Genomic DNA, 70,811 nt, shown 5'->3' on the forward strand with positions numbered 1-70,811 from the left:
CCCACCTCCCTAGGCAGCCCATTCCTCTGTTGAACTGGACTCAGAGAATCCTAGTGTGGGAAGGGGCCATGCAGGCCATCTAGGCCCACCCACTGCTCAGTGCAGGATCAGTCCAAAGCATCCAGGAGAAGGATCTGTCCAGCCGCTGCTTGAAGACCGCCAGTGAGGGGGAGCTCCCCACCTCCTCAGGCAGCCCATTCCACAGCTGAACTAGACTCATAGAATCCTAGAGCTGGAAGGGGCCATCCAGGCCAAATCAAGTCCTCACCTGAGCCAACCCTACATAGATAGGGTTTTCTTGCATCTTGCTGTTGCTACTCCCTCCTGTGGATAGGGTTTTCTTGCTACTGCCTCTTGGAGATAGCATTTTCTTGCTACTTGCTCTTGCTACCACCTCTTGCTACTTTCATAGTAGGTGGTTTCTCATTGCCAGTCTCCGGCTAAGAACCCGGGACTTCCTTGGTAGCCACGTTCTAACCTGAGGCAACCCTACCCCCATCCAAGTTCCAACTCGACCCTGCTAATTTTCACTTTTTAAAAAACTTCACTAGCTTCATGGACAGCTCTTTTGGAAAGAAAGGCCATGCAAAAAAAATATACGTATTCCAAGATTTGCAGCTGCTGCAGAGTGAGAGATTGGCTTGACTAAGGCCTGCCTAGAAAGTTCACAAGCGGGGTAGGATTTAGCTGGGAGATTTTTATATTCTACGTCATGCTGCCTCTCAATCAGCTGCCATGATGGGCGGCAGGCTTCCTGTACGTCCCGATGACTAACACCCCAGTCCTCTTTGAAGCACAAGTGCCCACCAGTCCCTCCCGCGTCGGCCACTCGGCTGGCAGTTGTTGCGAGCAGCTGGAGCCTGCTGTTTTTCGGAACTAATGATACTTAAGAGACCACAGTTCTCTTCCAGGTGCAGCTGCTGCATCTGTGGGCAACGATGCCCGGGAGAAGGTTGATGCGCAGAAGTTTGAATGGAACCAACCACTCGTGTTCCTCGTTTCAGACTTTTTGGGTACCGCGTGGGCAAAATGACTGACGCACGCCCCCTAGCAAAGGCCAGGTGATCCTTGGAAGTAACGTTCATTCTAAGAGGATCTTGACAAGCCAGTATCTGTCACTGTGTAGTGAAGTAGTATCTTCAAAGGCATGCCTGCTAGTTTACCGCTCCCCAACCTTTTTCGAGCCTTCCAGGCATCTCCGGAATTCTGACACAGCGAGGTAGGCACGGCCGTCTGTCACAAAATGGCTGCCGCAGGAGGCAAAGACATTCACAAAATGGCTGCCAAACTTATAGAAGCATAAAGTTGGAAGGGGCCATACAAGCCATCTAGTCCCACCCCCTGTTCAGTGCAGGATCAGTGTGAAGCATCCAGGAGAAGTCTCTCTGCAGCTGCTGCTTGAAGATTGCCAGGGAGGAGAAGCTCCCCACGTCCTGAGGCAGCCCATTCCACTCTGTGAAAACCTTTTTCCTAATATCTAGCCAGTAGATATCTACACATAGTTTAAAGCCATTATTGAGGGTCCTATCCTCAGCTGCCAACAGGAATCTTTCCCTGCCCTCCTCTAAGTGACAACCTTTCAAATAATTACAGACATCAATCCTGTCCCCTCTCAACCTCCTCTTTTCCAGGCTGAACATTCCCAAGTCCCTCAGCCTTTCCTCCCAGGGCTTGGTCCCCAGGCTCTGGATCATCCTCATCGTTCTCCTCTGCACCCTCTCAATTTTGTCCACATCTTGTTTGTAGTGAGGCCTGCAGAATTGTACACAGGACTCCAGGTGCTGTCTGACCCATGCAATATACAGCGATTTGGATGTGATGCCTCTGTTGATACAGCCCAAGATTGCATTCACCTTCTTTACTACCACATCACACTGTCTGCTCGTATTGAGCTACCAGTCGACAAGTACCGCAAAATCTTGTTCACACCCACTGCTCCCCAGCAGTGTATCTGCCATCCAGTAGGCATGCTCCTCATTTTTGTAACTCAGCTGTAGAACTCTGCACTTCTCTTGACTGAATTGCATCTTGTTCTCATATCTTCTGGGTCGTTTGCTACCCCTTGCAATTTGGTGTCATTTCTACACTGCCCCTACTTGCAAGCGGGCTTGGGGCAATTTACAACAATCATTAAGCATTAAAAAAAATAAAGCACAGTAAAACACAATAAAAGTTATAGCAAGTGATGTGGCTTCCCACAGCCACCCTATCCCACTGGTGGTTTTGGACACTGCAATGGTGGGATATATCCGGGGGGGGGGGGAATAAAAGTTAAATAAAAAGTATAGGGGAGGAGGGAGGCTCACATATGTCAGTCATACAGCACAGATCCGTATGCTGTGGAGGTACCTGCCTAGATACACTTCTGCACAGTAGAGGGAGCTTCCTGCATTCTAATTTCTCTCTCTTGTAAGTTCCTGTGGCTTTTGGGTTCCCCCATCCACATTCTGTTTGTGTTTTGCTCCCTCTAGTGGTCAATTCAATATTGCATGGCTTTATGTTGGACAGAAAAAAAGGTAAAGGTATCCTTTGTGCAAGCACCGAGTCATGTCTGACCCTTGGGGTGACGCCCTCCAGCGTTTTCATGGCAGACTCAATACGGGGTGGTTTGCCAGTGCCTTCCCCAGTCATTACCGTTTACCCCCCAGCAAGCAAGCTGGGTACTCATTTTACCGACCTCGGAAGGATGGAAGGCTGAGTCAACCTTGAGCCGGCTGCTGGGATCGAACTCCCAGCGTCATGGGCAGAGCTTTCAGACGGCTGCCTTACCACTCTGTGCCACAAGAGGCTCTTGGACAGAAAAGCCTGCAGTTTAATTCAGCAGGGAGATATTCCCCATCAGATATAAACCCATGTAATATCGAATCAGCCAATCGAAGGAGCAAAACCCGATTGGAACAGGAACAAACAGGAATTCTCACGTGCCCCAAATAAGAGTGTGGAGAAGCCCAAAAGGAACAGTCCGTTGTGTGCAGGGGAACAACCTCCCAACCTGGGGCCATTTCCTGAGGAGGAGTAGGGCCCAGTGGCCTCATTCCCACCTAGAACTAACAAAGAGCATTGCAAAGAAGGGGCATGATAAGAAATGCAATGAAAAATGAAGCTTTCGAAGATGAAGAGGCAATGTCTGCTTTGGGCACACACTTTTATTGCCAGCTTTTAAAATTCACATCTGCAGTTGTGCCTTCGGGGCAGGTGGGTGGGCAGGCCATAGCAAACTGTAGACAGAAAAGGAGCTGTTTGACATGGGTCAGACCTCTCTGAAAGGCACAGGGACGGAGCAGGCCCTAGGGTGAGCAGGCATGCGATCCTTGTCCTTAGGATGCGATCTACCCAACCCACGCAGTATGTAATCAGCAACTGTGCTGCAAATGGGCATCTTGGGCCTCCCCAAACGTTTTGAGCCCCTAGGCAGTGTCAGAATTCTGACAAAGGGCAACGGGGTCCAATCACAAAATGGCCGCTGCTAGAGGAGGAGCCAACTCAAGATGCTAGGGCCAGAGGTTACGTACAGCTCTCTTCGGCATTTTAGGCAGAAGCTTTGTCTAGCAGGGTGCTTTTTAATTTGCAGAGCCAAGCAGGAGGACCTAGAGGGTGCCAGGAAAGCTAATGGGGACCCCTGGTATAAATAAATCAGAGTTTCTCAACCAGGATGTCTCTTCTTCTTCTCCTTCTCCTTCTCCTTCTCCTTCTCCTTCTCCTTCTCCTTCTCCTTCTCCTTCTCCTTCTCCTTCTCCTTCTCCTCCTCCTCCTCCTCCTCCTCCTCCTCCTCCTCCTCCTCCTTCTCCTTCTCCTTTTCCTCCTCCTCCTCCTCCTCCTCCTCCTCCTCCTCCTCCTCCTCCTCCTCCTCCTCCTCCCCTCTCATAAGGACAATTTTTTTAAAGGAGGTGGGTTTTATGCCTTTCTTGAGGTCAAAATGTTTCAGCATGATTTTAAACTAGGTTGTTTTAGCCCACCTGGAAATGGCAGTATATAAATACAATATTTCATTTGCATTAAAAATAAACACTCTCATTCAGGACCGAGAACATAGGATTTCTGTTCCTTCCAAATAGGTGACGTCTATCCATTGGATAGAGGATCTATTTTTACTCTCTTTCTTTCTATCCCACCTGCTTTCCCAGTGGGGATCCGAAGCAGCTTCAGTCACTCCCCTCTCCTCCGTTTTATCCTTACCACAACCCTGCGAGGCAGGTTATCCCGAGAGTGTGGCTGTGAGTCATCCAGCAAGTTTCCAGGGCAGAACAGGGATTCGAACCTGGGCCCCTGAGATCCTAGTCTGACTCTTTAGCCACTGATATGATGCTGATATTAGCCATTCAGCCATGTCTGACTCTTGGCGATCCTATGGCTCAGCTGTCTCTCCGTGTTTCGAACTCGCACCATTTCTTTGAGTCATATAATGCTCTGCCCAGGGCCCATTTTGTGCATATCTAACCACCGCATTCTTTGTCATCCTGGTTTCCTGCGAGGTAGCTGGGGCGGAGAGAGCCCTGAGAGAACTGCCATTAGAACAGCTCTAAAAGAACTGTCACGAGTCCAAGGCACGTGGAGGGGCGGGGGCTCAAATCCAGTTCGCCAGGTCAGGCTGCTGCCCTTTAACCGCCACGCCGCACTGGCTCTTGCTGGGTGTCACGGCGGCTTGCTGAGTCATTTCAGCTCCCTCCCAGTTCTATGATGTTGCTCCGACAAAACAAATGGTTACGAATGATTGGGGCAGCCGGCCTTTCAAGACCAAGTGCTATCATCTCCTATTAAGTCAGGTAAATGGAAATTGATTACAAAGTCACAGTGACAAAAGGCAGCAAATGGCCAGCGAAGAGTTTCAGGGGCCAGGTGTCGAAATGGCTCAGGCGATAGGAAATCCATTTCGGGAATAAATTGCTGCAGGGGCTGGAAGGCTGGCAGTGTTCATCCAAGAGCAGGGGTGCTTAACCCCTGGCAAATGCGGCGGCTATTCTCTTTAAAGGGAGCAGACCCAGGAGCCAAAAGACGGACACGCCACAGGCCTGCATCCAAAGAGCCTGACCAGGACAGACGGCAGAAGAAATCCAGCGGCAAATGGGTGGAAAACATGCAGCTGGGGCACAGCCGCAGCCCTCTGTCTGCCAGCCCAATTTCCCCCCAAAGCACATTGTTATAAGGGGGGGGGATTGATGTTTTGAGTGGAGGCTTACTACTTGGATATCGCTTTGTGCCTTAGGACAGTAGGACTAGCTACCTGACAGTGGCTGCTGGCATGTCTGGAGCTGGACTGGTTCAATCAGGCACAATTTCTCCCAGCCTCATGGGAACTGGAGTCTTCCCTGACTTCCAAGACTATTTAAAAAAAAAACGTTTTTCAGGGATGCTTGAGGCTGATCCTGCACTGAGCAAGGGATTGGCCTAGATGGGCTGTGTGGCCCCTTCCCACTCCAGGATTCTACAAGGCAAAAAGGAGTTGTGTTTTTGGACTTCTTGTTCTGTAACAGAATTAAATTTTGCGATATATTCCCACTGTTATGTAGGGAGTTCTTAGTCTGAGGAAGAGTGCTTGCACTTGAAAGCTCACGCCTTGAATAAATCTTAGTTGGTCTTAAAGGTGCCACCGGACTCTGATTTTATGGAAGAAAATCGAGAGGGTTCAGAGGAGAGCTATGAGGATGATAGAATCATAGAATCACAGAATCATAGAGTTGGAAGGGGCCATATAGGCCATCTAGTCCAACCCCCTGCTCTACGCAGGATCAGCCCAGAGCATCCTAAAGCATCCAAGAAAAGTGTGTATCCAACCTTTGCTTGAAGACTGCCAGGATCCGCAGCCTGGGGACAATGCTCAATGAGGAAAGGCTGAGGGACTTGGGAATGTTCAGCCTGGAGAAGAGGAGGTTGAGGGAGGAGAGGATGGCTCTCTCTAAGTATTTGAAAGGTGGTCACTTGGAGGAGGGCAGAGAAAGGTTCCTGTTGGCAGCTGAGGAGAGGACCCACAGTAATGGCTTTAGAGTGGTATTAGCTAAATATCAGAGGGGAAAAAAATCACAGTCTGAGTAGTTCTGCAGTGGAATGGGCTGCTTAAGGAGGTGGGGAGCTCCCCCGCACTGGTGGTCTTCAAGCAGCGGCTGGACTTCTCCTGGACGCTTGAGGATGATCCTGCACTAAGCAGGGGATTGGACTAGATGGCCTTTATCACCCTTTCCACCTCTAGGAATCTATTGTGGCTTCATCCGCAAGGGCCCTGGTTCAGTTTCTGGCACCGTAGACTGCAAGGGCTGGGGGCGGGGAGTCCTTTCTTCACCAGAGGCCCTGTTCAGAATGGACCCCATCGAAGGCAGATTAATATGTGCCACAAACTAGAGGAGGAACAAATGGAAAACTCTTGAGCACACACACCAGGCTGCCAAATTACAGCAACCTATTTTTAATACCACATGAACATAATTATATAGTCATGATACTCATGAATATAAAGGTACCAAAACGCATCACAGCAGGACTCCGGATACTGCGTTCTTTGGGTGGTGACGATCCTCTTGCAGTGGGGATGAGCTTTCTTGAGGCCCTGCTCACGGCTTCACTCAGATTAGTGTTTATCCACCTTCCTAATGCCGCGACCCTTTAACACAGTTCCTCATGTTGTGGTGACCCCCAACCATAAAATTATGCAAGGGTTCTTTCACAGAAATTAAGCCAAAACTGACCAATTGCGTGAAAATCCATTGTTCATGATTGGGTATAATTTTTTTTTTTCTGGGGTTTCTCAGTTCAGTTCTGCCTCTTGTCCCACCATGCCCATCTCGCTCTTTTCCGCTGCTCCAGACAGATGAACGCTCTATCTCGATCAACCCCGCAAGGCTGTTGTGCGGATGGTGCCCCTCCAGTCAATCTGCCTCACTGGAGGTTGGCAACCCTGCACAGTCCACCCTCCAAAGGTGGCTGAAAAAGGGCCAAAGCTGATGGTGCAAAACTGGATAAAAAGATATTTGATGACTCCATTAGGATTCCCAATTGTTGTTGTTAGGTGCAAAGTCGTGTCCGACCCATCGCGACCCCACGGATAATGATCCTCCAGGCCTTCCTGTCCTCTGCCATTCCCCGGAGTCCATTTAAGTTTGCACTGACTGCTTCAGGGACTCCATCCAGCCACCTCATTCTCTGTCGTCCCCTTCTTCTTTTGCCCTCGATCGCTCCCAGCATTAGGCTCTTCTCCAGGGAGTCCTTCCTTCTCATGAGGTGGCCAAAGTATTTGAGTTTCATTTTCAGGATCTGGCCTTCTAAGGAGCAGTCAGGGCTGATCTCCTCTAGGACTGACCGGTTTGTTTGCCTTGCAGTCCAAGGGACTCGCAAGAGTCTTCTCCAGCACCAGAGTTCAAAAGCCTCAATTCTTTGACGCTCGGCCTTCCTTATGGTCCAACTTTCGCAGCCATACATTGCAACTGGGAAGACCATAGCCTTGACTAAACGCACTTTTGTTGGCAGGGTGATGTCTCTGCTTCTTAGGATGCTGTCTAGATTTGCCATAGCTTTCCTCCCCAGGAGCAAGCGTCTTTTAATTTCTTTGCTGCAGTCCCCATCTGCAGTGATCTGGGAGCCCAGGAAGATAAAATCTGTCACTAAGAATTCCCAATGTGTTTCACCAACAGGCTTCATCCAGGGAATTCTAACAATCCCTGTTGGCTAAATAAGTAGGGATTAAAAAAAAAAATTGAACTGAGAAAACCTGTTGGTGAAACGCATTGGGAATTTGAACTTTTTTACACCATGGACCTTTTTTTTTTTTTAAGTCCTTTCATTTCCCCCTGCCCCCCCCCCCACTCCGAAGCAGTTAAGTCCACCAGACTGCATTCTGCGGTCCAGAGACCCGCCGCAATTCCGGGAGATGTCCAGGCCCCGCCGGGAGGCTGGCAACCGCAGGCTCCCCACCCTCCCAAGCCAGCCCGCCGTCACCAGGAAGGTCCCCCTGGGCCTCGGCGTCCTCTTTCACACGCACACCGGCGACGGCAGGCGCGTCTGCCACCAGGCGCAAAAGCGGCCGACAAGGGCGCGGCGTGGCCATCAGCGCAACGGCGGCTCTCCTCTCCTTCGCCAGCCCTGCCAAGGAGGCGGCGGGGGCTCCTCCCGCCCAGCCCGGGAGGCCGGGAAGGCGGGGCCGCGGCGGGGGCGTGCGGAGGCTGCGCTCTCGGGCCGCCTCCGGGGGGCTCCCGGGCCCGCCCTCGCCTGCTCAAATGCCGCGGTGGGCAGCGCCCGAGCGCTCTCTGCCTCTCGCTGCCTGGCTGCCGGGCCGGTTGGGTCTGCCGGCCATGGAGCACGTGGCGCCGGGGCGGGCGGGAGGCGGCGGGGGGCTCCCGCTTTGCGCCCCCCGGGAGGGACCCGGCCGCCAGCCCCGTCGCCTCCGCGCCCCAGTCCGCCTCGGTAAGTGCCTCGGAAGCCCGCGCTCTGCACATGCACAGAGAGCGCTCGCCGTCGGGCCCAAGGCGTCGCGCGGAAGACCCTGCGTGGCTCAGCGGGCGGAGGCGAAGTCCGGCCGAGCCCTCGCCGCCTTTACTCGCGAGCAAACCCCGCTACTGCAGGGCAGGGCTTGCGCTTGCGTGCCCTTCCCTGGGGTGGGGTGGGGTGAGGCTCTCGGCGTCGCCTTCGGTGGAAAGAAGCGCTCGGGGGGCAGGTAAAGCGGCTGAAACGTCTCCTGGGGTGTCCAGATGTGCCGACGGATTGCATGGGGTGGGGGTGGAGGAAACGGTGTGCGCAAAGCGGCGGTGCTGAAGTGGGGTGCGGAGAACCTGTGGACGAGGGCTTTCAGGCTCCCCCCCCCTCCCCATGTTGTTGAGCATTATGCACAGCCTGGTCCCCGGTGCCTGTGCATAGACCAGAGGTGGCTGAATTGTGGCACTCCAGATGCCCAGGCACCACGCTGAGGGGACTCATGGACATCTGGGGAGCCGCAATTCGGCCACTCCTGGCGTAGCCCTAACTTCCGCCGAGTTTGATGCTCCGTAAAGTTGTCTTTTTGTCATGTGTGAACGCAGGAGCCTTTCCCTTTGCAAGAAGGCAGGACTCAGTCGCCCAGGTCTGCCCGGTTTGGTGACATGTGATGGTGAAAAGGGGCTTGAGTGGCACCTTGTTAGGGTCCTAGAGGCAAGAGGTGGTTTTGCCTGCCTCTTCCTAGCCACCCTGGGCTCCCGTAGCGGTCTCCCGTCTAGCCAGGCTGGCCCTGCTTAGCTTCCGAAATCCAACCAGCCTGGGCTATTCAGGGCTGGCCTGGTGTGACTTTTCTCCGTCTGGTGATGGTTGGCTTCCTTAATCCTGGGAGTTGCTGCCACCTACCCCGGAATATGACTTACCTAGCGTTTTGGTCAGTGTGAAATGAGTTCCAGTGAAAACAACCTGGGCTCGCTTCAAAGGAGGACAGATTTAGGCAATCACAGTCCTTTGGGGGCTCCGGGCTAACAGGATCTTCTTGGCTCAGAGAAGCTAACCAGGGTCCCTGCTGGTTGGTCCTTGGAGGTTGGTCCTTGGAGGAGAGACGGCTGAGGAAGTCCAGGTGGGTAGGGGCGAGGATTGTCTTTGTCCGGCACTTGCCTGGACCCCTGGTGGCTCTCCCTAATTTTGCTGCGACCTGAAGCCGCTCTGCACATGTACAGGACCGTTCACAATGTTTTTTGTTGAGGGTATAAAGATAAAGTTCAGCCATGGGGTGGAGAAAGACCAGAAATGCAAGACCTGGATTCAGAACAGAAGAATCTTCCTCTTGTCCCCTTCTCCCGAGTTGCCCCAGACAGCTCCAGGAATGTGACAATCTCTTGATGCTTAGGGGTCTCTTGCTAGCGAAACATAGTAGGCATTTGTCTGATCTCCAAGCCAGCAAGTTCCTTCCTTCCTTCCTTCCTTCCTTCCTTCCTTCCTTCCTTCCTTCCTTCCTTCCTTCCTTCCTTCCTTCCTTCCTTCCTTCCTTCCTTCCTTCCTTCCTTCCTTCCTTCGCATGGTGTAGTGGTTAAAGAGCAGTGAACTCGAATCTGGAGAACTGGTTAAGATTCTCCACTCCTCCACATGCAGCCTGCTGGGCCCATCACAGTTCTCTTAGCACTATTCTCGTAGGGCAGCTCTCCTAGGGCTCTCTGAGCCCCACCTGCCTCACAGGGTGTTATTGGGAGAGGAAGGGAACGCTGTTTGTAAGCTGCTTTGGGACTCCTTTGGGCAGTGAAAAGCGGGGTATAACCCCCCCCCCCCCCAGCTTCTTCCTTGTTCAAATTCCTCTTCTTTCCTTGCAAGGTGGCTAGAAAGAAAGAACCCAGGTAAATGAAAGTCTTAACCTGTTGAATTTCCATTACCCGAGGAATGTGAGAGCTTTTGAGTGGCGGTTTCCAGACCAACTTGAAGTGGGGGCAGGGTTCCCAAAACTCTGTGCCGCAGCGTTCAGGGAGGGGACAGGTGAGCATTCCTCCCATTTCGTAAACATCCATGTCGCGTCCTTAACTCAGTGTCGCTGTTCCAGTGGCAAACGTGTGAGAACTCATGGAAAAAGATGAACTCACGGCTGATGCCTTAATTTAGGATCCAAGACCTGCTTTTCACATGGTGTCCTCAAGAAGACGCCTTGGCCACAAGTGACAGCGATCGCATGAACAATCCATGCTCAGGGTACCGCTTGGTTATGTGAGGAAGAATTTTCTGACTGCTGGAGAGGCTCCTTGGTGGAATGGGCTTCCTCGAGAGGTGATGGGCTCTCCATCTTTGGAGGTTTTTAAGCAGGGGCTAGGCGGTCATGGGGCAGCAATGCTGATTCTGTGAATTGAGGCCGGGTGTGAGAGAGGAAGGGGTAAGCCCATGCTCTGCTCGTGTGTCCCTTTCTGATATGTCCAGGGTCAAGCTGATCGCTCTTTGGGGGTTAGCAAGGAATTTTCCTCCAGGCCTGACTGGCTCAGGGATCCTGGAAACTTTTTGCTTTCGTTTTGGGGGAATTTGGGTGGAGGTAACTGTGAATTTCCTGCATTGTGCCATAGGATGGACTAGATGACCCTTGAGGTACCTACCAGTTCTGAATTTCTGTGTGTACGTTGAGTGGTGCTCCTGTTACGGTCAATACATGTACAGCTGAAGGTATGCTTGAGATGCACCTTTGTCGTTCCAAACTGGATCCCGGTTTTATTTGTAACCTGAATGCACAGTGGCTCTTTCTCACAAACAGGAGCCTGCAAGTGTACATGGGATGTGCATGTGTTTATTGTCACTTGAGAACAAGGCTTGTATGAGCTGAGGTTTTTCATGGGAATTAAGATCCCTTTTTCCAGCCAGAGCATCATCTGGAATACATATCACATTTGCTCTGAGTCTACCCGAGTTTTCTTTAAGAACGTGGACTTGTTTTAAAGTAAAATTGGGGAAATGACAACCGGAGCCTTTGATCTAAGTCTTTCATCTTTGCAGAGTGTGGAGACGCTTGGCGTTAAAGATGTTTGCTTTTTTTTATCAAGGAAATTGATTAAAAATCTCTTCGGATTCAGGGACGGTGTACGGCTGTCTCCCTTTAATCGTCTTCCCTCACAATGGTCCTGCAAAGTAGGCAAGGATTAGATAAGGACTGGCACAGGAATACTCGGTAAGCTCCATGGTCAAGCAGTTGGAAGTTGCTTGGAGACTCCTTCGGGTAGAGAAAAGCAGCATATAAGAACCAACTCTTCTTCTACTTCAGTAATCTCAGGGCTCTCTCAGCCTCCCCTCCCTCACAGGGTGTCTGTTGTGGGGAGAGGAAAGGGAAGGCGAATGGAAGCCGCTTTGAGTCTCCTTCGGTAGAGAAAAGCAGCATATAAGAAGTAACCTTCGGTATTATCAGGGCTCTCTCAGCCTCACCACCCTCACAGGGTGCCTGTTGTGGGGAGAAGAAAGAGAAGGCGAATGGAAGCTGCTTTGAGACTCCTTTGGGTAGAGAAAAGCGGCATATAAGAACTAACTCTTCTTCATTGGTGAGTCTCTGCCCCCAAAGAGATCACTGTTGAAACCCAGCATATACCCTTTGGTAATTAATCTGAGCCAACTGGTGGAGGGATCACTTGGGCATGAAATTGGGGTCACCATGGGTGGGCAGGTAGTTATGAGTTCCTGCATAGTGCAGGGGGTTGGACTAGATGACCCTGGAGGTCCCTTCCAACTCTATCTATGATTCTAACTGACCACCATACAGTTCCAAGCATGTTAACCCTAATTTCACCCATAAATGCAAAGTGGAAGTATGGGGGGGGGGAATTAACTGTTCAAGTTACTTGGGAAAGGAATGGGAAGGCGACTGTAAGCCGCTTTGAGCCTCCTTCGGGTAGGGAAAAGTGGCATATAAGAACCAACTCTTCTTCTTGTGTGATGAGGTGCTGGAACCAATCGGAAGTGATCAATAGCCCTCAAGTCAGAGGGTTCTAGAGCTGAGAATCTAGAGTGTCTAAACTGAGGCTGTCGTACTTTGGTCACTGGAAGAGACATGAATGTTAGGAAATGTTGAAGGCAGCAGGAAATGAGAAGTTATCTGAGGAAGCAGATGGTGCACACGAAAGCTTCCACCTGGAATCCAATTTTGTTGGTCTTAAAGGTGCCCCTGGAATCCAACTTTGTTCTAGCATGAGGTTGATTGACTCCATTAAAGAAGCCACAACTTTGCAAGTTTTGGAAGTCATTAATTCATACGGTTTCCATAAATCAGGATTGATAGTCGGCTCGGTATAGTGTTTAAGAGCAGTGGTTTCTAATCTGGAGAGCCAGGTTTGATTCCCCCCTCCTCCTCCACATGCAACCAGCTGGGTGACTTGGGCTACTCACAGTTCTGTTAGAGCTGTTCTTACAGAGCAGTCCTGTCAGAGCTCTCTCAGCCCCACCTACCTCACAGGGTATCTGTTGTGGGGAGAGGAAGGGAAGATGATTCTAAGCTGATTTGAGAACCCCTTGGGTAGTGAGTATAAATGACATTTTTTCTTCTTCCTCCTCCTCTTCATGACATTCAGCATGCATGTATACATGTGCGGCCCTGAGCATGTATCCTAATTTATTCATTTGTTTGAATGACAGAATATTCTGTTTTAACGTTGTGGCTGTTACGATGTGCCCACAGAATTGCTGATTGTCACTGTTTGATGGTAGGTGAATTTCCTGCAGGCCAGGATGGATTTGGAGATTTTTGGTGGAGGGGGATCACTTGGGCATGAAATTGGGGTCAGTGTAGATGGGCAGGTAGTTATGAGTTCCTGCATTGTGCAGGGGGTTGGACTAGATGGCCCTGGAGGTCCCTTCCAACTCTGATTCTATGTTTCTATAGTAGGAAGAGGGATCTTAGGAGAGAAAGCCACCTCTTGGTTTGGGGCATCATTCTGTCTGAAGGAATGTAGAATGTGGGTGGGGCTTCTGCTGAATGCTCCGCCCCCACCATCACATGATGCATGTTGCCTGGCATAACCTACTTGGGCTTTTCTGTTTCAAGTTGGTGCCACAAGTTTCAGAGATGACCCAGAAAATGCAAGTTTGAATCTTCTGCTCCACTTAACACTGAAGCCATGTGTCCTAAGGAGACCCCTTGCTGTGCATGATTAACAGAGCACAGACTTAGCATGCTAATGCTTGGCTGAAGTGTTTGATCCTGGATCCACCAATCTTTTCCCCACCATCCTTCAGAAGACGTGTACATACATACAGAGGTTTATCATCATCAAACATAATAACAACTCACTCCCTACCTGATTGGTCCTTCCCTGGGTTGTGCTGCCTGTAGAGAGAGCACTCTGCCAATGAGGGCCAATCAAGTCAAATTGCATTCACACAGCTCACTCCCTGCCTGATTGGCCCTCCCTGCGCCGCTAATAGGGAGAGAGCACTCTGCCAATGAAGGCCAATAAGTGTAAATTGCACTCTGCCAATAAAGGTCAATCAGGTCAAATTGGATGCCCAAAACTCAGTCCCTTCCTGATTCACCCTCCCTCCCTGGGGGTGTGCTGCTAATAGCACTCTGCTAACGAGGGCCAATCAGTTCAAATTGCACTTTGTCAGTGAGGGCCAATCAGCCCAAATTGCAAGCAGACAATTTCCTCCCTACCTGATTGCTCCCTTCAGAAATATTCTCCCAATAAGAGATAAGAGATGGCCCTCAGGCAGGAATTGCCTTCCCTGTTAGTTTAGCCCCAATCACAAAAGAACCCTCAGCCAGGAATGGCTAAAAAAGGGTCAGCTCTCAGCTTTCAGAAGTTTGCTGGGTGGAAGAGGAGGCAGCCTCAGAGCATGCCCTGCTGCCAGTAAGTTACCCAGGTCTCCTGGCCTCTTTCAACTTGGAGGGCCTTGGGGGAGGTGTGAGCTGCCTCCTGGGAAAGCCTGTGCATGCCTTCTAGAGGGGGGCAGTGGTTGGCCCAGAATCAGCCCTCTGTCTGCCCTCTGGGACCCAGGGTTGCTAGGAAAAGCCTTTGCCCTGGGAATGTTTACTCATGAGTAAGTCATGCGAGGTTTGCAATTTGCAATCTGAGATAGGAGGCATGATTTGAGAGTAGCCATCACAGGCAACTGCAGCAGGGCCAATAATGCTGATGTGGGTGGGGCTGGGAAGGTGTAGATGTCCCTATTCCATATGGATACCGCCTTGGTCTTGCTGCAGACTTCCCAAGACCATCACAACAAAGCAAATTTGAGACCAATGCCATGGAAGACGGGGAAACTGTAGCCGGGGGGACAGAAGCACCATGGGGACATGTGGAGAGGGAAGACACTGTTTCCCAGTAGCACTTTCCAGGTAGAAGAAGGATTGGTTTTTATACCCTGCTTTTAATTGCCTTCCCTTCCTCTCCCCACAACAGACACCCTGTGAGGTAGGTGAGGCTGAGACAGCTCCGTGAGAACAGTTTCGTACAGGACTGTGACTAGCCCAAGCTCACCCAGCATGTAGAAGAGCAGCAAACCAAATCCGGCTCACCACATTAGAAGCCACTGCTCTTAACCACAACACCAAGCTGTACAGATTGCCATGGCTTTATAGAGATGTAGCTAGAACACAGACAGAAGAAGCTGTTGCAGGACCTTCTTTGAACCTTCTGGCCCTTGGCTTCTCAGAGTAGTCCAAAGAGGGAGACACTCAGGTATTTCCTACATGGAGAGGTGATGGTGTGGTTCTTAAGGTTTGGTATTTGGGAACAGTGGCTGGGATGCTAGCCTCCAGCTGGGACCTGGCGATCCCACTTCTGGGGTTCCTCAGCACCTGAAGAATATATCAGGAGTTTATGGTAAAAAGAAGTTGAGAAAACCCGACACAGAGGCAGGAAATGAGAAACCCTCTGCAAGTTCTTTGCCAACCAATGCTTTCATGTTTGATTGTAACATGCAACTGTTTTAGATGTACAGTTGTACAGGGCAGGATGCTGTTTCTGCTGGCTGCAGAGGAGAGGACACGCAGTAATGGGTTTAAACTTCAAGTACAACGCTATAGGCTAGGTATCAGGAAAAGGTTTTTCACAGTCAGAGTAGTTCAGCAGTGGAATAGGCTGCCTAAGGAGGTGGTGAGCTCCCCCTCACTGGCAGTCTTCAAGCAAAGGTTGGATACACACTTTTCTTGGATGCTTTAGGATGCTTAGGGCTGATCCTGCATAGAGCAGGGGGTTGGACTAGATGGCCTGTATGGTCCCTTCCAACTCTATGATTCTACTTTGATGTTGAAGTGGCAATCCTAGCAAGACCTGAGAATATATTTTCCCAGGACTGGAAAGGGCTACCAAGTCAATAGGAAACCTGGGGAAAAGTGAATTCTTGTGCAGGCAGTGCACATTCCTTGCACTGGAGCCAGTTGGGGTAGCTCTTGGCTAGGGATGCTGGCCTTCAGCTGGGACCTGGGGAATCCCTGGAATTGAAGCTAATCTCCAGGACTACAGAGATCAGCTTCCCTGGGGAAAATGGTTGGTTTGGAGCAGGGGTAGTCAAACTGCGGCCCTCCAGATGTCCATGGACTACAATTCCCATGAGCCCCTGCCAGCATTTGCATTTGCTGGCAGGGGCTCATGGGAATTGTAGTCCATGGACATCTGGAGGGCCGCAGTTTGACTACCTCTGCTTTGGAGGGTGGACTCACAGTCTTCTCCTGTTTGAATATCTGAATACCTTTGCTTGCAACTGCCTTCCTCAATCCATTTTCTGCTGGCGGAATTTCTCTGAGAAGAAATTCCGAGAGGGGGGAAATGGGAGGAGCCAATGGGGGGAGTGCAGCAGATCCACCCCTCCCGTTCCTTTTCCATTGTGTGTGAACTCAACAAGGCCACCATAGACCAGACAGGTGAGCAAAAAGCCACTCTGTCCTCCTGATTGTATTTACCTACCACCCTCCCCCCCAATCTTAGGGCTACTAGTAACCCTGGTTGAGAATGATTGTCTTAGATGCTAACGGACTCGAATGGAGAGTGTTCTGTGTTTTCGAAATTATGATGTTTTGCCTGGTCATCCTCTTGCAACTGTTGGGGGCTGTTGGGTTCTGTCCAAATAATGAACTTCCTTCCGTTCCCTGCAAAATTGGTTTTCTAATTTTGACATTCATCATCTCACAGTCAACAAAAGCAAAAATGTGCTGACTTGGCCCAGAGTGTGGCAATTTGCAGTGCTCTCCCCCTCTCTCCTTTTTCTCACTTGAGCATTAGGTGTGTTTGCAATTTCCCTTGTAGAAAATTATTGCATGGAAGTCAGCAGATCGAAGAGGGTATAATTATGCTTAGGTTTGTGCAGGTCCACATATATACTTCTAAATGCTATCAATATGCCAAACTGCTACAAGGTTATGTGATAACTAATTGATTTAATAATGCATCCTATGTTATGGAAGCAGCGGCATAAGGGTTTTATAGGAAAGAAAACATTGAGCGTGTTTCAGTTTTTCCTAAAATTCCGGTAAGTTTTGAAGCTCTCAGTGTGGGGGGATATGGAGGGGCTGGATTTCCCTCTAACTCCTCCATTTCCCACCCTTTGCAGCTTTAAAATTTATAGAAGTTTCACAGCTCTGATGGTGGCTGTTCCGTTCCGTCTTCGGCGGCCTTCCAGTCAAACTGGTAACCGACAGCGGTTCTCAGTGCAAAAAATATGTTCGAGCATTACTGAAAATTAAGGATGGATGGGCAAGCAGCCAAGTCTGCTTTCATTCCGGCATCAAGAGCCTTGCAGGCTCCAAGTGAAGGGCGTCTGGCTGTGCTGACGGATATGTCTGCTTCCGTGCTGATAGTAAATGCCTGCTTATGGAACGTGAGACTGCCACGCGGGTTCTGTACAGCTTTCTGGCAAAACTCCTAATTGCTTTCGGTGAACGAGGACTTCTGTCCGTTTTCTTCATTTTGAAAAGGCACGATGACATGAGATGCATAGTGCAGAGGTCTTAATTTAATTGCAGGAACATAGAGGATTTTCAGACTCCCTTTGCATTCCATTTTAAGTCACTGGTTGCTAATGGCGTTTATCCGTCATTTCAGAGAGACCCGTTTCTGTGACCGGCTGCTAGCAGAATTTATTTCCCAGTTCATACAAACCTGCTTGCTTTGGGTTAGCAAAGAGCGGTCGAGCTGCTTTTGAGGGAAACTGCTTTCTTCTGGTTTTCACCCCTTCGTTGTGCTTCTGAATCACTGTGGTGTGCTGTTTAAAATATCGATAGTGTTTCCTGCAATGCCATCCCATGCCCTTTTTTCATCACACAATCTGCCTTTTTTTTTTTTTTTACGTTCTAAGACAGGCTTTTTCAATCAGGGTTTCATGAAACCCTGGGATTTCCTGATGGCTCTGGAACGGTTTTCTAAATGGTTGGGAATTACTCTGTTCTACTATATATTGCTGGTAAGGCCTTGGAGGATGAGTGTGTCTCATGGCTTAAGTGTCACTCAGTGCTTCACCCACTCAGGATGGCTATCCCGCCCCTGAGTGCCTCCTCCTCCAACCAGCTTGCCTGTCTGTTGAGTGGCCAGCCAAATTGCCTTCCATCCCCCACTCCTGACCACTCCCTCCTCCTTCCACTTCTGTCCGAGGCTTGGAGGCTGCAGATCCCTGCTGTGTGAGAGCTCCCCCTGCTGGTGAGTTCCCTAACAGCTGCCTGCAGTTTTTCCAGATCCTGGGGGGAGGAGGAAGCCATCCGCAGCCATTCCACTCCCCTAATCTAGCGCCCATTGTATTCCTGAATGCAACGGGCTTAGCCTCTAGTTTTTAAATAATGTTTTAAAAAATGTGTTAAACATTTATCATGTGTTATGACCGTGTATGATCTGGTTGACCTGCCCCATCCCCAAAATGGCCAGTGATGGGCCTGGAGGGGTTGGGAAGGGAAGGGGCAGTGGATGGGTGTGTCCACAGCTATGCTTCCCAATCATATTCCGCAGAATCATGCCACTTCTGGGGTTTCTTCTTTCCTGAAGAAAGCCAGAATAGCACTCTAGCACTATTAATATGCTTCAACTCTGCAATGCTGTCCCTGTTTTTATGGTTTCAGTTCCAGTCCACAATTTGGTTTTTGCTGCCCTACAGTCCTGACCTGAGCCTCTACAAAACAGGAGGCATCAAATATCAGCCCCAGGTTCCTGAGAGTTTGGACATTTGTCTCTATATTGGGTACAGATACCTATATGCAGAACCTTCAGAACATGGCTTTTCAATGACATTTTAACACCGTTGAATGTATAATTAACTTGCTATTTTGTACATTAGCCCTGCATGCTTAGCTATATTTCAGTTTCATATTTGGGTCTCGACATTTTTTGGTTACCCGCCAGGCTGCAGTGGGCAGACGGCATACACTGGTCACCCGTAATTTTCCTTGTGTCCTGACATTCCTCTGCCTAATGTGTCCAGCAGGATTCTAATTTTACCGTGGCGTAGATGGAGGAGGCGGATGGACCAGGGACCACCAGGGGCTCAGCACACATTTTAAGAACAGGCACAGCCCCAGCAAGAATTCAGCATGGCAGCCCTGGCATTTTGATTCTTTTCCTCTGCGCTGCTGTAACTTTTCTTTAAAACTTTTACAACATGCACAGTGAGCTACCATTCTGTGACACAGTGGTTTGAAGTGGACATCATGTTTCTCCCGTACCCAAGCCCTGCGTTTGGTTTGTCACCCCGTGCTTGGTTGATTCACTGGTGCAAAGAAGACTGGTTGGATGGCAAGTCCAGAAAATAAGAAAAAACTCCGGCCAGTTGGCTGTTCTTTATTCTCCATCGGGTATTAAGAATTAAGAGCAGCCAAATGGCTGGGCTTTTTTCTTATTTTCTGGACTAGCAATCCAACCAGGGTTGGATTTAGTGCACAAATGAATGACCGTTCCTCAAAGGGCTGGGTATGCACTTCTCCCCTCTTCTGTCCCATGCTCACAACAGCCCTGTGAGGTTGGGTACATTGCCTGAGTTGAGTGTAGCTGGCCAGAAGTGGGCAAATTTGCAAAATAGGCTTGATAAAAGTGTGTTTACTTAAAAAAAAAACACGCATGCGACAAGGAGCATCTGCACATGTTCAATGCAATGTGTACATGTCATGGACCAGCCAAGCCCCGTGATACAGACGTCTCCTCTGAGGAAGAGGCAGCCAGCAGACCTGACCCCACCCTGCAGCCCGTGGCAGAGACGCTGCAGGAGTCTGTGTTGAGCCAAACATGGATCTGCAGCTAGGTATCAGTACAATGCCCCCCTCGGCCCTCCAGCCCTAAGTTGGCAACAGAGAGTCAGCTGCTGGCCCGTTAAGTACTGTGGAGAAGTGTAGGAGGAAGAACGGAAGGGAGCTGCAAGCCAGACGGCACGGTGCCAGATTGGCAGCACAGCACTGGCTCCATCTAAGCAACGAAGAGGAGTGTTTGCAGGAGCAGGACTGGGGTGGCTGGCAGGTGCTTGGCATGAGGCATGTAAGCAGCAAATGAGGGACTTGCTGGGTGGAAACAACACTGACTTTGCAATCTATGCTGTGGGTAAATTTCCCTGCATCTGACTCTCTCCTGTATCCCAGATGCTCTGGATTCTCCTTTGCACGTGAAGCTGTGAGTTACGTCTAACTGCCGCCTGACCCTTGGAACTGTATTTTGATAAACTGTGAGGTTGAGAAGTGATGCCTGTCTGCTGTAGCCAGCAATCAGGCGAGGATGTGTCTGATGAGATGTGGTTTATTAAAATGCATATAATAATTCCAACGTGTCTGTCAACCAGATGAGCTTTTTTTTTGGGGGGGGGGGGTCTGCTGCCTGGAGTCTCCTTGATTCTGAACAAAGCTTTGGCTGCTTTCAGAGCCTACTTGTTGCGGCCTTGGTTGGGGGAGACACACCTGGCAAATGGCCTTGTTTGAATCACAGTTTGGAGCCCTGCTCTGCTGCAGATCTTCGTTCACCACTGAGGAGAATGGGAAAGCGATAGAATCTTCTCCCACTGATGGCATGGGAGCCAGCTTGGCACAGTGGTTAAGTGAGGCGGCCTTGAACCTGGAGAGTCAGGTCTGATTCCCTGCTCCTGTACATGCAGCTAAGCTGGATGACCTTGGACTAGTCACAGTCCTGATAGAGGTTTCCCACAGCAGTTCTCAAGAGCTCTCTCCGCCCCACCTGTCTCACAGGGCATCTATTGTAGGGAGAAGACAGGACGGCAATCATAAGCCACTTTGGGACTGCCTTGGGCAGTGAAAAGCAGGGTATAAAGCCCAACTCTTCTTCTAAAATGTCATAGAAATGAAGCTTGTTGCTGGAGTCATTGGATCTAGAGATGAGCCGTCCCCAGTCTTCCCACTGAGGACCTTATATTTCTCTTGTGAAAGAGAGAGACGTTCTTCTGTCAGCAGATTCCGGTGAGACTTGGGTAATTATCGTCAAGCCACAAAGGTACTGTCTGGCGAGCGGGGAGTCCGATAAGAGGCAAGGCTGAAAACAGAGTTTGAAATCTATCTGGCTTTGATACAGAGATGCTCACTGTGAAGGCATAAATCTTTTATCTGCCGGGCTTTGTGGGCTGCAGTGCTGAGTTATCTACAGGAGGGTGATGCGGAGAAATCCAATAACTTTGCGAAATGTAGCCGATGGAGCCTCAGTTTTATTTGATTCCATTGCCCGCCCGCTCTCCTTAACAAAAACCATGTATACATCCTTGGTTTCAACCGAATGAGATTTAGCAGCTGCTGGAAGTCAGCACGAGGTAGAGTTTGGAGTGCTAGGGAAACCTGGTTTTTGATCGCCCCTGTGCCAGACTGGGCAATCCCTGGATGTTTGGAGATGGGCGGGAGCTTGGTAAGTGTGTGATGTCACTCAAGGAATTCCACCTCTCCCGGCCTCTGTGGTATACCATAGAGTCTGCCCACCAAAGCAGCCAGTTCTTCCAGGGGGACTGATCTCTGTAGTGTGGAGGACAGTTGTCATTCTGGGAGGAATCCAGGCCACACGGCTAGATTGAAGTACAGGAGCAGCAAAAAGATTTTCATAGAACCCTGGAGTTGGAGGTGTCCATAGAGGCCATCTAGTCCCACCCCCTGCTCAGTGCAGGATCAGCCTCCAGCATCCAGGAGAAGGATCTGTCCAGCCGCTGCTTGAAGACTGCCAGTGAGGGGGGAGCTCCCCACCTCCTTAGGCAGCCCATTCTACTGCTGAACTACTTGGACCGTAAAAAAAATTTCCCTGATATCTAGCTGGTACCATTCCACGTGTAGTTTAAGCCCATTACTGCGGGTCCTCTCCTCTGCTGCCAACAGGAACCGTTCCCTGCCTTCCTCTAAGTCAGGGGTAGTCAACCTGTGGTCCTCCAGATGTCAGTGGACTACAGTTCCCATGAGCCCCTGCCAGCACTTGCTGGCAGGGGCTCATGGGAATTGCAGTCCATGCACATCTGGAGGCCCACAGGTTGACTACCCCTACTCTAAGTGACACCCTTTCACATACTTGGGGGACGCCAATCTAGACCATCAGTTTGGACTTAAATGGATGCCCCAGAAGCCAGAAATTCAAATATTTTCACGGTATAAGATTTCAAGCTTTGCCTCTCAAAAGATTCTCCCCTCCCCCCCGCCCCCCAAAAAAGAAAGGTCTCTGTGATACCACTGAATTCAAATCTAGCTAGGCAATTGAAGCAAACTCAAGGATCTCGTTTTATGCCTTTTATACCTATTCCTGCATAGTGATTATTTTAAATACAGGCTTCTGAATACCTGAATACCAGTAGGAATCAAGAACAGACAGAGACAAATCCTGGCCCTTAAAGTACTCGATGCAAGCACCCTAGCTAAAGCACAGTGCAAAGAGAAGTGTGAACTGGCACCAAGAGTCTGTGTTGCTATGCGATGGGACTTATGTGCCCTTGAACACATTTGCAACTTGCAAAGGGAGAAAAGAGGAAAAAGGTCCAGACTTTCTAACTTCCAAAGCTAGTTTTTGTAAGTCTCTGGGTTAAAACAGGATATGGGTGGGGCAGTCCTGCGGTGGGATCTGGGGATCCCTTGGAATTATAGCTCATCCCCTGAGCCCTCATTTGCACTTATAGAGCTAGTTTACTGTGTTCCTTTGAAATAAATATACATTTATGAGCCTCTTGTGGCGCAGAGTGGTAAGGCAGCCATCTGAAAGCTTTGCCCATGAGGCTGGGAGTTCGATCCCAGCAGCCGGCTCAAGGTTGACTCAGCCTTCCATCCTTCCGAGGTCGGTAAAATGAGTCCCCAGCTTGCTGGGGGTAAAACGGTAATGACTGGGGAAGGCACTGGCAAACCACCCTGTATTGAGTCTGCCATTAAACGCTAGAGGGCGTCACCCCAAGGGTCAGACATGACTCGGTGCTTGCACAGGGGATACCTTTACCTTTACCTTACTGTGTTCCTTTGAAATAAATATTCAAATACATTTATCCTACGGATGCCTCAATTAATGTGAATTTACCAGTAGCTGCTGCATTTCCCACCCTCGTCTTATGTCAATAACTTTGCCCAGATTTTGTGGTAAAATTAGGTCCCTCGGCTTATATGCGAGTATATACGGGTAAGTAAACTCAAAAGCCTAGTTTGGCAAAACCCCCACCGGACACCGCCCACCTAAAAAATAAACACATACTTGGCAAGCAGCTGCAGAGTTGTGAGTGGCTGTGGTGGGGGCCACATTGTGGACCTCTAACTGAGAAACTTTAATTCTTAAATGCTGAACTCAAGACTCAAGAGTTGTTGAAGCCTGTGTAGAGTTCTAAATTTGTGGGTTATTGTTGTGCAGTCTGGAAGGCTTTACAGAGAACCCGAATAGCTGTCCATCTAGTGTTAGCTAAAAAATAGGCTCTCTACTGATACAGTGGGAATCACAGACTGAGCTTAAGGAAGTCTTGAGTGCTTACTGAATAGGATAATGGGCTTAATATGTTTTTGAAATAGAAACTGCTGTGTGTGTTAATGCTAGGATGGGTTCCATTTACGGAATGGCTGCTGTAGGAAACTTCAATTAGAGAAGCACTTCTTTATACCTGGTAATGTGTGAGTTTATTCTATGGAATAACACATCAAAAGAGAATTGCAAATTGCATCTTATCCTTAACCAAAGAATTTTCTCCGGAGAGGATTTATTTCTGCACCGAGTGGACCTGCCTGCAACTTGAGGTAGTTCAGCCCGTGCACCAAGAGAAGAAGAGTTGGTTCTTATAGGCCACTTTCCTCTACCCAAAGTAGGCTCAAAGCAGCTTACAGTCGCCTTCCCTTCCTCTCCCCACAACAGACACCCTGTGAGGGAGGTGAGGCTGAGAGAGCCCTGAGATTACTGAAGAAGAAGAAGAGTTGGTTCTTATATGGCGCTTTTCTCTACCCGAAGGAGGCTCAAAGCAGCTTACAATCACCTTCCCTTTCCTCTCCCCACAACTGACACCCTGTGAGGCGGGTAAGGCTGAGAGATCCCTGATATCACTACTTGGTCAGAACAGTTTTATCAGTGCCATGGCGAGCCCAAGGTCACCCAGCTGGCTGCATGTGGGGGAGCGCAGAATCGAACCTTGCATTCCAGATTAGAAGTCCGCACTCCTAACCACTACACCAAACTAGGAGTGAGGACCAGATCTAATCAACATGGAGGGGGGATCCACCCTGGCCTCAACCATAAGCCTGGCGGAAGAGCTCCGTCTTGCAGCCCCTGCGGAAAGCTGGCAATGTTGTGCTTTGTGACTGTTTTAAATAGGGTTTTATTGGGGTGTTTATTGTGTAGGGGATTGACTTTGTAACCCGCCACAAGCCAGCTTGCCGGGAAAATAAATGTAAATAATAACAACTGCCTGGGCCTCGTGCGCTCTAATTCAACCACATTGGCTGTCTTGGGGGTGGTGTTCCATCTTTTTCCTGCTGGCTTTGCCTGCTCTCCCAGCAGAAGAAAATGGCAGGAGGGGTGAAGTGAAGTGTCCTGTAAAACAGGGGCAGTCAACCTGTGGCCCTCCAGATATCCATGGACTACAATTCCCACGTGCCCCTAACACCGTTTGCTGGCAGGGGCTCCTGGGAATTGTAGACCATGGACATCTGGAGGACCACAGGTTGACTACCCCTGCTGTAACACATCCTTGCCAGTTAGCAAGTGGGCGTGAATCCAGTCTTGCTGTCATTCGTACCCAAAGCGGGAGCTTCTGGGGGGCTCTCCTAAACAAGTCCCGGCAAAATCAATGGGAACCAGACAGGAGAAATCCCTCACTGTGCAAACCTCGTTGACTTTGCTGTTTCTGTACCGCCGGCTCATTAGCCGTGCTCATCTCATGAACAATAAGGAGATGAGACGCCCTGGTGTCTCCTTTAGCGGCCAGCCGTTCACTTTATGTTCTTCAGAAGTAGAAATTAGGTACAGCCCAAAGGTATAAGCCAGGGGTAGTCAACCTGTGGTCCTGCAGATGTTCATGGGCTACAATTCCCATTAGCCCCTGCCAACAAACGCTGACAGGGGCTCATAGGAATTGTAGTCCATTGACATCTGGAGGACCACAGGTTGACTACCCCTGCTATAAGCGATGCTCAGCGTTAGGGAAACGATTCACATGCAGAAGGTCCAAGGTTCAATCCCCAGCACCTCCAGTTCAAATGACAAGGCAGTAGGAGACTCGAAAGACTTCTGCCAGAGACCTTGTAGAGCGGCTTCTGGTCAGAATACTGACCTTGATGGGCCGGTGGTCTGAGAGGGTATTTTTCAGACTCAGAAAACCTTTATTGGCATTGTTGTTGTTACATTCTCTGTCATCCCCTTCTTCTTTTGCCCTCGATCGCTCCCAGCATTAGGCTGTTCTCCAGGGAGGGCTTCCTTCTCATGAGGTGGCCAAAGTATTTGAGTTTCATCTTCAGGATCTGGCCTTCTAAGGGGCAGTCAGGGCTGATCTCCTCTAGGATTGACCGGTTTGTTCGCCTTGCAGTCCAAGGGACTCGCAAGAGTCTTCTCCAGCACCAGAGTTCAAAAGCCTCAATTCTTTGACGCTCGGCCTTCCTTAGGGTTCAACTTTCACAGCCATACATTGCAACTGGGAAGACCATAGCCTTGACTAAACGCACTTTTGTTGGCAGGGTGATGTCTCTGCTTTTTACAATGCTGTCTAGATTTCCCATAGCTTTCCTCCCCAGGAGCAAGCGTCTTTTAATTTCTTTGCTACAGTCCCCATCTGCAGTGATCTTGGAGCCCAGGAAAATAAAATCTGTCACTATCTCCATTTCTTCCCCATCTATTTGCCAGGAACTGAGAGGGCCGGATGCCATGATCTTCGTTTTCTTGATGTTGAGTTTCAAGCCAACTTTTACACTCTCCTCCTTCACCCGCATCAAAAGGCTGTTTATTGGCATACACAAACACAATCCAAGGAAACAAAACAGATCAAACAATATTACGTTCCTGCTCTTGCAAACATGAATTATTTAGAACATCCTTGCAAGGGCATCCACTGGCAAGGTTAATGGGATCCTTTTCTGAAAACATTAATTTGATGGTGAGGGATTTAGAACTGACTTTGGAATTTAGATCCCTCAAATATTGACTGGGTTGAACCTCTTTGGGGAGAGAAGACCGGACGCTCCAAAATAATACGTGGTAGTGTGTCCGGGACTTTACAGCCATGTAGACAAAGTCTTTTGGGGGCAGGAATCTGATGGCATCTTCCCCAGGAGACACTTGAGGGAAAGGAGTTGATTCTGGCAAGGAGGAAAGCCCTCCTTGCCAAATGAGAGTCCAGTTGGGAGAGATCAGCCGGTTAGGAGTTTATAGTTGGATGAAATCCCTCAGAATTGGGGGGCAACAGGTCTGAGATGGTCCAAAACAGCTTCACGTGTGTCTGTCCGTGTGTGTTCAGAGGGGGGACGCAAGAGCAGTCAAGTGCCCCACTGTCATGGCCAGGGTGCAAATGGAGGGAGAGCCCACCTCTGCAATTCCTGTCAAGAGTTCTCACAGAACTGATATTTTGAGAGCTCCATGAGTGGCTTTGGCAGCCAGACTTTTTATTTGTAGTGGCTGAGGTGAAATTACATTCAGTCAGATAATATTTTGAGGGCCTTGTTCCGCAGACACCTACAATCAAATGGCTCTCACAGCCCCCAGGAGCCTTTATCTTTGTCGTTTTTACGTTGCCCGCCTTCTGCTTCACAGTGAGCAGAAGGAATGAGATCTGTTTTGAGACCCCTTATCTTGACAGAAGGCTCCTATCGCTCTTTATACGTATTGACGAGTGTTCTCTTGCTTCCCCAACTGGAAATCCTCCTTGATGCAAACCACCACTGTTAAATCCGTGGGTTCAGAAATGGACACAGACGCTGGAATAATAAAATCAGAGTCCAGTGGCACCTTTAAGACCAACAAAGATTCATTCAGGGCGTGAGCTTTCAAGTGCAAAGCACTATTCCACAGACTATGATCTCCTTACATGGCAGGGAATATATAGCAAAAATCAATTCTGTTACATCAGTAGACTGTGTCACAACCAAATACAGCCAGTGATCAAAACAATGTCAAAACAGCCAATCAATCTCCTAGAATCCTCTATTTTAAGAAGAAGAGATGGCTTCTGTACCCCACTTTTCTCTACCAGAAGGACCCTCAAAGTGGCTTCCGCTTGCTTTCCTTTCTCCATTTCCTTACAAAATGCAAACAACTTTCGCACTCTACCTATAAGTTTGAACTGATTGCTTCCATTCCATGACATTGCCTCTGAGGAACTGTGCATGCACCTGAAGCTCATGCCTTGAATAAAATTTTGTTGGTCCTAAAGGTGCCACGGGACTCTAAATTTGTTCTGCTGCTTCAGACCAACATGGCAACCCACAACAGACCCCCTGTGAGGTTGGTGGGGCTGAGAGAGCCCTGACAATACTGTTCTGTGAGAACAGCACTATCAGGGCTGTGATGAGCCCAAGGTCACCCAGCCGGCGGCTTGCGGAGAAGCGGGCAATCAAATACTGCTCAGCAGATTAGAAGCAGCCGCTCTTAACCACTACACCAGGCCGTGTCACAGAGTCCCCAGCACAAAATGAAGTAAGATCTCTGTATGATAACAGGACACTTCCTAGCACCTTAAAGCAAAAAAGTAATCCATGGTTCTGATGCACAGATGCTTCATCTTAACTCAATTGTGTTGCTCTGGGAACTTGTGCATTTGTCAGCCCAAGGGGGAAAAAATTGGATGGGGAAGTGTTTTGGAAGAAGGGTCTAAATTCCTCCCTTTTAATTTGAGCCAAGTGGGGAAGCGGAATTTCTCTCCCTCCTAAGAGGCCATCAATTCTGTCTTTGTTTGGAAGAATATCTTGTTCTCGAAAAACCAGATTCTCCATTGGCTTTATTATCGGATGGCTCCAGGAGCATCCTTTGCCGGTTTGAAAAGACCCACGATGGAGAGATGGTGTGATTCTGTGACTGATTCTGGGCTGATCATAGCAGAGATTTCCGGCGAGTCCCTTTCTGCCCCAGTCCGATCGGTTGTTATGATTCATCTGCCAAGTTCTCTGCAGCCTCCAGATGAAGGGAAGAGTCAGAAAGGGCTTGGTGAGACCGCTTGGCAGTACAGAAGAGTGGGATTTGGCTGCTGGGTCAGCTAGCTGCCCAATTAGAGTCACTAGTGCTCCATAAAAAAAGAATAATCTGCAACAAATAACAAGAGAATTTACTTTCCTTGGAAGGAGAGTAAGAGTAAATGTCTGGACCGATCTGAAGGTGTGAGAAAGTCATCGGTTGCTCTTTTCAAAGAACATCGGAATTCTGCTCTGAGACGTTGAGGCCTTTAACCTGCATCGACTCTGTAGATTTCGGGAAGTGGTAATGATGTGTACAATTGCCGGCTCGCCATTTAGGCCCTGCTTGCTAGCGGCGAAATGGGGCCAGCCGGTCCAGGATATCAGCCCTCCCGAAGTCCTCCTGGGTAGCTTTGCTGTGCCATGTCTCCAGATGGACTAGAAACTTTCGGCTTGTTTTGCTTCTGGATGACCGCCAGATATTTCGGGGCACTGAATTCTGGGCTTTGCTGTTGTGTGGTGAATTTGCTTGGTACGCCGAGCCCAGGTTGTTGTGACTGCAGAAGGGTCTCAGAGATCTGTACTTGCTCTAATTTCCCAGGATACTGTGAAGCCTTCTCTTTGATAGAAAATGTCCCATCTCCTTTACTGTGAAGGTGAAGTAGGGGAGCTGTTGCAGGTGTCCCGTGTGCCAATTGGGACCCCTTTATTACATTTCAAGTGGAAGGAAGAAACCCCCCCCCCCCAGCTATCGTGTAGTAGCCCCATCCCTGGCTCCGTATCATTGATCAGGGGGTCTGTCTTGATTGTGTTTCCGGTATTTTTCAGTAGGCCCTTTGGCCTTTTCCCATTTCCTCTTCGCCTCTGGGTTTTTCGGTTCTTCGTGGCAACCTTTGTTGATGTTCTTTTATCTCCATACCTAGGCCTGTTTAGTGTCTGAAAGTACAAATGACCCTATTGCTCTGTAGCACCCAGATGTCAAAGTTCTGAAGGAGTCTAGTTCAGCAGTGGGATGGGCTGCTTCAGGAGGTGGGGAGCTCCCCCTCACTGGCTGTCTTCAAGCAACATCTGGACAGATCCTTCTCCTGGATGCTTGAGGCTGATCCTGCACCAATCGGGGAATGGGACTAGATGGCCTCTGTGGCCCCTTCCCACTCTAGGATTCTAGGAGTCTAGTTCAGCAGTGGGATGGGCTGCCTAAGGAGGTGGGGAGCTCCCCCTCACTGGCCGTCTTCAAGCAGCGGCTGGACAGATCCTTCTCCTGGATGCTTGGGGCTGATCCTGAACTGAGCAGGGGGTGGGCCTAGATGGCCTCCATGGTCCCTTCCCACTCTAGGATTCTAGAAGTCTAGTTCAGCAGTGGGATGGGCTGCCTAAGGAGGTGGGGAGCTCCCCCTCACTGGCCGTCTCCAAGCAGCGGCTGGACAGATCCTTCTCCTGGATGCCTTTAGGCTGATCCTGTGTTGAGCGACTGGCTGGACTAGGTGGCCTGGATATGGCCCCTTCTCACTGTAGGATTCACCAGGGGTGAGTGCCAATCGTGTAATGTTCCCCCAGAACCCTCGTGGGTAGCTCTGGTGTCCATCTGTGGACCTTGTCATGTAAGGAGTCTCAAAGCAGCTCACAATCGCTTTCCCTTCCTCTCCCCACAGCAGGTTCTCATTGAGCTAGGTGGGGCCAAGTAAGAGATCAGGGACTGGCCCATGGTCACTCGGCTGCCTGCACATGGAGGGGCAGGGAATCAAATCCAGTTCTCCACATTAGAGGCTGTCGCTTTTAACCACTGCGTCGAGCTGGCTCTCAGTATATAGAACACGTTCCTCCTTATTATTTCCTGTCAGAGAGTTTATCCATCCTTTCAGCTACAGGAAAAAGCTAATAGGGTCATTAATATGGGGGAAATAACGCTAATGCTACAGGCACGCCTGGCTGCCTAGCAAAAAGGCAGAAGGATGAAAGGCCTGGGGAGTGGGAAAAGAAAACGGAGAAGAGAGCTGGCTGCCCAAAGGAGAATTTTTCTCAGTCACAATGCACTGCCCGTTGGGTGTGTGGCAAAAAATAGAGCTATTCAGAGGTAATAGCGCTAACTTGTTTTACCTCACATGGTGCTTCTAGTTAAAAAATAAGGTGTGTGTGTGTGTTGTTTTTTTAATGCTGCCTTATGTAGAACTGGATTTAGGAAACCGGAAGACCTTAGGGCTGCCAGTTTCCGGGTAATCTCGTGTTGCAACTGGTCTCCGGATGAATAAGGCCACTTCCGCCGGAGAAAATGGAAGCTTCAGAGGATGGACTCCGTGGGGTGGCCCGTCCGCATGCTCTACCCCATCAAAAGCTCCAGATATTTCCCAACCTGAAGCTAGCAACTCTAGAAGAATTGAATCTACAGCTGGTGCGGCCTAGTGGATGGGCCTGGCCAAGTTTTGCCATGAAACTCGTGGGGCGACCTCCACAGACGCCTAGTCCAACATCCTGTCTCCTTCTGGAGAGGTGTCAAGGGCAGACCAGAAATGGAGAATTTTGTGAGCAAGGGAGCAGACGATCTCTTCTGTATCTCTGTGTGGCAGAGTGGTTTAACTCCACTGTTGTGTCTGTAGACCTGCTGAGGACCGAGGTTGAGGTCCGAGGCAGGATGCTGGCTTACAACATACCACTGAATCTACAGATTTTACACCTGCCTTGGGGGAGAGGATAATGGTGAGAGCCTGCCCCCAAGCCTGGCATCTTCCATATGCAGCCAGCTGCGTGACCATGGGCTAGTCACAGTTCTCTTAGAGCTCTCCCTGCCCCTCCTACCTCACAGGCTGCCTCTTGTGGGGAGAGGAGGGGAAGGCAATTTGTAAACCACTTTGAGGTAATGAAAAGCAGGGAATAAAAAACAACTCTTCCTGTTCTGTAAAGAGAAATCACCATATTTTGTATATAAACAAGCCTTTGTTTCATGAAAGCACCTATTTTTAGAAAATGGGTGGGGCCTGTTTCTTAGTAAGACCTTGAAATGGAGGTGACTGAGTGCTATAGGCCTGTCCCGGTTGTGTTTCTGGCGTTGGGGGGATGGAAGGAAGAGAGCGGCATGGACCTACCCTGGCCCTGTTTCTGCAGGCTCCCTTTGGTGAAAAAGAACCCCAATTTTCACTACCCGAAGGGGTCCCAAAACAGCTTCCAAACACCCTTCCTTTCCTCACAACAGACACCCTGCAAGGGAGGTGAGAGCTGAGAACGCTCTGAGAGAACTGCTCTGCGAGGACAGATGTAACAGAACTGTGGGCGGCCCAAGATCCTCCAGCTGGCTGCATGTGGTGGAGGAGCGGGGAATCAAACCCAGTTCTCCAGATTGGAGTCTGCCACTCTTAACTACTACACCATGCTTCTCGCCTATCAAAGTCAGTGCCGTCTCCTCAGACCCGCCACAGCTCCCCCGGGTCTCCAGAAGAGGCCTTTTGTGTAAACTCCAACTGGATCCTTTCAACTACAGATGCCGGGGATTGAACCTGGGACCTTCTGCAGGCCAAGCAGTGGCTATTCCACCCTCCCTTCAAGGCTCATGAAATAGCTGAGGCAGACGTTCTTCTCCTTGTGGGGAGACACATGTGCAGCAAACATCCCTATTTCTCTGTGCTAAGTAACCCATGGGTTACTTTTGCCCCCACGCTGGCACGGCACGATTGGCAAGTGGACGGCTGGCTTCGTCTGAATAACAACAACTTCCCTGTTTGTTTACAGCTGCAGCTGCAGGCGAACCTCATGGCACGCTTGTCCTCCCTGGGGCCGCTTCCGGTGGCCTTGGGGCGGCTGCCGATTTGCAAGCCCCCATTGCTCACTTCTGTTGTCTGAAGAGGTAAATAAAATCCTTGAGCACCTGGTTGCTAAACAGTTGTGTCTGGAATTGGCACGACTGAACCGATTTGCAGTCTGCTGCTGAAAAAGGATCACAAAGGGCTGTCTAAAAGGGGGCCGTAGACGCCACGCGGAACATCCGTTTTCTCTCGGGGACTATCTTTGTCATCTGGAGATGAGCTGCGATACCCCAAGATCCCCCTGTCTCACCTGGACGTTGGCATCTCGACTCAGGAGGGTAGGAGGGGCTCTTCTCTAGATAGAATCATGGAGTTGGAAGGGACCTCCAGGGTCGTCTAGAAAAACTGCTTGAGAAAACCTGCTGTGGAGTTTCCAAGACAAGAGGCGGCCAGGGGTGGGTTGCCATTGGGCTTCCTCGGTGGAAAGTTTCTAGTCCATAAGGTGGCACTAGCTGGAAGCATCTAGGAGAGAGGATTTATGGATGGCTGATACATTGGACCGGCTGGCCCCTTTCTGCTGCTAGCGGGAGAAGAATAAACTGAAAGCAAGCAATGCTGTGCATCATCACCACTTCGTGAAATCTGTATAGCCGATGCAGGTTAAAGGACTCAACTTCGCAGAGCGGAATTTAAAAGCTCGTTGATAAGAGCAACACGTAACTTACTCACACCTTCAAATCCATCCCACACCTTCAAATCCATCCTGACAATGAATCCTGGCTGCCTTCCAAGGAGGGCAAATTCAATTTTGTTATCCGTTGGAGGTGTGCAGGTTGTGGCTTTAATTGGGCAGCTTGTATGTTAAGGCAGGGGTAGTCAACCTGTGGTCCTCCAGATGTTCATGGACTACAATTCCCATGAGCCCCTGCCAGCAAACGCTGGCAGGGGCTCATGGGAACTGTAGTCCATGGACATCTGGAGGACCACAGGTTGACTACCCCTGTGTTAAGGTATATTCTAGCCAACGCAGCAGCCAAACTGCAGACATGGGTATTGTTCAGCATTCTCTCAAGCCCCTCCTTACTTCACACGGAGCCTGCGAAGAACTTGGCAGCTGAATCATAAAAACAAATCAGCTTGTGCCACAAAAGGGCCTCTGCAGTGATTAGGTCCACGCCAGGCGCCACAAAACAGCACGGTGAGCCCTATCATCTGTCTACCATGGGCCTTTTAAAACCTGTAAATGACTCTCCTGGTGCTTTCTGATAACAAAGCCAGGTGCAGAATCGCCATCCAACCACAGAGAGAACCAATGTCCTTTGTAGGAGGAAGATAAACTCTGCTTCCACCCCTGGCTCCAGTGGGAGGGAGGAATACATCCCTTGCTCTCCCTAAACACTTCCCCGTCTAGTTTTTTCCCCCTTGGGTTGATCAACGCACAGGTTCCCGGAGCAGCAGAATTGAGTTAGGATGTTGTGTTTGAGCATCTGGACCGTGGATTATTTTTTGTTGTTGTTTTAGCTGGATCTGCCAGGAAACGACAATTGAGGTGGGGAAAACGACAATTGAGGTGGGGAAAACGACAATTGAGGTTTACAAAATTAGGCATGGGATAGAGAAGGCAGGGGAGAGAAGTCACTGCCCCTTTCTCACAACGCAAGAATTCGTGGGCACAAAGAAATGAATGAGCATTAAGCTTGGTGAAGACTCTGCCCTGGAGAACATGTCCTGGTCATTTGGAGATCAATTATAATAGCTAGAGCTCTCCAGGCAGCACCTGGAGGTTGGCAACCCTGCAGTGAAGCAAAACAGTAGATTTGCACCAGCAGAAAGTTGCCAGTTTAGTTCTTCAAATTAATTTCCCATCTCTCGGTGCTTCTGACGTCTCAGCGTTCTGGTCAGCAAGCTGTGAAATTCAACACGTCTCTCCCCCCCCCCGCCCCCCACTCCTTACTAAACTATAAGAATTCCTTGCAGGATTCCGTTCTGTTGCCAATTATGGTTCTTATTTTCAGCTTAATTAGCTAAATTCCAGCAAGCTGTTTGGAGATGTGTTGCCAGCCAGATGCAAAACAGTGCAATGGGGAGGGAGCAGCGGGAGGAGAAGAGAGGAGATGGACTCCAAACAAAGGCCGGGCCGCTTTATCAAATCGCAAAAAAAGTCTAAGGAGAAGGAGTTTCTTCTGTCTCAATAGAAGGGGGAGTGGAGGAGCTTGTCCATTAGGTTCAAGGCAACCCCGTTGTTCATTGGGACATTTCCAAGTGACTTCAGTGGCCAATCTGTCCCTGGCTGAACTGACATTGGAGAGGAGGTACCATTTGTGGAAACCTGCCAATCATGCCTCTTCTCCATTTTTATTGGAAGGGATTGAAATGGTTAATTCCTTTCCATTCAGGCTCTCCTAGCCCCTTTCTCCAAGCAGCAGCTCCACATGGGCAGGGAGCGTTCCTGAATTACACCCGAGTTCCAGACTGTACAACTCAGTTCCCCTAGAGACAATGGCTGCTTTGGAAAGTTGACTTTTTTGGGCATATACTTTGCTGAGGTCTTTCCCTGCCTTAACCCCACCCTCTGCAGACTCCTCCCCCAAGTCTCCAGGGGTTTCCCAGACTGGATCTGTTACTCCTAGGCAGCAGCAATCCAATCTGTCCTACATGTTTACATTTTAAGGTTCCTTGCTCAGAGGCTCTCAGCGTGGTGAACATGGACCTCTTCTCTGTTGTAGTAACCCCTGCTGCCTTGCCTGGAGATGATGGTCCTGGGTTCGGTTCCTAGCACCTCCACTGGAAAAGATCAGGTAGTAGCTGATGGTGAGAGACCTCAACCCGAGACCCCGCTAATCAGGTCTAGACCTGTATAGACCAATGCTGTGGTTTAGGACAGGGATACATGAGTTGAACTGAAATTAGGGGATGCCATGATATTCCTCTGGATGAAGCTACCATCCTTTGAGATGACACTCTGAAGCCCTTTCCCAATCTATGCTCACCTGATGAGGATAGGTGGCACCTTTCTTGAAATGATCTCATTGACAGCAACTTGATCCTGCTACTGACACCCTTAACACGATCGCATTTTCCCTAGTTGAAGGGTTTTTCTTGTAGCTGGTGCTAAGCTTGATGTAGTGGTTAGGAGCACTCACTTCTAATCTGGCGAGCCGGGCTGGATTCCGTGTTCCCCCACATGCAGCCAGCTAGGTGACCCTTTCCTTGACACAATACTGATAAAGCTGTTTTGACTGAGCAGCCTTACCCACCTCACCGGGTGTCTGTTGTGGGGAGAGGAAAGGGAAGGCGAATGTAAGCCACCTTGAGACTCCTCCGGGTAGAGGAAAGCAGCATATAAGAACCAACTCTTCTTCTTCAGTAATCTCAGGGCTCTCTCAGCCTCACCCACCTCACATGGTGTCTGTTGTGGGGAGAGGAAAGGGAAGGCGACTGTAAGCCACTTTGAGACTCCTTTGGATGGAGAAAAGCGGCATAGAAGAACCAACTCTTCTTCCTCTTCTTCTGTTTTTGTAGAATTTGGTAGCATTGATGCCTGTTTTTTTCCATGTCAGTTTTCCTCCATGATTTCTCTGTTCCTAGCAGCCCCGGAACAGCTTCATACAGAAAGTTCTGTTTTCGTACCATTTTGAAAGCCCACAAGAAGTTATAACATTCAAATACCTTTCTCTTAATTGGGAGTCCCTATTTAATCTGTCCCCTCCCTCCCCTACAAATACATACGGAGAGAGAGAGAGGGGGTCCCTTTTAAGCACCCGTTGATATTTAATATGTTCCTGTGGTTTTTTAATAATCTGCCTCTGTGAGACATGGTTTCATTTCTGTCAGAATGGTCTCACTTGATCATCCGAAGTTTTCTCAATCTAGACGGTACGACAGCCATTATGTCTGCATCTTTGTTACCTGGGTTTCAGCAATTTGTTTGGGAACACCGAACAGCAACAAATCTGCAGCAAGCCTTTTGGTGCTTTAAAAATAGGCTTGGAATTAATATCATTCTGTGCACACCTTCTGTTGGGAGGGCTTGTTGTTTGTATAGCTTCATTCTCTCTCCTGCACAAAAATCGAATTTGCTCTTGTATCAACTTCCATCCAAGCTTTGGAAACAAACAATCTCGTTCTTGCCTCTTTTACATCTTTGCTCTCTCTGCTTTGAAAGAAGCAAACAGAAAACTAACAGCTCTGTCACGTAACTGCGTCACCAAAAAAAGGCGAGATATGAATGTCGTCTTCTGCCAATCATTATGAATTTTTGTCCTGATGATCCCAGTCTGTTGGTTCCTTTTATATTGCTTGTGTACCTTTGAGGTCGAGCCTCTTGTGGCGCAGAGTGGTAAGGCAGTGACATGCTGTCTGAAGCTGTCTGTCCATGAAGCTGGGAGTTCAATCCCAGCAGCCGGCTCAAGGTCGACTCAGCCTTCCATCCTTCCGAGGTCAGTCAAATGAGTACCCAGCTTGCTGGGGGGTAAACAGTAATGACTGGGGAAGGCACTGGCAAACCACCCCGTATTGAGTCTGCCATGAAAACGCTGGAGGGCGTCACCCCAAGGGTCAGACATGACTCGGTGCTTGCACAGGGGATACCTTTACCTTTACTTACCTTTGAGGTCAGAATATATGAATTGGGGGGGGGGATTAGCTTGAAGAGGAGGAAATCGGACTGACGTTCAAGCATTCAGATGTCACAAAGGGGATATAAAATCTGTGCCCAGCGCGGCTACTAGCACCCTACCTGCTTCCAGAACACTTGGCCACAGTGATCCATGCAATGGTCACTTCCTGGTTAGACTTCTGTAACTCTCTCTACATGGGCCTACCCTTGGCTTTGACCCGGAAATTGCAGCTGGTACAAAATGTGGCTTTGAGGGTCCTCACTGGGACATATTGGAGGGCCCACATTCAGCCAGTACTCCGTCATCTGCACTGGTTACCAGTCTGTTACCGGATAAAGTTTAAGATGTTGGATTTAACCTTTAAGGCTATACATGACCTGGGTCCTATTTATCTGGGGGACCGCTTATCTGCTTATGCCCCCCACAGAGCATTAGTCTCTGTGGGTATGAATATTCTGGTTGTCCCGGGCCCCCAAGACGTTCACCTGGCGTCCACCAGGGGCAGGGCTTTTTTGACCCTGGCCCAAACCTTGTGGAATGTGCTCCTGGAAGAGCTAAGGGCCCTGTTGGAGTTGTCAACTTTCCGCAGGGCCTGCAAGGTGGAGCTCTTCCACCAGGCATACGGTTAAGGCCAGGGTGGCGATTCTGTGCTCCCCCACATGCAACCAGCTGGGTGACCTTGGGCTCACCACGGCTCTGATAAAACTTCTGACCGAGCAGGGATATTAGGATTCTCTCAGCCTCACCCACCTCACAGGGTTTCTGTTGTAGGGAGAGGAAAGGGAAGGCGAATGTAAGCCACTTTGAGCCTCCTTCGGGTAGAGAAAAGTGGCATATAAGAACCAACTCTTCTTCTTCTTCTTGAATAAATTCCCTGGTGTTTGTCAAGTTCTTTTAGAAAGTGGGTGGAGCCAGTGGGAGTTTTGCCCCGCAAGTCTTCTTATTGGTCGGTGCTGGCCTGCCTGCCCATGCAGTTTTTTACAAGTTGCTTCAGCAGCAGCTTCCACCACAGCACAAAGCTTTTGTTGTGCAGGGAATCTATATGTATATGTATCTATATGTTGTGCAGGGAACGTTTCAAAACAGCATGTTAAATGGCAAAAGCCACCTTGTTAAATGGAACTTCTGCCTGAAGTGTTGAGTTGTGCACAATTGTATTCTCTGACATTCAAAGTTGTGCCACTTGCTTACCCTCTTTCGCTCCATGCTGTCCAAATATTCAGGCATGCCATGACCTCACAGAAGCTCAGCCAATAAGAGAGAGTGTGAGTGAGTGAGTGAGTGAGAGAGAGAGAGAGAGGAGGTGCTTCCTGGGAGTCCAGCTGGCCACATGTGGCTTTGGGTCTGTTACACAATATGCGGTCTGGCACATAGTTCCCTCCAGTGACACCTTTTTATTTCTGTTGCCAGGAGCCATTTAACACGGATACAATCATGGACCTCAATCTGGCCACCAGCTCACCATCCCTGAGGAATTGCAGCAGGCAGAATCGCACCTGCAACATGGAGGGCAACGTCTCCTACGTGGATTTTTACCTCCACCAGACTCTTGTCGCCGTGATCTTCATTATCTCCTACCTCCTCATCTTCCTCCTGTGCATGATTGGCAACGGAGTGGTGTGCTTCATTGTGCTGCGGAGCAAGCACATGCGCACCGTCACCAACCTCTTCATCTTGAACCTTGCCGTCAGCGATCTGCTTGTGGGGATATTTTGCATGCCCACCACTTTGTTGGATAATATCATCTCCGGTAAGTATCATCTCTAGCCTTGGAGTTTGGAAGGGTGTCGTTTCTCCCAGATAAATCTGAGGGGGTCCACATGGATTTATTGGAGGCACCGAGACATTGCTGTTTCACAGGATCAGAATACAGCTTGCTGGATTCTTCATTGGGGTAGGGGAACTGTAGTAGGTGGCAGCATCCAGGAGATGTCTTTGCCTCTGTGCCTTGTTTGGTTTGGTGCTGTCTGAAAGATGATGCCAGGTGGACTTCTGGTCTCATGGAGCACAGCACCTCTTAAGTTCTTTCTTTATATCAATACGATGATGCCTACAGCAGAGAACATCTGCCACACAGAACTGCTTACAGGAGGACATAATGTGGTTTCTGTGATCTTATGAAACTAGAACACTTTATAGATTAAATGACTAGCTGTGGGGTGTCACGTTGGCTGAATTTTTCCTCCTTTAAAACAGCAGCACAGTTCCTGTAGAAATCAAATCTAGAGCAGATTATTGTGTCGCTACTGAACACAATATCTTGAGGTTCTTTCCCCCTTTTTCTATTTTTGGAGCCTAGAGGAACGTGAATCATTGCCAGTGCTGGGGAGACAGGACCATCTGTTCTTCTGGTGATGCTCAGTATTGTTGATGCTTGGGGGGGGGACAACAGTGGGAGGGCTTCTGTTGATGGCACCTGGGGTTTGGGGCTGTGGGTCATGCAGAGTGGTGGACTGGATGGACCATTGGCCTGATCCAACATGACACCTCTTATGTACTTATTGAAGCTCTGTATTCTTTTTTGTTTAGAGGGCCACAGAGGGAGGGCTTCTGGAGTTCTGGCCCCACTAGTGAATGACCTGATGGCACCTGGGTTTTGGTCATTGTCTGACACAAAATGTTGGACTGGTTGGGCTGATAGCCCTTGGCCTGAGCCAACGTGGCTTCTCTTATGTTCTTCCATTCTTGAATGAGTTCCCTTTCTACAGATGTGTACAGATAGATGGGCCATTAGTCAGATTAGAAGTGATGGGTCATTCATGTATGATCTAGTATTGTCTTTGTTTTTGACAGAGAGGCTGATTCTGTGAAGGTTCAAGGGGGTGGCAGGTGACAGTGGATGAGCGAGAGGGTTGTGGGTGTCCTGCACAGTGCAGGGGGTTGGACTAGATGACCCAGGAGGTCCCTTCCAATTCTGTTATTGTATGATTCTATGTATCTTGTGGGAAATGAAGAGGCAACAGGTGAGAGGATTGGATTCCTTCCTCCTTTCCATATTCCAACCTCAGCGGCTTTTCCCCAGTCTGTCTGGCTCTTCTGGAGCTAGGAGGGAGTATCTGAGTGACAGGAAACAGTGAAGCTCAGGTAGGAATAGTGAAAGATTCCGTTCTTTTGTCCTGTTCCTTTGCTTTTTATGTGAATGAAATTGCTGACTCTTTTCTGCCCTTCAAGGAGAGATCAACACACATAACTGCTGACCTTGAGTCTGCTTGCAGCATCAGGATAATGGAGCCCCCAGGACTGAGTAGAGACACAGGAGTCTTCTCTCAATACAAATGTTAAATTTCTTCCCACAAGCATTTCCCTCTGATCTAATAAATCAGTTATAGTTTGTTTTTGTACCACTGTATCCTGAGTCCTACACCCCCCTTCCACTTTCCACTTGGGAGGTGGAAAAGAAACCACACAAACAGTATTTTTCAGATTTAGGTATATTGAACTACAAAAATATTGATATTTTGTGATATCCCCAAATCCCAATATAGCTATTGTATTCGGAATGCAGAAATTTTTTGGCTCCATAAGTTCGAGGCATTTAAAGGGACCAAAATCCCTTTAAATGCCTCCTCCATTCATGGCTTGGAGTAAGCCTAAGGGCATTTAAAAGGATCCCAGTCCCTTTAAATTCCGCAACTCTGGCTATCTGGCAATCCTAAAAACTCACAAATATATTTGGGATTTTGATGGCTAGGCCATTTTAATAACTGGAAAAATAGCCCCAAAACATGGGTGAATTAACACCGGAAAAATACCAGTTAGGTGTATTTTGGGTATTTTTTCAGCTTGGATTAGCTGAATGCATACCACTAATTAAGGATTCAGGGTTTTTTCATGTCAACTTGAATCTGATGCAGGGATCTGACTCTCAAAAGCTTATACCCTCAAAACCTGGTTGGTCTCGAAGATACTACAGGACTGGAATCTGTCTTCTCTAGCTTTTACCACTGAGCAAACATCAGAGCAGTTTTTCTATCTTCAGCTCGTCCCTTTTCTGATTCTCCAGGGTGGCCCTTTGGGAATACGGTCTGCAAGATGAACGGGATGATCCAGGGAATCTCCGTCTCTGCTTCAGTCTTCACTCTGGTTGCCATTGCAGTGGACAGGTAAGGCTTTCTCAAAGCCAGGCAAATGGTGCGGAATACAATGCCGTCTTGTCTACTTCCAAGATGGCATTGGCTGCCATGTTTTTTGATGTCTGCCCTCATAGCTCTGTGCAGTTACGTCAAGAAGAAATCATTCGTCGCTGGAAAAAAAGTAAGTTTCATCTGAGAACTTGTGGCTCAGTACAAGAACACTCAAGTCAAGTCAGGTTCATTTATTAAGGCTGTCCTAGCATCTATCTGGGCCTCTTGTGGCGCAGGGTGGTAAAGCAGCAGCCAACTTGCTGTCTGAAGCTCTGACCATGAGGCTGGGAGTTTGATCCCAGCAGCCGGCTCAAGGTTGACTCAGCCTTCCATCCTTCCGAGGTCAGTAAAATGAGTACCCAGCTTGCTGGGGGGTAAACGGTAATGACTGGGGAAAGGAATGGCAAACCACCCTATATTGAGTCTGCCAAGAAAATGCTAGAGGGCGTCACCCCAAGGGCCAGACATGACTCGGTGCTTGCACAGGGAATACCTTTACCTGTACTTTTAGCATCTATCTAGGTCCATGGTAGAAGAAGAAGAAGAAGAAGAGTTGGTTCTTATATGCCGCTTTTCTCTACCCGAAGGAGGCTCAAAGCAGCTTACAGTCGCCTTCCCTTTCCTCTCCCCACAACAGACACCCTGTGGGGTGGGTGAGGCTGAGAGAGCCCTGATATCGCTGCTCGGTCAGAGCAGTTTTATTAGTGCCGTGGCGAGCCCAAGGTCACCCAGCTGGCTGCATGTGGGGGAGCGCAGAACCGAACCTGGCATGCCAGATTAGAAGTCCGCACTCCTAACCACTACACCAAATTTATGCCTCTGCTTGGCATGCAGAATGTCCCCGGTTCAATCCCCAGCATCTCCAGTTAAAAGGATTGGGCAGCAGGTGATGGGAAAAGCCTTAGCCTGAGACCCTGGAAAGCTGCTGCCAGTCTGAGTAGATAGTACTGACATTGATGGACCAAGGGATCATGTCATGCTTCCTGTGTCATCTCCTGTGAAAAGTATCAGGTGATGTGAAGGACGGACCGCTGACTGAGACTCTATAGAGCTGCTGTCACTCAGCCAATGGCCTGATTCAGGAGAAGGTGGCTTGGGGACCAGTAGTTATGGTGTCAGGGACCAAGGCACCTTCCTCATAGGACAAGGAAATGGAGACATTCTTTGTAGGAAAGAGTTCAGTGTTTATTGTGTCCAAGAGGGAGGCATCACGATAGCGAGTCTATTGCTAAGAATGACCGGCTTGACCAGTCCTAGGATACGTAGCACCAGTTAGAGCGCTAGTAGCTTGGCTTGGAAAAGATGGAAAAATGCCAGCTGAGCTCCTTTCGTGACCTGGGCCTCCATTGTAAGGAAGGAATCCAGAGTCACTCCCAGATTCCTGACAATCTGTGCAGTGGTAGGCTGCACCCTGTCAAGACTGGGAGAGCCAATCCTTATTTCTGAGAGAGAAGGTATAGATAATCTGTCTGGTGTTGTAAGCTGCTAGTGATGTTGATGATGTTATCCGTTCAGTTGTGTCCAACCCTCGGCAATTCTATAGGAAAGTTCTCGCCATACGTTTCTGCTTCTTTGAGTTGGTTCATGGTCATCCCTGTGTCGGCTTTGATCGTGTCAAGCCAGTGGATCCTTTGGTGACCACGTTTCCTTTTGCTGCTGACCATGCCGAGCATTAATGATCTTTCTAGTGAGTTTGATCGCAGGATGTGTCCAAAGGAAGTGAGCTTCAGCCATAATATCTTGCCTTGTAATGACATAGTTGGTAAAGGTAAAGATATCCCCTTGCAAACACTGAGTCATGTCTGACCCTTGGGGTGACGCCCTCCAGCGTTTTCATGGCAGACTCAATACGGGGTGGTTTGCCAGTGCCTTCTTCCCCAGTCATGACCGTTTACCCCCCAGCAAGCTGGGTACTCATTTTACCGACCTTGGAAGGATGGAAGGTTGAGTTAACCTTGAGCCGGCTGCTGGGATTGAACTCCCAGCCTCATGGGCAAAGCTTTCAGACAGCTGCCTTACCACTCTGCACCACAAGAGGCTCTTAGTTGGTTTGCTCCTAACTTGGTAACTTTGGCTGTTAATACACCATTTTAAATCAGTACTCTGTTCTTTGTATTCTGAAAGACACTTCCATTCCCTTAGTATGAGGAAATTTCTATCTGCCAAAATCGGAACAATACGCTTATTCCATTTCAGGCTATGAGTTTTTCCCTTATCTGACTTTAGACTACGTGGTCCGGAATACCTCTGGGACAATATCGTCTTGTCTTGTGTCATTATAAGCTGTTCAGATTGTGTCAGTTCATGTGCTATGTTGCCAAATTGAATTTGCTGTACTTTAAAAAAGGCTGTTGCACATAAATATGCATGAAATTGCCTTATACTGAATCAGACTGTTAGTCTGTCAAAATCATTATTATCTGCACAGACTGGCAATGGCTCAAATGTCTTTCATATCACCTGGTTCTTTTAGCTGGAGATGCTAGGCCTTGAACCTGAGACCTTCTGCATGCCAAGCAGATGCTCTACCACTGAGCCAAAGCCCCTTCCCAGGGTTTCAGGATGACGTCTTTCACATCACCTGCTTCTGGGTCCTTTAACTGGGACTTGAACCGTGAACCTTCTACCTGCCAAGCAGAGTCTCTGCCAGTGAGCCATGGTCCCAGATCAAGGTCTTTCCCATCATCTACTATCTGGTCCTTTTAACAGGAGATGCCAGAGATTGAACCTGGGACTTTCTGCAAACAGAGTCTTTGCCACTGAGCCATGACCGTTCCCACAAAGAGATTGCATTCATATTTGATGGTCATACCCAGAAGACCGTACAGTATGAGGTGATGGATATTGAGTGGTGGGACCAGTGGTATGGGGTCTGCAATATCCAGAAAAGTTAGCAGAGTGTTTAGAATGGTGGGGTTTGTGGATGGGAAGGACTTCAATGGGATTTTATGCCACAGAATCTACCTTGCAACATAGCCATTTTCTAAACTAAAGTTTAGAACTAAAGTTCTGTTGTCTGGAGATAAGTTGCAATCCCAGGAGGTCTCCGGCCACCAGCTGGAGGTTGTCAGTTCTACTTGAGCAAATTTCTTCCCAAGAGTCTGCCTTATGCCTATTAATCCACTCAAGATGAACAGTTACCTGTGCCTTCTCTCTTCATGACAGGTTCCGTTCCATCGTTTACCCGTTCAAGCAAAAGCTCACCATATCGACAGCCATTGTGATCATCGTGGTCATCTGGGTGTTGGCAGTGGCCATCATGTGCCCATCTGCAGTGATGCTGAAGGTGGAGAAGGAGGATCATTTCAGGGTGATCCTGGGGGAGGGCAACAAAACCGGCCCGATCTACTGGTGCCGGGAGGACTGGCCCAACCAGGATATGAGAAAGATCTACACGACAGTGCTCTTTGCCAACATCTACCTGGCTCCCCTTTCTCTCATTGTCATCATGTACGCTCGGATCGGGATCACCCTCTTCACCACGGCGGTCCCCAGTTCCGGGAAGCAGGGCCAAGAGCGTCACTCCGTTTACAGGAAGAAGCAGAAGGTCATCAAGATGCTTGTCATCGTGGCATTGCTGTTCATCCTCTCGTGGCTGCCTTTGTGGACCTTGGCGATGCTTTCGGACTATGCCGACCTGACCGAAGAGCAGTTGCAGGTCATCAACATATACGTCTACCCATTCGCTCACTGGTTGGCGTTCTTTAACAGCAGCGTCAACCCCATCATCTACGGGTTCTTCAATGAGAACTTCCGGAGGGGGTTCCAGGCAGCCTTCAGATTCCAGCTTTGCTCGGGGGACTCGATGCCCCGGGAGATCTATTCCCAGCGGGGGCAAAGCAACGCCATTTTACCAGCCGCTGTTCCCCAACAAACGCCCCAGCATCTTATGTCTGCGGCTGTGGGAAGGCTACCTCAGAAAGGGAACTGGATGGACAAGACACAAGTCCTGATGCTGGAGGACATCGAAAAGGCTGGAAACAACAATGGGATTAAGCAAGACTTGCTGTAAACTACCTCATCCCATTAGTTTGGGGCCCCAGACTGACCATCGTCTCGCTACTCACGCCTTGCCTGGCAACCATGACAGCTCTTTTCGGACTTTGCTGCATGTCCCTTTTGTATAATGCTTGGTTGTTTAGCAGCTATAAGACAGTCTGTTCCTGAATCAGGAGAGATGCGGTTGCAGTTAAGAAAGTGTTTGGACTTTGTTCTCTATGGCAGCTTCAAAGTCCTGCATTCAGGGAGGCCCTGGATCCTAGTTGGAGACAGTTGATCCCCAAAAATTTATAATGTAAATAATTTTAAGAAGATTGAACAACCTGTTGAAAGGCATGTTTCACTGGGACAATAATGACTTTTGAGATTTGGAGAAAAGCACCTGACCCCACATGAGAAACAAAAAGTTCTGAGTGCCCTATATTTGGCCCTAGTCTAGAGGAGAAATCTTTGACTTTAATTATTTTTAAAAGGTGCTTCTGCCCTTAGAAATAAATGATATTCATAGGAATTTTTTCATTGTGTGAATTCCAGGAATGGTCACCTGGTCTGAAATTCAGCCATGCTCTGGAGTGATAAGTAACCAAAATGTGGCCACACAGTAGGAAGGTTAAACAAAAAAGAAGAGTATGTGTAAGGCACAAAATGTAAATATTTTTTTTTTCATTGAAATTCGTCTGGAGAACTCCTTTTTAAAAATCACTTACATTGAGCTGCAGGTAGGCATGCATATAAACACTCTCGAAAGATGAAAACAATATTTACTGACAATTGTTTGGAAACTAAGACTTGAAGAGGATTCTCTCTCCCTAGACAACCAGTTTTGTTTGCATTGAAGCCAAAGCAATTCGATTACAATAGCAAAATTTTGTATTAACACTTTTTGCCTTGCACAAACTCATCTGTTTTATTTAATGTTCCTGACAAAGACAGGTGCCCAAATGCTGAATGACATGGTTTAGAACCTCTTTGTTTAATCCGTTAACACAGTTGTGTGTCTATGATGGAGTACATGTTTTATTTGTTGACATCCTAGAGCAGGTGTCCCCTGCCTTCTTGAACCTGCTGGCAGCTTTGGAATTCTGACACAGGATGGGGAGGAGGAGCCAACCACAAAATGGCTGCCACAGGAGCTGGAGAAAACCACAAAATGGCTGCCGCAAGAGCTGGAGGAAAGCAGAAATGGTCAGGGAGCGAGGTTATGCACAACACTGATACTAACTTCAACCTTTCAGGAAAAAGCTCTGCTTAACTGGATGCCTGGTTACAGGTACATCCTGTTTTAAGATGTTTCCTTTCCCATAAAAACTTACCTTGAGTCATGCAGTGGTCCTTCTACTGAGCTGGCAGCTGCTATCTAAACTAATTTTTTTCTCTGAACAGCCAATCAGATCTCCTCATTGATTTGAGGCCTGTGTTGGCTCCCTTAGCTCACACCCAGCACAATAGTTTAAAACAGATCAATCGCAGACATCTCTGGTTACTGGACCATCCCAGATTTTACAATTGGACATTAGCAGTGAGGCTTTTGCAAGCTTTTTTCGTGGAGGAAATCTTGTCACCCCGCCATGACCTATCTGTCAATTTTGACACAGATGGAGAACTGGAGTGGGTGGCTGCTGAACAGCTACAGATCTTCCTGGATGACACTTTGGCCCTTGACCCATTCCAATCCAGCTTATAGCCTGGCCATAGGATGGAGATGGCTCTGATCAACCTCACAGATAATCTCATAGGGGAGGGGAAGGCCCTCTGCAGAGTTCTTCTACCCCACCGCCCCAATCTAGCGGCCGTTGTATTCCTGAATGCAACGGGCTTGGCCCCTAGTTACTTATGAAGCCCTAAAGAGCCTGGGACTTTCATATCTGCAGGACTGACTCTCCCCCTAAGTCACCCAAAGAAGATTAAGATCTAGTGAGCAGAATTTGCTTAAGATCCCTTGTCCCAAAGACATCAAACTAGCCTCAACCAGGGCCAGGGCTTTTTTGGCCCTGGCCCCAGCCTGGTAGAACCACCTAACCAGTGAGATCAGGGCCCTGCAAGGCCTAGGACAATTCCACAGGGCCCACAAAACAGAGCTATTCCGGAACCTTCTCGGAATTCTGGCCTCCCTGCTCAAAACGGCAGCCCAATGACTGCAAACCTATGTCTGTACTGCCCCGCCCACCATATATGAGAGGATGCTTTTGAAATCAGCGGGTTCTAATGTGCATTTCGATGTTACGATCTTCATGACGGTTGTATTATTTATTGCTATGACATATGTCGTTACTCGCCCTGATCCTCCGTGGGAGAGCGAGCTATAAATAAAATTTTATTATTATTGTTACTGCTATCATTACTGGTCCATTGAAAACCCTGCTGGGCAAAAATCCTGGCCTACTTGGGAGGAGCCGGGAAGGGTGACCATGGATACCAACGGGCCGATGGGCACTGTGTGGTGGGCCTCTGTCTTAGATGACCAACCTGTTTTTGAAATAGCACCCAGTGGTATTCAGTAAATGAAATGTGTTTGCTTATACCTCATCACTTGATGGTTTCCTAATGCCATAGCTTCTATGGTAAAAACGTATAGACTGAATATTTTGGGGGCTTCTTAGGTGCTACTGGACTCAAATCAGGAATAAGTGCAGTCTAGGGTCAGATTTGCATTGGGTGTAGCAAGCACGTGGAAGAAGACTAAGCAAGAACTCTCCTCCTGTGGCCATTTTGGACTTCTTTTCTTTGGCTGGACATCCAGGGCTGCAGGAGAAAGGCTGGGGCCCTCATTCCAACTGGGCTTAGAATCAGAATCACACCACTGGAAGAGAACACTAACGGCCACCCAGTCCAGCCCCCACCCCACCTTCTTGGGGACTTAAAAATCGCTCCCTCCTGACAGATGTTCATCCAATCTCCTCCTCCTCAAATATTCCAGTGAAGGAGCCTCCACCACCCTCTGAGGCAGCATCTTCCATCTACAAACCTCCCTTGCCATCAGTTAATGCTTTCTAATGTTTGAGCAGACCCTCCTTTCCTGTAATGTCTATAGTTAAACATCAGCTCTCCCAGCATCCTTTGCCCTCCTCTTCTCCAAGCTACACATCCCCAACCCTCTCAACTTCTCCTTGCAAGGCATGGATTCCAACCTCTCTGCCGTCGTAGTTGTCCTTCCCCGAACATGGTCCAAGTTGTCAATATTTGAAAAGGTGTATGCTGCTCTCCCGAGAGCCGCTTCAGGGGGCTTGCCACTAAGCCGAGAAACGAAACTGAAGATGCCGTACAAGCAAGCCAGGGGACAGTTGAGGAGCAAAAGCCCCAACTTTCAGTGGCCTAATATGAGAACCGGAAAATCATCCTTAGTATAAAAGAAGACTATTTGGTGAGAAAGCCAGTTTGGTGTAGTGGTTACACCAAACTTCTAATCTGGCAAGTCAGGTTGGATTCTGCACTCCCCCACATGCAGCCAGCTGGGTGGCCTTGGGCTCGCCATGGTGCTGATAAAGCCTCTTCTTCTCCTTCTCCTTCTTCTCCTCCTTCCTCTCCTCCTTCCTCTTCTTCTTCCTCTTCTCCTTCTTCCTTCTTTCTCCTTCCTTCTTTCTTCTTCCTTCTTCTTCTCCTTCTCCTTCTTCAACTCCTTCACCTTCTCCTTCTTCTCCTCCTTCCTCTCCTCCTTCCTCTTCTCCTTCCTCTTCTCCTTCTCCTTCTTCCTCTTTCTTCTTTCTTCTTCCTTCTTTCTTCTTCTTCTCAGCTGAGAAAAGCAAAGCCCCTTCATTAAAAAGCCATTTGTGGGGCAAAATGTGTGTCAGGGTAGGAGGTACCATGAGTCACTGCTCCCTTCTGCAGATTTGAGCTGTGACTCATGAACGTGCATGCCCCAGAACTGAGCAGTAACTCACGAAAGACCATCTCCTATCATGAATTTTGTTAGTCTTAAGTATTCACGACACATTAAACGATTCAAAAATTCCAAAGTAGGTAGGATCCTAGTTTCAAGCTATTACACTGTGGCACAGCTCATAATCCATGAGCATTTTTCTAAGTAATTTCGTGAATCATTCATTGTGCCGTCACTGTGGTTGCCCATTGCAACTGGGGGGAAATGCATTATTTCAGTGAAGAAAGCTAGGTGGGAGGAAAAAGAAAAGAAGGCAACAACAACACAAGGACACAAGGAGAAACTAGACGAGAGAACTCCAATTGAACCAGCTAGCTTTTGTCAGTCAGTCAGTCAGTAACCTTTTATTGGCATTAAAAAAGTGTAAAGCATATAGAAATAGGGCTTAAGAATACAACGAGATGATAAAATAAGCCATGGGGGTTACATAACCGAACAGATCTTAAAATGATAAAATGAGCTATAAAATACGGAATACAAAATAGGGAGCATGTTATAAAAGCATCTTAGTTAAGACTCTAGCAACTATAATGGTCACCTCTGGATCCCTATCAAAGAGCAGGAATTGCAAGATCATAGACTTACTTACAGAAGGCTTGTTTTCCAGCAAGGCAACAAAATTGTCATCCCGATATCTCTCATATAAAGTGCAGTCTAACAAAATGTGTGAGATAGAGTCAGGGCAGCCAGAACCGCATGGGCAGAGTGCTAGCTTTTGAAATTTCCCCTCTTCTCTAACCAGGACTTACTTAGCTTGTCTACCATCTTCAGTCCTTCAGCACCCATCAGACTATTACAGACTGCTCACAGGAAAATCTGTAGGACCAGCACTACTTTGCTCTAATCTTCCACAAGTCTCAAAAGGTCTGTTTGAATGTCCCTTAAGCCCTTTTTGCTTATAATTGCGGTGCTGTCTTTTATTTTTAAGTGTTAGCCTGTCTTGCTATAGTGTCTCTCTGGGATGAAGTTCTACTGAAAATTAAATTCAATACCCTCACATTTCAGTTTTGAAATTCAGTTGCGTGCCGATTGTTTACATGAATGTTACCACCAAACCATGCCAGTGATTTTTTCTTTTTCAGACTCAGAAGGAACAATCAATGTCCCAAGAAGATGTGGTGTGCATAGACAGCTTCAAGAGGGGGTTGGATAAATATATGGAGCATGGGTCTATTAGCCACATGGCTAATACATGGTATGCATGGTATACAAGAGCCTCTTGTGGCGCAGAGTGGTAAGGCAGCAGACATGCAGTCTGAAGCTCTGCCCATGAGGCTGGGAGTTCAATCCCAGCAGCCGCCTCAAGGTTGACTCAGCCTTCCATCCTTCCGAGGTCGGTAAAATGAGGACCCAGCTTGCTGGGGGGTAAACGGTAATGACTGGGGAAGGCACTGGCAAACCACCCCATATTGAGTTTTCCATGAAAACGCTAGACAGCGTCACCCCAAGGGTCAGACATGACCCGGTGCTTGCACAGCGGATACCTTTACCTTTATACATGGAGTACTGTTGGGGGCAGTGATCCCCTGTCTTCTTGGCTCTTTGGGGGCCACAGTGTGTGTGTGTGGGGGGGCTTCTGGAGTTCTGGCTTTGCTGCTGAATCTCTCAATGGCACCTGGGTTTTGGCCACCGTAGGACAAGGAGTTTTGGACTGGATGGGCCATTGGCCTGATCCAACATGGGGTTTCTTATATTCTTAGTGATGCTTTGTATTCTTGGTGCTTGGGGGGCAATGGTGGGAGGGCATCTGGAGTTCTGACCCCACTGGTGGACTTCCTGAGGGCACCTGGGTTTTGGCCACTATGTGACAAAGAATGTTTGAATGGATGAGCCATTGGCCTGATCCAGCATGGGCCCTCTTATGTTCTTAGTGATGCTCTGTATTCTTGGCACTTGGGGGCAACACTGGGAGGGCTTCTGGAGTTGTGACCCTGCTGGTGGACCTCCTGAGAGCCCCTTGGTTTTGGCCACTGTGTAACACAGAGTGTTGGCCTGGATGGGCCACTGGCCTGTTCCAACATGGTCCCTCTTAAGTTCTAGTCCAATACCGAGTTATTCTACTCCTATTTAACGAAGTCATCTTTCCGTTTGCAGTAGAAGCTCTCAAGTCTGCAGACTTAGTTGTCAGCTTCTCTCGGAAAGGAAGCTTCTGCCTCCACACTCCACAGTCTGACTTCAGGGGCATTCAATGGACCATGTCCCCATTATCAGTAGCCTGGGAGGTCACCTTTCTTCGGAGCCTACATTCATGCTAGTCAGCCGCCAACAAAATGGCTCATTTGCAATGCCCCGGCTTCTGCCCAGCTAATTGCCTCTGCTGGTCAGTTCCATCAGCCTTGGGCTGCTTGCACCAGCATGCAAGGAGGATTTTCAAAGCTCTCAGGGGGGGGGGCTTTTTCGTATCGATTCAGGAGTCTGCTTCCCCCTTATTTTTGTCGCTCTGAAGCGATGCTTTTGAATGCATCCATCCTTTTGAGATTCTGCTTTAAAGGGTAGTTTGAAAAACAAGAGGGGCACCTTTCATGTGTGGTGTGGATGTTGTCTTTGTAAAGAAACCGGTTGGAAAAAAAGATCAGACGTCCAGCTACTGACAGAGCCGATGGCCCCAATCCCTGGCTCACAAATCCCATGCACAGTTCAGGTCTGCCCACCTCAAAAAGGAGCTGCCAAAGAGACCCCAAAGAGCAATTGGAATGATCAAAGAGTTGGAGCGCTTGAAAACCAAACTGTTCACAGCTTTTCAGTTTAGGCAAAAAGGCAACTGAGCATTCAGTTACCCCCACCCCCACCCCCTTATGCTTATGTTCAACAACTTTTTAATTTGCAAATCCAGCCGTATAAAGGAGGAGAATGGGGAGGGAACAACTCTTTTCTCCCCTGCTATTATTATGGTGGTTGTTATGAATTGTCACAGTGAGATATTTGACTGGCAGATGGCGTTTTGCATTTTGAGATCTCGCCAAACTCTTTGAAATTGCAGATGTATCTTTTGCGGGACTCCTGTTATCCCAAGCAAGTCTGTCTTCTGGAGCTCAGCTGGTGTTATTTGTTCATTGTACAGAATTTCCAGGTGTGTCTCAGAATTTCTAGGCAGTACTCTAAGGGCTCCAATGACAATTGACACAATGGGAAACTTCTCCCAGAGGCACTCCATCTCTATGCATGAGTTGGTATTTGGTGATCTTCGCCTGTTCTTTCTTTTCTATTCTGCTGTCTCCTGGGATTGCAGTGTCAATAACCCAAACCCTATTTCTCTTCCCCCCCCCTCCAGTTGTGATATCTGGGGTGTTAAGGATCCAGGTGTTTATCTATTTGCAAATGGAAGTCCCAAAACATCTTTGTTTCGTCCATCTTCATGATTTTGTCTAGTTTGTGCTCCCACGAATTTCTGGCTGATGGAAAGCCATACGTCTGGCAAACCTTCCGATACAACAGAGTTGCAACTCTCTTGTGACGATCTTCACAGTTGGTTTGAGCTGTTTTACTGCAGGCACTGACCGTGTCGATGATTTCTTCATCCTTCATCTTGCCAAGCCAACCTTTGCTGTTCTCACTGGTCTTTTGAATTTTGGCTTTCTTACTCTTTATTTCAAGCACCTGCTCTTGTGCAGCTAGAATGAGCCCCTCTGTTTCTTTCTTCGTCTCCCTTTTGGAGCTGTTTCCCATTATTTTGACTGTCAACATTGTTCTCTCTGCCTGTCAGATATCGCCCACACAAGTGTGTTTTTGTTTCCAGTTGTCAAAGTGAGTTTTGACTTCCATCTTTTTTGTCATCTTTGTGGGTTTCTGTGAACTTGACTAAGACTGCCTTGGATCTTTCAACTAGACGCTTCTCATTGCTTTTCTTGGAGTAGTCATTCTGTGCTCATATTTCTTCTTCAACCAAGCATGTATATGAAGCTGCCTTCTACTGAATCTGGCCCTTGGCACATCAAGGTCAGTATGGTCTACCCACATTGGCAAGGGGGTCTTCAGGCTCTCCACCAGATGTCTTTCACAGCACCTACCATCTGAGACCTTATAAGTGGAGATGCCGGGGATTGAACCTGGGACCTTCTGCATGCAAAGCCACAGTCACAGTCCTTGCTTGCTTAACTTTCAGCAGCCCTATTTCACCTAATTTTCTTGGTAAATAGAGAGGATCAACATCACTTCTAGGATGCAGTGAGTGACGCGTCATCATTATATTGGGAATTTTGCTATCTATTGCTACTTGTGTGCCTTAGAGCTGGGACTGCCCACAAGTCAATTGCCCTTTTATTGTTATTATATTGCTGCTGTTGGTCTTCCTTTCTCAGAGGGTCTCAGGTTGAATCACTGATCTTCAGATAACAGATCTCAGTTTCCTTGGGGGGAAATGGCTGCCCTGTTGAGGTTTGTTTCCTTTCCAAATCCCACCCACCGAATCTCTACCCCCAAACAGCCAGGGATTTCCCAACCCAGAGCTGATAATCATACTGAGTTGCCAACCTCCAGGTGGAGACTGGAAGCTTTGGAAATTACGGCTGATCTCCAGATAAAGGTTATGAGTTTTCTGGATGAAACAGTACCTCTGGCGGGAGGTTTTATGAATTCACATCTCTTCGGGCTTCCTTTCTGCCCCAAACTGCACTCTTGCCATGCTCCACCCTAAAGCGCCAGAAATTTCCCATCTGGGGCAGAAAATGTCCTGGTCCTCAGGGGTAGTCAACCTGTGGTCCTCCAGATCTCCATGGACTACAATTCCCTTGAGAATTGTAGTCCATGAACATCCGGAGGACCACAGGTTGACTACCCCTGGTGTAGGGGTTAAGAGTGGCATCCTCTAATCTGGAGCCTCCACATGTAGCCAGCTGGATGACCTTGGGCCAGTCCCAGTTCTCCCTCAACCTTGCCTCCCTTACAAGGTGCGTCTTATGGGGAGACAAAGGGAATGTGTGATTGTACAGTACAGAAAAACAAGGTGAGAAACCGACCTTTCTTCCGAAAAGCCGTGGATCCGACCCGGCATTCTGTTTCCACTTTTGTGTCAGGCAGTGATGAGACCAAACGAAACCCTTCTGTTGATAAAACGGGAGACTGCTGAGGTGAACCGGGGACCTTGAGAAACGGCTAATGTGACGCACAAAAACGCAGCTATTTTGGAACAAACGGATTTGATTCAAAGAAGGATAATAGATCTGGAGTAAGGCTGAGGGCTAATCAATAGGGACACAGGCCCATTAAGAGCAATAATAACTTGTGGCAGAAAGCTCTGCCGGGCAAAAGGACCATGAAACGAGCTGCTTAATGAGAGCGTGGACACGAGAGGAAAAGAGGCAGCCTGAGCTGCTTTTCTCAAATAACACATCTCGATACCCAAGCAGCAGAGACTCCTTTGCGCAATGAAAGGTGGGGCAGAAAAATTGATAGAATCACAGAATCATAGAATCATAGAATCATAGAGTGGGAAGGGGCCATTCAGGCCATCTAGTCTAACCCCCTGCTCAACGCAGGATCAGCCCTAAGCATCCTAAAGCATCCAAGAAAAGTGAGTATCCAACCTTTGCTTGAAGACGGCCAGTGAGGGGAACCTTTGCAATAAGTCAGTGTGGCCAGAGAGGATTCTAAATCATCACCTCTTACTCATTTTTGCCCACCTCTTCTGCTTTCTATTGGTAACATAAATATCTTAAAGGGTCCTTTTGTATTCTCTTTTGAATTGCGGGTTGTGGCTTCAGTGCATTGAGACGGCTGCTGTGATGCTCCTGGTTTGCATTGTTGTGTTGGTAGATCCACAGAAGAATATAGGGGGATGGGACTGCTGCTTGAAGACCGCCAGTGAGGGGGAGCTCACCACCTCCTTAGGCAGCCTATTGCACTGCTGAACTAGGCTCATCTAGTCCTTGTGTGGGAAGGGGGCCATACAGGCCATCCAGTCCCACCCTCTGCTCAGTGCAGGATCAGGCTCAAGTATCCTAGGTTAGTCCTGGTTAGTACTTGAAAGGCAGACCACCAAGGAAGGTTCAGGGTCACTCTGCAGAGGCAAGCCATGGCAAGCCTCCTCTGAACATCTCTTGCATTCTAAACCCTACTGATGTTGCCAGAACATGGCTGTGACTAGATGACAATTAATTGTTTTTCTGCCCTGGTCGGCCTCAGGGCTAACCTGATCTCACCCCCTTCTTAGAATCACAGAACCACAGAGTTGGAAGGTCCCACAGAGGCCATCTAGCCCAACCCCCAGCTCAGTGCAGGATGAGCCTGAAGCATCCAAGATAAGGATCTGTCCAGCCGCTGCTTGAAGACGGCCAGTGAGGGGAGCTCCCCACTTCATTAGGCAGCCCCTTCCACTGCTGAACTAGACTCAGAGAATCCTAGAGTGAGCAGGGGCCATGCAGGCCATCTTGTCCACCCCCCCCCCCCGCTCAGTGCAGGACGAGCCTAAAGCATCCAGGAGAAGGATTTGTCCAACTGCTGCTTGAAGAAGACAGCCAGTGAGGGGGAGCTCCCCACCTCCTGAGGCAGCCCATTCTACAGCTGAACTACCCTGACTGTGAAATTTTTTCCCTATCTAGCTGGTACCATTCTTCACCTAGTTTAAACCCATGACTGTGGGTCCTCTCCTCAACTGCCAAGAGGAACTGCTCCCTGTCCTCCTCCAAGTGACAACCTTTCAGATACTTAAAGAGAGCCATCGTGTCCCCTGCAGAGGGCATGGTTTGGGGAGAAGAGAGACTTCAGTGGGCTACAATGAAATAGAGTCCACCTTTCAAAGTGGCTATTTTCTCCAGGGCAACAGATCCCTGTTTGGGGGTCAGTTGTGAACCCAGGAGAACTCCAGACTCTACCTAGAGGTTGGCAACCCCATGTGAATCCTGCCTCAACAGTCCCCTGAAGTAGGCATAGGTTTGCGGTTTTTGAAAGAAGAAGAAAAAGATGGAAGGTGAGTTAATCTAGTTTCCGAGAAAGAGCGCTTTGTTCAGCTGCGTTTATTTGGGCCTTGAGCCATAACAAACACCTGGAAATCTGAGACAATATTGAAAAATGTTAAGCAATAAAAGACATTTCTCCAGCACGGAAGACTCTGAGAATGCCTCCAGGGGCTACCAGGATGACATGCGAGGACGTGGCGTTGCATTGAATTTCTCTTGTGTTTAGGCCAAAGTTAAAGAATACAATGATGAAATACATGAGCAAAGATATCGATCCCTCTGCCCCTTAAAGAGTTACTTGCCACTGGAAGCTCAGCCATGTAACAGCAGAAGGACCTCTCCACAAAAAGACACCCGGCAGAAAAAGTGAAAAGGTAAAATGGAAAGATCAGACCTGTGAGCACAGATCGTTACATTAGAAGATGAGATATTATCACCCAGCAAGAACAGAATATAACAGCTCTGTGAAGTAGGTTCAATCGGGAAAGAGCGACTAGCCCAAAGCTGCTAGGAAGATTACTAGCCTTGTCAGAGATCTGAACGTCAGGTTCCCCAGTCCGAGACTGACACCCTGAACACTATGCCAAAACAAACTCTCTGGAGGCAAAGTCAGAGTCACCTTTAACACCAACAAGGTTTAAGTCTGTGTGTGTGTGTGTGCGCACTTCTTCAGCTACACTGAAACAAGACTTCCTTAAACCTTACAAATAGGGTTGTGTGTGCATGTGTATGGGGGGGGGGTTAGTTGCTATAAAGCAGAGGTAGTCAACCTGTGGTCCTCCAGATGTTCATGGACTACAATTCCCATGAGCCCCTGCCAGCGTTTGCTGGCAGGGGCTCATGGGAATTGTAGCCCATGAACATCTGGAGGACCACAGGTTGACTACCACTGCTATAAAGGACTAGTCAGACTCAAGATGAATGAGAAAAAGAACTGAGCCTGAATCAAAGCAGTTGGTAAGAGCTGTGAAGAACAGCAAATTATCATACAAATCCAAGGCTTAGCAAAGAACTAAATTTGAGGCCAGCAGGCACACTGGACTCAAATGTTATGCTGTTACTTCACTCCAACGCTGCTGCCCACCCAAATCGCTCTTAATACAGGTTTCCCTGGAAGCTATATTCTAAACGGCAGCCTCATCTTTTTAATTTTTTTTTTAAATCTTGCATTTGGGCAAGGGATTGATGTTCTGAGCAGTGGTCCGTGCGCTGGAGACGTGTGGCAATTTCCCAGTGCTTAGTTTCTCATAGCGATGACGGCAGTTGTCATGGGAATGAACACCTGGTCCGTGATGTGCCTCTGAAGTGATGCCTGGCATCAGCATCTGGGGGCCGTGATGCGCTGGAGAACGAGCACCTATCCAGCAAAAAGCAGGCAACTCTGCAAAAATCTATTTTAAAACTCACTCTGCAAATATCGCATGGGAGCCGGGAGTCGGCAATTGGCAGCTCTCCAGTGACCTTTGGCCCCCTTTGCCAGCCTCCATTGAGGTGTGGAGACCTCCCCAAATGACAGCAGATCTCCGGAGATCAGATCCGCAGAAGAAATAGGCTGCTTTGGAGGTTCAGCTCTGCGGCATCCTACCTGTCAAGGCGTCCTATTAAACATAGCTTTGTTGAAGAGTTGCTATTAGATTTAGGCATAACCGGATATTTTGCTGTAGCCATTTTGTTGCTGTGGCCACCACTGTGAATCAGAATTACAAAGGTGCCTGCCAGCAGGCTCAAGAAGGTTGGGAACCCCTGAACTATGCTCAATGCACCACTTCTTCCCTTAAAACTCCAAAGGAGCTGTCCAGCACAACAGCCGGCCTTCGAGTCTTGGTTTTGTCTGTAGTAGGTTATATTATTTTGAAGAAACAGAAGAGTTGGGCCATATGTTTACTGAATTCTGACCCTCTAACTCAGGGGTAGTCAACCTGTGGTCCTCCAGAGGTCCATGGACTACAATTCCCATGAGCCCCTGCCAGCATTTGCTGGCAGGGGCTCATAGGAATTGTAGTCCATGGACCTCTGGAGGACCACGGGTTGACTACCCCTGCTCTAATGTATTAAGCCTTGGCAGAGGCTACAGATGGTCTTGTCGTGAAAACAAACCAAGATGCCTGGTCTGCCCTGTGCTATTTTCACACGAGCAATATCGTTCGGATTTGCATTTCCAAAGGGACGGGTTTTCTGTCCATTTCTGAATTAAAATCCGTCATTCCAGGCACAGACTCGAATCGCCCTCTGACTTAGGAAATTCCTGGTTGCAGCGATTTCATTGGTCAAGGCAGAATCTAATTCGGAGACGCCCAATGGAGCAATGCAAACATTCGGGTTCCCCTCCCCCAACCGACATTTTTAGATGCTTGTGCATGCCGAATTCCTCATCGCCATCCCTCCCTTCTTCCTCCCCTTCACTTCCTCCGTTCCGAAACCTCAGCTTTAAAAACAACAATTCGTGGGTTTTCGCGTCTAGCAATTTAAAAAGCCGTGGCAGCTTTCCACGTGGCACTTCAGCAGCACTGTAACTTGATAACTTTAAAAAAGCCAATCACTTCCAGTATACTTGGGGGGGGAGAATTGGGGAGGCGATCAAGGGCGCAGACTGCTGGAGTTAGGGGGCACAGTGAAATGAAAGCCACAAGCAGGCACCATTTTGCAAAAAATAAAAGTTTGGGGGAAAAGAGGAAAAGAGCAAAGCATCATGGGAGACACTTCTGCCCTACTCATATGCGGAAAGCAAATGGGGAATTTCAGCCAGGGGGGAAGCCCAAATGCAGAAAGCCTAGGGTTGACTTGTGTTTCTCGGCCAAGAATATTCCACGAAGTTTCCGGTTCTTCCTGCCATGTTTAATTTGCTTTCCTTCAGGGTCGAGGGCACCTCAGCATAATGAAAATGTTGGAATGCTCCGTGCGGCCTCTTATCACGACAAAGTGGCCTCTGCTTTTGCTCCAATTAGGTCCAAGGGGACTTCATCACCCGTATTAAGGGGAAATGGTTCTCAGGCTTAAACGCTTTTTCGGCAGCGTGGTCACAAAGAGGGCCAAACAGAACTGCTGACTGCCAGCCTGGAAGGGAATCTTCACAAATGAGGGTTCTACTTGTCATTGGTGGGCCTACAATTGAAAACATGTGACTTGTTTAATTCTCTTCTACTGCCACCAAAAACCTGGGCCATTTTGTAACAGCACAGCAGGAAGATCCCAGCAGATCCCCAGCGAGACAACAGCCAGGATGCTCGGTGGTGCCCTCGATTTGAAACCGAGTCGACGAACACCCTGGACAATCTGCGTGATGGGGTTTCACGCAGCTTAATTTTCAACAGCCGCGGGCAGTAGCCTGCAATTTGTTGCACCCGTCCAGTGGCTGTAAATAGCTACCCAGGGACAGACAAAATAGGCAGCTGATATTACTGGCCCCCTCTGAGCAGCCTGTAGTTAGAAAGGCCCCCCGTGCCATCCAATGTGCACAGCTGAATGGGGCATTGTTAATTGGACAAAGGAACGGGGCTGTAAAGTGCCCGCTGCCACCGTTAGGGCCTTTGGTATTCCTTTGGAACATTTGCTGTTCATTCACGGAGTCCTGATTTCGAACGCACGCCGTTTCAGCCTTCGCAGCTCCCCCAAGGTGGCTAATGATGGGAACCGTTTCAAAACGGATGCAGGAATCAAGGTCTTGCATGATAGCCATCCAGTCAAGCAAGAAATATGGCAGTTCTAGCTTTGGAAATTCCTGGAAGAATATTTTTTGGGGGTGGTGCCTTGGTGGGGTGGAATCTGGGTCGGGAAGGGGATTCAGCAGGGATGTGAACTCCCTTTAAGTGCAGGCAGGGCCCCTGTCAGAATTAGGTGGCCCGCTCCCTTTAAATGTGGCCTACGCTCCAGCCGCTGATGATGATAGGGGCCAGGACCACTCCCTTTAAATTCCTCCCCAGCTGGGGAGAAGGAGCAGGCAGGGTGTCTGTCATTGTCAGCTGTTAGATGCCTGCTCTGCATTTAAAAGTGTCAAATAGTGACTGAATTGCAATTCGGCCATCCTGCTTGGGAATGTCCACATGCAGGGGATGGACGGTTTGGCTCAGATGAGCCAAAAAAGTACCCAGGTTGGCACTGATTCAAATTCTTTTCAGTTTATCTGAGCCAAGCTGCCCATACCTACCATGTCTGGCCCCTGGAATCTACCATTTCCTATGGGGAAACTGATCTCCATTGTCTGGAGCAGCGGTAGTCAAACGGCGGCCCTCCAGATGTCCATGGACTACAATTCCCATGAGCCCCTGCCAGCAAACGCTGGCAGGGGCTCATGGGAATTGTAGTCCATGGACATCTGGAGGGCCGCCGTTTGATTACCCCTGGTCTGGAGATGAGTTGTAACAACTGGGGATCTGTAAGAAATCTCTGTGTGTCTAACCAGACGTGGTGGGGAGGGGAGGGTTAACTATTCCAGCAAGAAAATAACATTCCGTTCTCGCAGACTTCAGGGGAGATCGGGCTTTCCGAGAAATGTAGATATATGATGATTAACATTTAGAAAATGACAAATCCCATTAAAAACACATCAGTTGTCTTTCATAGGCAAGTATGTGTACAAGAAAGGAGGGGTCGCTTCTCCTCTGTGTTGGATATCTGGCAAAGAGAAATTCCTCAATAAGGACACCGCGCGAGACAAATTAATTGGCTCTCACCTGGAGCTTCAAGGTGTTATGAAAGCAATAAGTGGAGAAAGATTTTTTACAAAAGAAATCCATTCTAATCCCGTTGGTGGCGTCTAGGAAAGAATTCTCAGAGCTTTAGCCTAAGGTCAGGAAGATACAAAGGGAAACCAGATGGGCCAAGATCAGTACTCTGGGCTTCAGCCCCTTAGAACAGGAGATGAGTCCATCTCATCCAGTAGGGGCACACAGTAGGGGTGTCAACCTCCAGGTTGCACCTGGAGAACTCCCAATGACCAAAATCACTTCCCCTAGAGAATATAACAAGGACGAGTGCTTGCACTCGAAAGCTCACACCTTGACTAAATCTTTGTTGGTCATAAGGGTGCCACCGACTCTGATTTTGTTTTGTTGTGCTGCTTCAAACCAACAGGGCTACCCACTAGAACCTAGAGAAAATAGTTACTTTTGAGGACCAGCTCTTTAGGATTATACCCCCTGATGTCCCTCCTGTCCTCAAAATTCAGCTTTCCCAGAAACCACCCCCCCCCAAAAAAAAAATTCTTCACGAATTTCCCAACTCAGAGCTGGTGACCCTCTCAGACTAGGAAGCCACCCTTTCAGTTCTACTGCAAACTATCATCACTTGAGGAACAAGAAACTGGAGCAGTCAGATCATTTGCCTGATCCAAACATAGAACAGTGGTTTTGTCCTTGCTCAGAAAATGCTTGGATCACGGCACACTGGTGATGTGCTAGTGTGGTGTAGTGCTTAAGAGCGGCGGCTTCTAATCTTGTGAACCCTGTTTGGTTTCCTGCTCCTCCCCCACATGCAGCCAGCTGGGTGACCTTGGGCTAGTCACAGCACTGATAAAGCTGTTGTGAGCGAGCAGAAATATCAGGGCTCTCTCAGCCTCACCCACCTCACAGGGTGTCTGTTGTGGGGAGAGGAAAGGGAAGCCAAGAAGAAGAAGAAAGAAGAAGAATTGGTTCTTTTCTCTACCTGAAGGGAAAAGCGGCAAACAGTCGCCTTCCCTTTCCTCTTCCCACAACAGACACCCTGTGAGGGACGTGAGACTGAGAGAGCCCTGATATAACTGAAGAAGAAGATGTGGTTCTTATATGCCGCTTTTCTCTACCCAAAGGAGGCTCAAAGTGGCTTCTATTCGCCTTCCCTTTCCTCTCCCCACAACAGATACCCTGCGAGGTGGGTGAGTCTGAGAGAGCCCTGATATTTCTGCTCAGTCAGAACAGTTTTATCAGTGCCGTGGGGAGCCCAAGGTCACCCAGCTGGCTGCACTGGAGGAGCGCAGAATCGAACCTGGCATGCCAGATTAGAAGTCTGCACTCCTGAACCACTATACCAAACTGGCTCTCCTTTGGGTAGAGAAAAGCAGCATATAAGAACCACCTCTTCTTTTTCAGGAATATCAGGGCTCTCTCAGCCTCCCCCCCCCCTCACAGGATGTCTGTTGTGGGGAGAGGAAAGGAAAGGCGAATGTAAGCTGCTAAGAGACTCCTTTGGGCAGTGAAAAGTGGGGTATGAAAGCCACCTTCCTGAAAAATAATCATTCATGCTCCGGGCTGGCCATTGGCATAGCAAAATACCTCAAAGTTGACTTCGTTGCCCCTTCTGGGCCACAGTAGGGCAGGGAGGCCTGGCTCTTTCCTATCTGCATGGGCTTGCTGCAGGATTCTCCTGTGTCCCCTTAGCCTGGGGCAACTGAGGGCCTGATCCACGGCAGGTCCTGGAGGAGGCCTGCACCATGGCTGTGTCATGTGGACGCAGGGATTTGCCCCGCTTCCATCTGACCCCCCTCTTGGCTTTTTCCACCTGTGCAGAATCGGTATCTGAGTCAGTTCTGGGTAGAGAAAGGCAGAATATAAAAGCCAGCTCTTTGCCTGTATCTGGCTGCCTTCTTTGTTCGATACCAGGCCACAAAGATCTGGAAGAGGTTTACGGCTGGTCACCTTGGCAACATAAAAGCCAAGCCGTGCAATGAACATCCGCTCCTGCTTCCCAGGGGTGTGCTGGAACAGGGGCCGGCAGCCGTGGCTCAGCTTGACGTCTCTCTCATGAAACTGTGCCGACTGCGCACCAGACCCACCACCGCACAACACCCTGGGATTGTGCACTAAACTGCTCCCACATCAGGTGGGCAGCTCTTCTTTCGGCTGAGCCCCGGAGTGGTGCAGTCTGAATAGGGCCTCTTCTGCATGATGGATAAGCTGATGAAAACTCACTAAATACATCGTTGTTTTTCCGATCTCAGCACAGAAGAGTGACTTTACTCCCCAAAACTGATTTTTGCTCTGCATGGTGAACTGCCTCTTCAGTGCTTTAAGCGTCTTTTGAGCGTTGTTTCTGAAAGAGGCTTTTCACCGTTTCATTTCTCTCCTGCCTGTCTCAGACGCCCTATTAGTCATACAGAGAAGCTCCTTTGGTTATGCAGATTAGTGACTGCATTAGAGAACAAAGCGGAGTTGGCAAAACCACAGGGGGCAGGACTATGAATTGTTCCATGCAGAAAGAATTGCAACGTAGTTTTTCAACAGACTATATTCAATGCAGAACAAGGATTGTAATATAATAAAGCGGTCTAAACGGGTTGTTTTTTAAACTGTTTTATTTGGCTCCATGCAGAATACCTCCAGATCTCCCTGGCTGCCTTTTTGCAGGGATCTGCAAGGAAAGCAAGAACGGAAGGCTCTTCACGCCCAGGGGGACCCGGAGGGGGATAATTTCGGGCAGAGGCCCAGCGTTCCTGGCCTTTACTGTGTTTCACAAGACAAGGAGTTTTAAACCTGGCAGCGTTCTAACTTCCTCTGAGAACGTTTTTCTCATCGGGGAAACAAGATTATCAGTTGTGTCCTGCAGCCATTTAACCAGAACCCCCCACCCCCCAGTGGATCTGATGAGAGGAAATGTTTGATTGCTCCACGCTGCCCTCAGGGTAAAGAAATAGAACAGAGAAAGACCATGAATGTCCCTTTATCACGAAAATGTGAATTGCAGGTTGTAATTTGCATGGTATCCCTGTTGGGGCCCATTGTCTGTTTAAGGATCCACAGGCCTGAGCAGAGCATAAATTGGTGCTGTTCCTTGTGCCACAAACCTTTGGGTGGCCCAGATGCACAAACCAATAGGTTCCGGTCATTCAATTGTTCGCTGGGGGGATGGCAGCACAGAATTGAGGGGAATGGAGTTTCTCAAAGGGAGAGAAACAGGAGGGCTGGCTCTTCTGCCTTTCTCCTGTTCCCATTTCCTTTCTTCTTTTGAGTATCTTCTGCTTTCCATTCCCATGCATTAAACTTCTGTTAAAGAGGCCCGACATCTTTCTCCAGGCCTGTTGGCAACCCACCTGGGTCCACCTTGGTTGTGGCCTTGGGGATAAAGAAGGAAGGCTTCATTGCCAGGAAGAGAGAATGCGGTCAGGAGAGAGGAAGGCTGCCCCATCCAGTGATGCCCCCTTATATGGGACGCAAATCAGTGGCATTCTGGAAATGGTAACTGGGTGGAGGGTTGGCACAACAGAGAAAGTGCCCAAGTGGCTTTCTGGGTTGCTCTGCCTACAATTGTGGTTCTTTCCCCTCCCCCCAACTCTTAGTCACCGCTGTTACGGTTAATGGACCTAGGAGGATTCACAGATGGAGCCAAGAATGCTCCGGGGTGTCCCAGTTGCTCCTGGATTCATGTTTTCGATGGAAGCTGTGTTGTAATCCTTATTCCCCCTTGTCTGCATTAAGAACATTAAGACTGAAGATGCTCTCTTTGGTGCAGCTGGGGAAAAAGAACGGGGGTGCGCATGAAAAGCAGAGATTGACATCTCCAGGAGCTGTTAGTGAACATAAGAACATGGGCGAAGTCACGTTGGATGGAGAAGGAGAAGGAGAAGGAGAAGGAGAAGGAGAAGGAGAAGGAGAAGGAGAAGGAGAAGGAGAAGGAGAGGTGGCTCTTATAAGCCACTTTTCTCTACCTGAAGGAGTCTCAAAGCAGCTTAAAATTGCCTTCCCTCTCCCCACAACAGACACCCTGTGAGGTGGGTGAGGCTGAGAGAGCTCTGATATTACTGAAGAAGAAGAGTTGGTTCTTATATGCCGCTTTTCTCTACCCAAAGGAGTCTCAAAGTGGCTTCCAAACGCTTTCCTTTCCCTCTCCCCATAACAGGCACCCTGTGAGGGAGGTGAAGCTGAGAGAGCCCTGGCATTACAGCTCAGTCAGAACAGCTGTGTCAGTGCTGTGACTAGCCCAAGGTCACCCAGCTCATTGCATGTGTGGGAGGAGCCGGGGAATCAAACCCAGCTCGCCAGATTAGAATCCACCGCTCTTAACCACTACACCAAGCTGTCTCTTGGTGTCATAAATGCTTGTTGCCTAACTTCTGTCAGGGCTCCCCAGAACCTTGCTGGCTGGCATTCTGCCTGGTGACATCAACAATAAACTTGCCGGCTTTGCTCCTATGTCCCAGGGAACTGGTAGTTTCACGGCCCCCCTCGATGTTCCATCCACCAGGCCTTTGGGTCGGGTCCTGTTTTTAAGCGTTTAGCATGGTGGAAGGTGGAGAGCCTGAATCTTTGTTGCAATATTGTGGTGGATCGCCAGCGTCTCATCGAACGCATTTGTAATTTTAAATCCGGAGGGCTCGGGAGGCGGCGGGCGAGAAATCTGAATAAATAAAATCATAAATGCCACGGTTAGCGCCAGCTGAAGCCTTAAGGCTTGATAATCACAAGGCCGAATTCAACAATATCATACCGTCCCTGCTGGGACAATTGAATTATTTTTTAACGATGCAGGCTTTGATCGCCTGAGAAGTTTTGGAATGACGTCACTCTGTGATTTTTAGCTGTGATTTTAAAAGCCCTGTGCAGAGGTAGCTGTCGGGGGATTGGATGGAGCATCGTGTTGTTACCCAATTGGGTCTATTGCCCGGTGTGCCTTTTCTTGAAGGGGGAGAGGAGCCAAGCAGGGAGCCTCTTTCTTTTCTTGGAGGGGGGGGGGGGGCGGAGAGGATCGAAGAAGGCAGAGAAGGGAGAAAAAATCCAGGACCGACAGAAGTTGATAGAAATTAGGGGCTTCTCCTTTAAGGCAAGCTTGTCACATGACCAGGTGTGGCCTATCAGAGGTTCTCTACCACGGAGCTTTCTTTCCCAATCAGGATTTGAAAAATATTGAGCATTAAAAGCACTCTAAGATATTGCACAATAAAGGTAGGGTCACTCCGGATCAATCCTTCTCGCTGCAGAAGGAAAATTTAAATCGCCCAAAATCCAAATGGAAATCGCATTCTGTGTAGATAGCAGGGACTGAATTGACCTGGGATTGGAATAAAAGCTCCGTGCAGTTTACACCCAGGTCAGGTTACATGATTTGTATAACTAGACAACAACAACTTTGGGGACACACATAGATGTCTTCTAAGGATTCACGCAGACCTAGCTAAGCATGCAGACAGCCACGCAGATGTATACAGGCCAGCATACGGTTATCCCTTGTTGAGGAAGCCTGCCCATCATGGGTCATGCAAAAACAACTTTTTTGGACAGTCAAGCAGGGGGGCAGAAAGCACTTTGGGGCATCAGTTCTGCAAATGGGACTTTCAAAACTCTTCTTTGGTATAATCAACTTTTTCCAGGTCAGCAGACGGTTTTGCTTGGGCGGGGAACAAAAACAACTTGGTGTGCTTGAGATCCTTCCTGTAACCGAGTGTGTTTATACGGTTTGCTCTTTTGCTGTTTTCAAGGAAAGCGGCATTAGCCTTGCTAGCTTGCCCTTCCGTGCTGTCAAATGAACAGAAAAGAAAGGCGAGGAGGAAAGGCAGGGTGATTGAGAAAGCCTTCTGATGTGGTTTTTTCTCTGTTGACAACCCTGAACTGAAAAGAGGAAAATGGGAGATGAAAGAAAGCCAAGGAATGACAGTTACACGGTCTTTGAGAACAGCAAAAGTGTTGGGAGAAACCAGGATTCTTGGTTGGCAGAAAGCACCCAAAGTTTTTATGCTAACTATATTATCATTATCACTATCACTATTACTATTATTTGAATCATAGAATCATAACATCATAGACTAAAAGAGTTAGAAGGGACCTCCTGGGTCATCTAGTCCAACCCCCTGCACTGTGCAGGACACTCACAACCCTATCGCTCATCCACTGTCACCTGCCACCCCCTTGAGCCTTCACAGAATCAGCCTCTCTGTCAGATGGCTCTCCAGCCTCTGCTTAAAAATCTCCAAAGAAGGAGAACCCACCACCTCCTGAGGAAGCCTTTTCCACTGAGGAACCGCTCTGACTGTCAGGAACTTCTTCCTGATGTTTAGACAGAATTTCTTTTGCATTAATTTCATCCCATTGGTTCTGGTCCGTTCCTCCGGGGCAAGAGAGAACAATTCTGCTCCATCCTCTCCAAGGCAGCCTTGTAAATACTTGAAGATGGCTATCAGATCATCATCATCATCTTTATTCTTGTAGCTCTCCCTTCCCTTGAGGCTCAGGGTAGGTAACATTAATGGTTAAAATACAGTTATAAATAACATTAAAGCATATTTGAAATCACATTAAAAACATTTTACAACCCATGCCTCTGCCGGTTAATATAATATAATCATCAAGGCGGGGGCGGTGTTCTCTCTTTGGGTGGGTGGATCTGCTCTTCATCTTAGCAGATGTCTCCTCAGGGGGGCCAGCCGAAATGATGTTATCGGGTGTTATATTCCCGGGCTTGACCATAGAACTGGCAGAACAGCTCCGTTTCACAGGCCCTGTAGAACTGACTGAGGTCCTGCAGGGCCCTGATCTTGACTGGCAGAGCTTTCCACCAGGCTGGGGCCACAGCCAAAAAAGCCCTGGCCTGTCTCACCTCCTTGGGGTCAGGGATCCTGAGCAAAATTTGGTCTTCCGCCTGTAATGTTCTTTGGGGGGTGTAATGGGAAATAACTGTTCCTCTCAGTTAACAAACATCACTCAGTCCTTTGGGATAAATCAAGGATGCAAAATGCAGGAAAATTAGTGCCAGGTTGCATTCATCTTTCCTTTTATCTTTGGAACGGTGCCTGCCTGCCCTCTTCGCATCAAAGGAAATGGTGGCAATGGAGACTTTGAATTACGATGCATGCTGGCCCGATTCAGGCACATTGGCAAACGAGTGTATCCTTATCCATTGTTGTTTCTCTATATATTTATGAAACAGCCTAGGGGGTAGGACGTGTCCGGCTGTCCAAGTTGGAATAGGGCCAATCAGGGTGCAACCAGCTTTGCCCTGATTGGCCCTGCCCCTGCAGCTCCCGCCCTTCGTTCCTGGACTCTAGCCTCTTTGCTCTCAGATGCCTCAGTGCCTGGAGCCAGCAGCAGGTAAGGGGAGAGGGCCCTGGGCAAAGGGTCGTGGGGGAGGCCTTGCTAACTAGGGCCTCTTGGCCTGCTAGGCTGGGCCTGCTGACTGCCTGCTAAGGAGCTTTGTCCCGGTCCTGCTAACGAGCTGCCCAGCCCCCACTCGCCCCACTTGATTTGACTGTGAGCTGCGGCCCAAAGCCACCTTAAGGTGCCTGGCCAGGGACCAGGGGAGGGGGCCCTTTCAAGGCCCATTCTTAGGAACGGGCTTTGAAGCTAGTTGCTGCATAAATGAGGTTGGGTGCGGGGGGTGGGATCTTGTACGTATCTGCTTTCCACTCATTTCCAGGGCACCCCCCTTGCAGTCTTCTAAGCCCAATCCCTTTATAGTGATCTAGAATGGTGCAACTCTGCTTACAGTTGTACTTATACTTTTAAATTCTCTAACACTCTTGCATATTATTTAGATGCAGAATTTGTGCGTGAGAGAAACTCGGCCTTACACGTTCAGTTTTTTTTTACGGTGTTTGCCTGTTTGTGTTTTTTAATCTTCCCTCAAAAATCCCTAACAAAAATAATTTTTTGTGACAAAACGCACATTCCCTCCACGGCCCCAGGCAGCTCATAGAAGAGAACTATAAATCACACAACACAATTAGAAACAACTCACCCATCTATCATAGGTCAAAGAGCTCTCCCTGAGAAGCGAAAACTGAATTAATCACCTCTCTCTAAAAGGCAATAAATCTCAAGCCACCATTTATGAAAAAGCCTGCCAGAGAAGCATAATTCTGAGCCGTTCAGGAGTGACTCTACGGCTGCCCGTGAAAACGTCTGGGAACGAACGTAGGGAGGCCAATTTTGGATTGGGAAACCCTGAGGATTTGCAGGGTGTCAATTGGAAGCATGGGGTTTGCAGAGGGGAAGGACCTAGAGCTAGGGTTGTCAGCCCCCCCCCCCAGCCACTGAGCATGTATATTGCACACTGAGCATGTGCGTGGCCCACAAGTTGCATAAGCATGAAGGTCCCCTTAGATCAGCCTTTCTCAACAGTTTAACTCAGGGGCAGTTTAACTCAGCGTTTGCTGGCAGGGGCTCATGGAAATTGTAGTCCATGGACATCTGGAGGGCCGCCGTTTGACTACCCCTGGTTTAACTGTTGAGAAACCTCTGAAATAGACCTCAGCCTTTGCAAAACCCCAGAAGTGGCACGATTGTGCAGAATATGTTTAGGAACAATAGCTGTGGACATGCTCACCCGGGGCCCCTCCCCTACCCCTCCTGGCCCCTCATTGTCCATTTGGGGAGGGGAGGTCGACACAACCATATATGGCCTTATCACCTGGTAAATGTTTAACAATTTTTTAAAAATAGAAAAATTTACTCCCATCCATTCAGAAAACCCTTCCAGGGCCACGAAGAAACCACCGGGTATTGCAAAACCCTAGTTGAGAAAATCTGCCTTTGATATTGGGGCGTTGTGCTTGCATGTTCCACCAAAATTCGAGAAATATATTCCTCAAAGTGACAGTGTCAGTGGCTTCCACAGTCCCAATTATCCCTGGGAGGTGTCTTTGCAGTTCTTCGTGCCCCAGAACTCACAGTGCCAGTTGTGCTCTGCTAAGGCCTTGCAAATCCTTAAACCCGGCCTTCCAACGCAGGCCAACACTGCCTTAATACTGATAAAATCTGACAAGGCTGGTTTTCGAAAAGACTGGAGCAGTTTGGAGTGCCTGATGACGCGACTCCCCTTCCTGCACGTGCTTCCTCTGAAAAGGATCTCCAGGGATCTTCCCGACTGCCAGTTTTCATCCGGAGTTCAGCAATCTCTTTCCAGTCCCTCTCCGCTGGGACTGCAGGACGGCAATGACAAATGAGAACGCAGTGGCATAAAAACCATCTGGAAATGAAGCCTCGTTGAAAGATGTGCGGTTTCCCAGCCCTCGGAATTAGTATCCACCTGCCTGTTCTCAGCCCCGGCTGCTCAAGTTCATCAGAAACAATGGTGCTCGAAAACATTTTCAGAGTGATTCCGAATTTCAACTATGTTGACAGTAAAACATCGACAGCCTGGGAAACAGTGTCATCTTCCGGATTAAAACTGACAGCATGCTTCACTGTTACGGTTATCAAGTCAGGGCCCCCCCCCCAGTGCTGGTCCCCACCTCCGCACCACTGATCAGCTGGCTGGTGTATGTGTGTGTGGGGTGGTTCATATCCTGCAAGCATGGCGCTGTGGTTAAGAGTCACGGCTTCTAATCTGACAAGGTAGTTTTGATTCCCCGCTCCTCAACATGCAGCCGGCTGGGTGTACTTGGGCTCATCACAGCCCTGGCAGTGCTGTTCTCACAGAGCAGTTCTTTCAGAGCTCTCTTAGCCCCATGTACCTCACAAGATGTCTGTTGTGGGGAGAGGAAGGGAAGGTGACTGTAAGCTGCCTTGAGACTCCTTTAGGTAGTGAAAAGCCGGGTATAAGAAACCAGCTTTAGCTAAACGTGTAATTAAATGTTAACTAAATATCTGTGTTTCTTACGGATGAGACAGAATTGTTGGTGCCATGGCCTTTGAGGATGCATCATGTTCTATAATAGTCTAGGTAAAGGTAAAGGTATCCCCTGTGCAAGCACCGGGTCATGTCTGACCCTTGGGGTGACGCCCTCTAGCGTTTTCATGGCAGACTCAATACGGGGTGGTTTGCCAGTGCCTTCCCCAGTCATTACACTTTACCCCCCAGCAAGCTGGGTCCTCATTTTACCGACCTCGGAAGGATGGAAGGCTGAGTCAACCTTGAGCCGGCTGCTGGGATTGAACTCCCAGCCTCATGGGCAGAGCTTCAGACTGCATATCTGCTGCCTTACCACTCTGCGCCACAAGAGGCTCTTATAATAGTCGAGTGGTTTTTAATTATAGGGAGGAAAGATTACCTCGGCTTTCCGCACAGTGAGCTTTCCGATCTTTATCCAAAGGAGAGGAAAGACTTGATCCATCCAGAAACGGCCTGGGACAGCTGCGTTGCTCAAATGCCATTTGAAAAGAATGCTCAGGAGGATGTTGGGGAAGAAGGCTTTTTAAAAATGGCAATAATAATCGTACTTTCATTTCTAGTCCCGTTCGTGATCTGGAAACATCCGACTCCCAAAGGAGTTTTCCTAAATTGATTCAGTACAGTTAACTGCTGGAACGGCTTCCATTGTCTCTGAAAGACAATCTCATGAACTCCCAAAGGCTGATGAAAAACAAAAGGGAAAAAACTGAATTTCCGAAAAACTCCCAGCAAGTGTACACGAGCCCAGCCCCTCACTGAGCTACACGGAAAGGGCCAAATCCAGAAGAGGGGATCTCAGTGTGGGTGCAAATGTCTGAGTGCAGCCATGGAGCTTTGCATTCTGATGATGAGGGGCATCCAATCCATGCCTATTAAATCCTCCACAGCTGGGTGACATGCCTATCATTAACAGTTGTTTGGCATGCTAGCCACATTTAAAGGGAGTGGGTAGCACGCTGAACAGCTTTTGAAGACAGGGACCCTGTCTGCTCCCTTTAAATCCCCCTCCCAAGTGGGAGGGATTTAAAGGGAGTGGGCAGGGGGTCATGTCATTATCAGCTGTTAGGAACACACTCTCCCCCTGCTTCCTTGGGCACTGCCTGAGAAAGTGTGTGTATGTGTGTGTGGGGGGGGGAGAGCATTTAAATGATTGAATCGTGTCCAGCTTGTGATTTGGCTA

The 70,811-nt window shown here is 48.7% G+C and overlaps 1 protein-coding gene across 4 annotated transcripts; it reads left to right on the forward strand.

The window, feature by feature from the left end:
* Positions 1-8,256: 8,256 nt before the first annotated feature.
* Positions 8,257-46,648, forward strand: NPFFR2 (neuropeptide FF receptor 2). 4 transcript variants are annotated; one of them, XM_077301167.1, is made up of 4 exons: positions 8,257-8,388; positions 37,641-37,980; positions 40,234-40,333; positions 43,520-46,648. In XM_077301167.1, exons 2-4 carry the CDS (start codon positions 37,665-37,667, stop codon positions 44,364-44,366), a joined length of 1,263 nt encoding a protein of 420 aa, XP_077157282.1. In that variant the 5' UTR covers positions 8,257-8,388; positions 37,641-37,664; the 3' UTR covers positions 44,367-46,648. The 4 variants fall into 4 exon arrangements, with proteins under 4 accessions (XP_077157282.1, XP_077157283.1, XP_077157281.1 ...); XM_077301168.1 differs by lacking the exon at positions 8,257-8,388 and adding an exon at positions 8,399-8,638; XM_077301166.1 differs by lacking the exon at positions 8,257-8,388 and adding an exon at positions 12,967-13,088.
* Positions 46,649-70,811: the final 24,163 nt, after the last annotated feature.

The sequence above is a fragment of the Paroedura picta genome, chromosome 10 (genome assembly GCF_049243985.1).
Source record: "Paroedura picta isolate Pp20150507F chromosome 10, Ppicta_v3.0, whole genome shotgun sequence".
In the NCBI taxonomy this organism is placed as follows: Eukaryota; Metazoa; Chordata; class Lepidosauria; order Squamata; family Gekkonidae; genus Paroedura; species Paroedura picta.

What these genes read in the sequence shown, in the direction of transcription:
- NPFFR2 (XM_077301166.1), top strand. Translation starts at nt 13,014, where the DNA reads ATGACAGAATATTCTGTTTTAACGTTGTGGCTGTTACGATGTGCCCAC. An exon ending in CTGATTGTCACTGTTTGATG is followed by an intron (nt 13,089 to 37,640) that starts GTAGGTGAATTT and finishes TTCTGTTGCCAG; the next exon opens with GAGCCATTTAACACGGATAC. An exon ending in GTTGCCATTGCAGTGGACAG is followed by an intron (nt 40,334 to 43,519) that starts GTAAGGCTTTCT and finishes TCTTCATGACAG; the next exon opens with GTTCCGTTCCATCGTTTACC.